Source organism: Argiope bruennichi, chromosome X2 (genome assembly GCF_947563725.1).
Source record: "Argiope bruennichi chromosome X2, qqArgBrue1.1, whole genome shotgun sequence".
Taxonomy (NCBI): Eukaryota; Metazoa; Arthropoda; class Arachnida; order Araneae; family Araneidae; genus Argiope; species Argiope bruennichi.
The window spans coordinates 129,197,397-129,269,485 of NC_079163.1; positions in this window are offsets into that span (position 1 = coordinate 129,197,397).

The following is a 72,089-nucleotide window of genomic DNA, read 5'->3' on the forward strand; positions in this document are numbered from 1 at the left end:
ATATAGAAATGTTTTGAATTTAAAATATGGTTTTGAAATATATGATTTGGAATGATTCATAGTAACTCTATGAATAATGGAGAAATAAAGATAAAATTTATTTACAAAAAAAGAAAAATTATAAATTATTTGTCGATCTCGAGATTCGAACAGAAGACCAGCAAAATACAATGACACACCCTGAAGATCTAGCCACCAAGACTCGTACCGCGAGAGCTTCTGAAGGGTCAAAGATTCTCATTAAGACTCGGCAATAAGTTTTAAGTATTGCGTAAATCTGGTTTTAAAAGCACAATGATAAGAATATTAATAGATTCTGCGCATGTGCTTGAACTTGACTCTTAAAATTCTGATAATATATAGAAATATTTTGAATTTGAAATATGGTTTTGAAGTATATAATTTGGAATGATTCATAGTAACTCTATGAATAATGGAGAAATAAAGATAAAATTTATTTAAAAAAAGAAAAATTATAAATTATTTGTCGATCTCGAGATTCGAACAGAAGACCAGCAAAATACAATGACACATTCTGCCGATCTAGCCACCAAGACTCGTACCGCGAGAGCTTCTGAAGGGTCAAAGATTCTCATTAAGACTCGGCAATAAGTTTTAAGTATTGTGTAAATCTGGTTTTAAAAGCACAATGATAAGAATATTAATAGATTCTGCGCATGTGCTTGAACTTGACTCTTAAAATTCTGATAATATATAGAAATATTTTGAATTTGAAATATGGTTTTGAAGTATATAATTTGGAATGATTCATAGTAACTCTATGAATAATGGAGAAATAAAGATAAAATTTATTTAAAAAAATAAAAATTATAAATTATTTGTCGATCTCGAGATTCGAACAGAAGACCAGCAAAATACAATGACACACCCTGCCGATCTAGCCACCAAGACTCGTACCGCGAGAGCTTCTGATAGGGCCAAGGATTCTCATTAAGACTCGGCAATAAGTTTTAAGTATTGTGTAAATCTGGTTTTAAAAGCACAATGCTAAGAATATTAATAGATTCTGCGCATGTGCGGGAAATTGACTCTTAAAATTGCGATAAAATATAGAAATATTTAGAATTTAAAATATGGTTTTGAAGTATATGATTTGGAATGATTCATAGTAACTCTATGAATAATGGAGAAATAAAGATAAAATTTATTTAAAAAAAGAAAAATTATAAATTATTTGTCGATCTCGAGATTCGAACAGAAGACCAGCAAAATACAATGACACACCCTGCCGATCTAGCCACCAAGACTCGTACCGCGAGAGCTTCTGAAGGGTCAAAGATTCTCATTAAGACTCGGCAATAAGTTTTAAGTATTGTGTAAATCTGGTTTTAAAAGCACAATGATAAGAATATTAATAGATTCTGCGCATGTGCTTGAACTTGACTCTTAAAATTCTGATAATATATAGAAATATTTTGAATTTGAAATATGGTTTTGAAGTATATAATTTGGAATGATTCATAGTAACTCTATGAATAATGGAGAAATAAAGATAAAATTTATTTAAAAAAATAAAAATTATAAATTATTTGTCGATCTCGAGATTCGAACAGAAGACCAGCAAAATACAATGACACACCAGGCCGATCTAGCCACCAAGACTCGTACCGCGAGAGCTTCTGATAGGGCCAAGGATTCTCATTAAGACTCAGCAATAAGTTTTAAGTATTGTGTAAATCTGGTTTTAAAAGCACAATGCTAAGAATATTAATAGATTCTGCGCATGTGCGGGAAATTGACTCTTAAAATTGCGATAAAATATAGAAATATTTAGAATTTAAAATATGGTTTTGAAGTATATGATTTGGAATGATTCATAGTAACTCTATGAATAATGGAGAAATAAAGATAAAATTTATTTTAAAAAAAAGAAAAATTATGAATTATATGTCGATCTCGAGATTTGAACAGAAGACCAGCAAAATACAATGACACACCCTGCCGATCTAGCCACAAGGACTCGTACCTCTAGAGCTTCTGAAGGGTCAAAGATTCTCATTAAGACTCGGCAATAAGTTTTAAGTATTGTGTAAATCTGGTTTTAAAAGCACAATGCTAAGAATATTAATAGATTCTGCGCATGTGCTTGAACGTGACTCTTAAAATTCCGATAAAACATAGAAATATTTTAAATTTATAATATTGTTTTGAAATATATGATTTGGAATGATTCATAGTAACTCTATGAATAATGGAGAAATAAAGATAAAATTTATTTAAAAAAAAGAAAAATTATAAATTATTTGTCGATCTCGAGATTCGAACAGAAGACCAGCAAAATACAATGACACACCCTGCCGATCTAGCCACAAGGACTCGTACCTCTAGAGCTTCTGAAGGGTCAAAGATTCTCATTAAGACTCGGCAATAAGATTTAAGTATTGTGTAAATCTGGTTTTAAAAGCACAATGCTAAGAATATTAATAGATTCTGCGCATGTGCTTGAACGTGACTCTTAAAATTCCGATAAAATATAGAAATATTTTAAATTTATAATATTGTTTTGAAATATATGATTTGGAATGATTCATTGTAACTCTATGAATAATGGAGAAATAAAGATAAAATTTATTTAAAAAAAAGAAAAATTATAAATTATTTGTCGATCTCGAGATTCGAACAGAAGACCAGCAAAATACAATGACACACCCTGCCGATCTAGCCACCAAGACTCGTACCGCGAGAGCTTCTGATAGGGCCAAGGATTCTCATTAAGACTCGGCAATAAGTTTTAAGTATTGTGTAAATCTGGTTTTAAAAGCACAATGCTAAGAATATTAATAGATTCTGCGCATGTGCGGGAAATTGACTCTTAAAATTGCGATAAAATATAGAAATATTTAGAATTTAAAATATGGTTTTGAAGTATATGATTTGGAATGATTCATAGTAACTCTATGAATAATGGAGAAATAAAGATAAAATTTATTTAAAAAAAGAAAAATTATAAATTATTTGTCGATCTCGAGATTCGAACAGAAGACCAGCAAAATACAATGACACACCCTGCCGATCTAGCCACCAAGACTCGTACCGCGAGAGCTTCTGAAGGGTCAAAGATTCTCATTAAGACTCGGCAATAAGTTTTAAGTATTGTGTAAATCTGGTTTTAAAAGCACAATGATAAGAATATTAATAGATTCTGCGCATGTGCTTGAACTTGACTCTTAAAATTCTGATAATATATAGAAATATTTTGAATTTGAAATATGGTTTTGAAGTATATAATTTGGAATGATTCATAGTAACTCTATGAATAATGGAGAAATAAAGATAAAATTTATTTAAAAAAATAAAAATTATAAATTATTTGTCGATCTCGAGATTCGAACAGAAGACCAGCAAAATACAATGACACACCAGGCCGATCTAGCCACCAAGACTCGTACCGCGAGAGCTTCTGATAGGGCCAAGGATTCTCATTAAGACTCAGCAATAAGTTTTAAGTATTGTGTAAATCTGGTTTTAAAAGCACAATGCTAAGAATATTAATAGATTCTGCGCATGTGCGGGAAATTGACTCTTAAAATTGCGATAAAATATAGAAATATTTAGAATTTAAAATATGGTTTTGAAGTATATGATTTGGAATGATTCATAGTAACTCTATGAATAATGGAGAAATAAAGATAAAATTTATTTTAAAAAAAAGAAAAATTATGAATTATATGTCGATCTCGAGATTTGAACAGAAGACCAGCAAAATACAATGACACACCCTGCCGATCTAGCCACAAGGACTCGTACCTCTAGAGCTTCTGAAGGGTCAAAGATTCTCATTAAGACTCGGCAATAAGTTTTAAGTATTGTGTAAATCTGGTTTTAAAAGCACAATGCTAAGAATATTAATAGATTCTGCGCATGTGCTTGAACGTGACTCTTAAAATTCCGATAAAACATAGAAATATTTTAAATTTATAATATTGTTTTGAAATATATGATTTGGAATGATTCATAGTAACTCTATGAATAATGGAGAAATAAAGATAAAATTTATTTAAAAAAAAGAAAAATTATAAATTATTTGTCGATCTCGAGATTCGAACAGAAGACCAGCAAAATACAATGACACACCCTGCCGATCTAGCCACAAGGACTCGTACCTCTAGAGCTTCTGAAGGGTCAAAGATTCTCATTAAGACTCGGCAATAAGATTTAAGTATTGTGTAAATCTGGTTTTAAAAGCACAATGCTAAGAATATTAATAGATTCTGCGCATGTGCGCGAACTTGACTCTTAAAATTCCGATAAAATATAGAAATATTTTAAATTTATAATATTGTTTTGAAATATATGATTTGGAATGATTCATTGTAACTCTATGAATAATGGAGAAATAAAGATAAAATTTATTTAAAAAAAAGAAAAATTATAAATTATTTGTCGATCTCGAGATTCGAACAGAAGACCAGCAAAATACAATGACACACCCTGCCGATCTAGCCACCAAGACTCGTACCGCGAGAGCTTCTGAAGGGTCAAATATTCTCATTAAGACTCGGCAATAAGATTTAAGTATTGTGTAAATCTGGTTTTAAAAGCACAATGCTAAGAATATTAATAGATTCTGCGCATGTGCTTGAACGTGACTCTTAAAATTCCGATAAAATATAGAAATATTTTAAATTTATAATATTGTTTTGAAATATATGATTTGGAATGATTCATAGTAACTCTATGAATAATGGAGAAATAAAGATAAAATTTATTTACAAAAAAAGAAAAATTATAAATTATTTGTCGATCTCGAGATTCGAACAGAAGACCAGCAAAATACAATGACACACCCTTCCGATCTAGCCACCAAGACTCGTACCGCGAGAGCTTCTGAAAGGTCAAAGATTCTCATTACGACTCGGCAATAAGTTTTAAGTATTGTGTAAATCTTGTTTTAAAAGAACACTGCTAAGAATATTAATAGATTCTGCGCATGTGCGCGAACTTGACTCTTAAAATTCTGTTAAATATAGAAATGTTTTGAATTTAAAATATGGTTTTGAAATATATGATTTGGAATGATTCATAGTAACTCTATGAATAATGGAGAAATAAAGATAAAATTTATTTACAAAAAAAGAAAAATTATAAATTATTTGTCGATCTCGAGATTCGAACAGAAGACCAGCAAAATACAATGACACACCCTGAAGATCTAGCCACCAAGACTCGTACCGCGAGAGCTTCTGAAGGGTCAAAGATTCTCATTAAGACTCGGCAATAAGTTTTAAGTATTGCGTAAATCTGGTTTTAAAAGCACAATGATAAGAATATTAATAGATTCTGCGCATGTGCTTGAACTTGACTCTTAAAATTCTGATAATATATAGAAATATTTTGAATTTGAAATATGGTTTTGAAGTATATAATTTGGAATGATTCATAGTAACTCTATGAATAATGGAGAAATAAAGATAAAATTTATTTAAAAAAAGAAAAATTATAAATTATTTGTCGATCTCGAGATTCGAACAGAAGACCAGCAAAATACAATGACACACCCTGCCGATCTAGCCACCAAGACTCGTACCGCGAGAGCTTCTGAAGGGTCAAAGATTCTCATTAAGACTCGGCAATAAGTTTTAAGTATTGTGTAAATCTGGTTTTAAAAGCACAATGATAAGAATATTAATAGATTCTGCGCATGTGCTTGAACTTGACTCTTAAAATTCTGATAATATATAGAAATATTTTGAATTTGAAATATGGTTTTGAAGTATATAATTTGGAATGATTCATAGTAACTCTATGAATAATGCAGAAATAAAGATAAAATTTATTTAAAAAAATAAAAATTATAAATTATTTGTCGATCTCGAGATTCGAACAGAAGACCAGCAAAATACAATGACACACCCTGCCGATCTAGCCACCAAGACTCGTACCGCGAGAGCTTCTGATAGGGCCAAGGATTCTCATTAAGACTCGGCAATAAGTTTTAAGTATTGTGTAAATCTGGTTTTAAAAGCACAATGCTAAGAATATTAATAGATTCTGCGCATGTGCGGGAAATTGACTCTTAAAATTGCGATAAAATATAGAAATATTTAGAATTTAAAATATGGTTTTGAAGTATATGATTTGGAATGATTCATAGTAACTCTATGAATAATGGAGAAATAAAGATAAAATTTATTTAAAAAAAAAGAAAAATTATGAATTATATGTCGATCTCGAGATTTGAACAGAAGACCAGCAAAATACAACGACACACCCTGCCGATCTAGCCACCAAGACTCGTAACTCGAGATCTTCTGAAGGGTCAAAGATTCTCATTACGAATCGGCAATAAGTTTTAAGTATTGTGTAAATCTGGTTTTAAAAGCACAATTCTAAGAGTATTAATAGAATCTGCGCATGTGCGGGAAATTGACTCTTAAAATTGCGATAAAATATAGAAATATTTAGAATTTAAAATATGGTTTTGAAGTATATGATTTGGAATGATTCATAGTAACTCTATGAATAATGGAGAAATAAAGATAAAATTTATTTAAAAAAAAGAAAAATTATAAATTATTTGTCGATCTCGAGATTCGAACAGAAGACCAGCAAAATACAATGACACACCCTGCCGATCTAGCCACAAGGACTCGTACCTCTAGAGCTTCTGAAGGGTCAAAGATTCTCATTAAGACTCGGCAATAAGTTTTAAGTATTGTGTAAATCTGGTTTTAAAAGCACAATGCTAAGAATATTAATAGATTCTGCGCATGTGCTTGAACGTGACTCTTAAAATTCCGATAAAATATAGAAATATTTTAAATTTATAATATTGTTTTGAAATATATGATTTGGAATGATTCATAGTAACTCTATGAATAATGGAGAAATAAAGATAAAATTTATTTAAAAAAAAGAAAAATTATAAATTATTTGTCGATCTCGAGATTCGAACAGAAGACCAGCAAAATACAATGACACACCCTGCCGATCTAGCCACAAGGACTCGTACCTCTAGAGCTTCTGAAGGGTCAAAGATTCTCATTAAGACTCGGCAATAAGATTTAAGTATTGTGTAAATCTGGTTTTAAAAGCACAATGCTAAGAATATTAATAGATTCTGCGCATGTGCGCGAACTTGACTCTTAAAATTCCGATAAAATATAGAAATATTTTAAATTTATAATATTGTTTTGAAATATATGATTTGGAATGAGTCATTGTAACTCTATGAATAATGGAGAAATAAAGATAAAATTTATTTAAAAAAAAGAAAAATTATAAATTATTTGTCGATCTCGAGATTCGAACAGAAGACCAGCAAAATACAATGACACACCCTGCCGATCTAGCCACAAGGACTCGTACCTCTAGAGCTTCTGAAGGGTCAAAGATTCTCATTAAGACTCGGCAATAAGATTTAAGTATTGTGTAAATCTGGTTTTAAAAGCACAATGCTAAGAATATTAATAGATTCTGCGCATGTGCTTGAACGTGACTCTTAAAATTCCGATAAAATATAGAAATATTTTAAATTTATAATATTGTTTTGAAATATATGATTTGGAATGATTCATAGTAACTCTATGAATTATGGAGAAATATAGATAAAATTTATTTAAAAAAAAGAAAAATTATGAAATTATTTGTCGATCTCGAGATTCGAACAGCAGACCAGCAAAACACAATCACACACCCTGCCGATCTAGCCACCAAGACTCGTAACTAGAGATCTTCTGAAGGGTCAAAGATTCTCATTACGACTCGGCAATAAGTTTTAAGTATTGTGTAAATCTGGTTTTAAAAGCACAATGCTAAAAATATTAATAGATTCTGCGCATGTGCATGAAATTGACTCTTAAAATTCCGATAAAATATAGAAATATTTTGAATTTATAATATTGTTTTGAAATATATGATTTGGAATGATTCATAGTAACTCTATGAATAATGGAGAAATAAAGATAAAATTTATTTACAAAAAAAGAAAAATTATAAATTATTTGTTGATCTCGAGATTCGAACAGAAGACCAGCAAAATACAATGACACACCCTTCCGATCTAGCCACCAAGACTCGTACCGCGAGAGCTTCTGAAAGGTCAAAGATTCTCAATACGACTCGACAATAAGTTTTAAGTATTGTGTAAATCTGGTTTTAAAAGCACAATGCTAAGAATATTAATAGATTCTGCGCATGTCCTTGAATTTGACACTTAAAATTCCGATAAAATATAGAAATATTTTGAATTTAAAAGATGGTTTTGAAGTATATGATTTGGAATGATTCATAGTAACTCTATGAATAATGGAGAAATAAAGATAAAATTTATTTTAAAAAAAGAAAAATTATAAATTATTTGTCGATCTCGAGATTCGAACAGAAGACCAGCAAAATACAATGACACACCCTGCCGATCTAGCCACCAAGACTCGTACCGCGAGAGCTTCTAAAGGGTCAAATATTCTCATTAAGACTCAGCAATAAGATTTAAGTATTGTGTAAATCTGGTTTTAAAAGCACAATACTAAGAATATTAATAGATTCTGCGCATGTGCTTGAACGTGACTCTTAAAATTCCGATAAAATATAGAAATATTTTAAATTTATAATATTGTTTTGAAATAAATGATTTGGAATGATTCATAGTAACTCTATGAATTATGGAGAAATATAGATAAAATTTATTTAAAAAAAAGAAAAATTATGAAATTATTTGTCGATCTCGAGATTCGAACAGCAGACCAGCAAAACACAATCACACACCCTGCCGATCTAGCCACCAAGACTCGTAACTAGAGATCTTCTGAAGGGTCAAAGATTCTCATTACGACTCGGCAATAAGTTTTAAGTATTGTGTAAATCTGGTTTTAAAAGAACAATGCTAAGAATATTAATAGATTCTGCGCATGTGCGGGAAATTGACTCTTAAAATTCCGATAAAATATAGAAATATTTTAAATTTATAATATTGTTTTGAAATATATGATTTGGAATGATTCATAGTAACTCTATGAATAATGGAGAAATAAAAATAAAATTTATTTACAAAAAAAGAAAAATTATAAATTATTTGTCGATCTCGAGATTCGAACAGAAGACCAGCAAAATACAATGACACACCCTTCCGATCTAGCCACCAAGACTCGTACCGCGCGAGCTTCTGAAAGGCCAAAGATTCTCATTACGACTCGGCAATAAGTTTTAAGTATTGTGTAAATCTTGTTTTAAAAGCACAATGCTAAGAATATTAATAGATTTTGCGCATGTGCGCGAACTTGACTCTTAAAATTCTGTTAAATATAGAAATGTTTTGAATTTAAAATATGGTTTTGAAGTATATGATTTGGAATGATTCATAGTAACTCTATGAATAATGAAGAAATAAAGATAAAATTTATTTAACAAAAGAAAAATTATAAATTATTTGTCGATCTCGAGATTCGAACAGAAGACCAGCAAAATACAATCACACTCCCTGCCGATCTAGCCACCAAGACTCGTACCTCGAGATCTTCTGAAGGGTCAAAGATTCTCATTACGACTCGACAATAAGTTTTAAGTATTGTGTAAATCTGGTTTTAAAAGCACAATGATAAGAATATTAATAGATTCTGCGCATGTGCTTGAACTTGACTCTTAAAATTCTGATAATATATAGAAATATTTTGAATTTGAAATATGGTTTTGAAGTATATAATTTGGAATGATTCATAGTAACTCTATGAATAATGGAGAAATAAAGATAAAATTTATTTAAAAAAAGAAAAATTATAAATTATTTGTCGATCTCGAGATTCAAACAGAAGACCAGCAAAATACAATGACACACCCTGCCGATCTAGCCACCAAGACTCGTACCGCGAGAGCTTCTGAAGGGTCGAAGATTCTCATTAAGACTCGGCAATAAGTTTTAAGTATTGTGTAAATCTGGTTTTAAAAGCACAATGCTAAGAATATTAATAGATTCTGCGCATGTGCGGGAAATTGACTCTTAAAATTGCGATAAAATATAGAAATATTTAGAATTTAAAATATGGTTTTGAAGTATATGATTTGGAATGATTCATAGTAACTCTATGAATAATGGAGAAATAAAGATAAAATTTATTTAAAAAAAAAGAAAAATTATGAATTACTTGTCGATCTCGAGATTTGAACAGAAGACCAGCAAAATTCAACGACACACCCTGCCGATCTAGCCACCAAGACTCGTAACTCGAGATCTTCTGAAGGGTCAAAGATTCTCATTACGACTCGACAATAAGTTTTAAGTATTGTTTAAATCTGGTTTTAAAAGCACAATGCTACGAATATTAATAGATTCTGCGCATGTGCGCGAGTTTGACTCTTAAAATTCCGATAAAATATAGAAATATTTTAAATGTATAATATTGTTTTGAAATATATGATTTGGAATGATTCATAGTAACTCTATGAATAATGGAGAAATATAGATAAAATTTATTTAAAAAAAAGAAAAATTATAAAATTATCTGTCGATCTCGAGATTCGAACAGAAGACCAGCAAAACACAATCACACACCCTGCCGATCTATCCACCAAGTCTCGTACCTCGAGATCTTCTGAAGGGTCAAAGATTCTCATTACGACTCGACAATAAGTTTTAAGTATTGTGTAAATCTGGTTTTAAAAGCACAATTCTAAGAATATTAATAGAATCTGCGCATGTGCGGGAAATTGACTCTTAAAATTGCGATAAAATATAGAAATATTTAGAATTTAAAATATGGTTTTGAAGTATATGATTTGGAATGATTCATAGTAACTCTATGAATAATGGAGAAATAAAGATAAAATTTATTTAAAAAAAAGAAAAATTATAAATTATTTGTCGATCTCGAGATTCGAACAGAAGACCAGCAAAATACAATGACACACCCTGCCGATCTAGCCACCAAGACTCGTACCGCGAGTGCTTCTGAAGGGTCAAAGATTCTCATTACGACTCGGCAATAAGTTTTAAGTATTGTGTAAATCTGGTTTTAAAAGCACAATGGTAAGAATATTAATAGATTCTGCGCATGTGCTTGAACTTGACTCTTAAAATTTCGATAAATTATAGAAATATTTTAAATTTATAATATTGATTTGAAATATATGATTTGGAATGATTCATAGTAACTCTATGAATGATGGAGAAATAAAGATAAAATTTATTTACAAAAAAAGAAAAATTATAAATTATTTGTCGATCTCGAGATTCGAACAGAAGACCAGCAAAATACAATGACACACCCTGCTGATCTAGCCACCAAGACTCGTACCGCGACAGCTTCTGAAGGGTCAAAGAGTCTCATTACGACTCGGCAATAAGTTTTAAGTATTGTGTAAATCTGGTTTTAAAAGCACAATGCTAAGAATATTAATAGATTCTGCGCATGTGCTTGAACTTGACTCTTAAAATTCTGATAATATATAGAAATATTTTGAATTTGAAATATGGTTTTGAAGTATATAATTTGGAATGATTCATAGTAACTCTATGAATAATGGAGAAATAAAGATAACATTTATTTAAAAAAAGAAAAATTATAAATTATTTGTCGATCTCGAGATTCGAACAGAAGACCAGCAAAATACAATGACACACCCTGCCGATCTAGCCACCAAGACTCGTACCGCGAGTGCTTCTGAAGGGTCAAAGATTCTCATTACGACTCGGCAATAAGTTTTAAGTATTGTGTAAATCTTGTTTTAAAAGCACAATGCTAAGAATATTAATAGATTCTGCGCATTTGCACGAACTTGACTCTTAAAATTTCGATAAATTATAGAAATATTTTAAATTTATAATATTGATTTGAAATATATGATTTGTAATGATTCATAGTAACTCTATGAATAATGGAGAAATAAAGATAAAATTTATTTACAAAAAAAGAAAAATTATAAATTATTTGTCGATCTCGAGATTCGAACAGAAGACCAGCAAAATACAATGACACACCCTGCTGATCTAGCCACCAAGACTCGTACCGCGAAAGCTTCTGAAGGGTCAAAGAGTCTCATTACGACTCGGCAATAAGTTTTAAGTATTGTGTAAATCTGGTTTTAAAAGCACAATGCTAAGAATATTAATAGATTCTGCGCATGTGCTTGAACTTGACTCTTAAAATTCTGATAATATATAGAAATATTTTGAATTTGAAATATGGTTTTGAAGTATATAATTTGGAATGATTCATAGTAACTCTATGAATAATGGAGAAATAAAGATAACATTTATTTAAAAAAAGAAAAATTATAAATTATTTGTCGATCTCGAGATTCGAACAGAAGACCAGCAAAATACAATGACACACCCTGCCGATCTAGCCACCAAGACTCGTACCGCGAGTGCTTCTGAAGGGTCAAAGATTCTCATTACGACTCGGCAATAAGTTTTAAGTATTGTGTAAATCTTGTTTTAAAAGCACAATGCTAAGAATATTAATAGATTCTGCGCCTTTGCACGAACTTGACTCTTAAAATTTCGATAAATTATAGAAATATTTTAAATTTATAATATTGATTTGAAATATATGATTTGTAATGATTCATAGTAACTCTATGAATAATGGAGAAATAAAGATAAAATTTATTTACAAAAAAAGAAAAATTATAAATTATTTGTCGATCTCGAGATTCGAACAGAAGACCAGCAAAATACAATGACACACCCTGCTGATCTAGCCACCAAGACTCGTACCGCGACAGCTTCTGAAGGGTCAAAGATTCTCATTACGACTCGGCAATAAGTTTTAAGTATTGTGTAAATCTGGTTTTAAAAGCACAATGGTAAGAATATTAATAGATTCTGCGCATGTGCTTGAACTTGACTCTTAAAATTTCGATAAATTATAGAAATATTTTAAATTTATAATATTGATTTGAAATATATGATTTGGAATGATTCATAGTAACTCTATGAATGATGGAGAAATAAAGATAAAATTTATTTACAAAAAAAGAAAAATTATAAATTATTTGTCGATCTCGAGATTCGAACAGAAGACCAGCAAAATACAATGACACACCCTGCTGATCTAGCCACCAAGACTCGTACCGCGACAGCTTCTGAAGGGTCAAAGAGTCTCATTACGACTCGGCAATAAGTTTTAAGTATTGTGTAAATCTGGTTTTAAAAGCACAATGCTAAGAATATTAATAGATTCTGCGCATGTGCTTGAACTTGACTCTTAAAATTCTGATAATATATAGAAATATTTTGAATTTGAAATATGGTTTTGAAGTATATAATTTGGAATGATTCATAGTAACTCTATGAATAATGGAGAAATAAAGATAAAATTTATTTAAAAAAAGAAAAATTATAAATTATTTGTCGATCTCGAGATTCGAACAGAAGACCAGCAAAATACAATGACACACCCTGCCGATCTAGCCACCAAGACTCGTACCGCGAAATCTTCTGAAGGGTCGAAGATTCTCATTAAGACTCGGCAATAAGTTTTAAGTATTGTGTAAATCTGGTTTTAAAAGCACAATGGTAAGAATATTAATAGATTCTGCGCATGTGCGGGTACTTGACTCTTAAAATTCCGATAAAATATAGAAATATTTTAAATTTATAATATTGTTTTGAAATATATGATTTGGAATGATTCATAGTAACTCTATGAATAATGGAGAAATATAGATAAAATTTATTTAAAAAAAAAGAAAAATTATAAAATTATTTGTCGATCTCGAGATTCGAACAGAAGACCAGCAAAATACAATGACACACCCTGCCGATCTAGCCACCAAGTCTCGTGCGTCGAGATCTTCTGAAGGTTTAAAGATTCTCATTACGACTTGACAATAAGTTTTAAGTATTGTGTAAATCTGGTTTTAAAAGCACAATGATAAGAATATTAATAGATTCTGCGCATGTGCTTGAACTTGACTCTTAAAATTCTGATAATATATAGAAATATTTTGAATTTGAAATATGGTTTTGAAGTATATAATTTGGAATGATTCATAGTAACTCTATGAATAATGGAGAAATAAAGATAAAATTTATTTAAAAAAAGAAAAATTATAAATTATTTGTCGATCTCGAGATTCGAACAGAAGACCAGCAAAATACAATGACACACCCTGCCGATCTAGCCACCAAGACTCGTACCGCGAGAGCTTCTGAAGGGTCGAAGATTCTCATTAAGACTCGGCAATAAGTTTTAAGTATTGTGTAAATCTGGTTTTAAAAGCACAATGCTAAGAATATTAATAGATTCTGCGCATGTGCTTGAACGTGACTCTTAAAATTCCGATAAAATATAGAAATATTTTAAATTTATAATATTGTTTTGAAATATATGATTTGGAATGATTCATAGTAACTCTATGAATAATGGAGAAATATAGATAAAATTTATTTAAAAAAAAAGAAAAATTATAAAATTATTTGTCGATCTCGAGATTCGAACAGAAGACCAGCAAAATACAATGACACACCCTGCCGATCTAGCCACCAAGTCTCGTGCGTCGAGATCTTCTGAAGGGTCAAAGATTCTCATTACGACTTGACAATAAGTTTTAAGTATTGTGTAAATCTGGTTTTAAAAGCACAAAGCTAAGAATATTAATAGATTCTGCGCATGTGCGGGAAATTGACTCTTAAAATTGCTATAAAATATAGGAATATTTAGAATTTAAAATATGGTTTTGAAGTATATGATTTGGAATGATTCATAGTAACTCTATGAATAATGGAGAAATAAAGATAAAATTTATTTAAAAAAAAAAGAAAAATTATGAATTATTTGTCAATCTCGAGATTTGAACAGAAGAACAGCAAAATACAACGACACACCCTGCCGATCTAGCCACCAAGACTCGTAACTCGAGATCTTCTGAAGGGTCAAAGATTCTTATTACGACTCGGCAATAAGTTTTAAGTATTGTGTAAATCTGGTTTTAAAAGCACAATTCTAAGAATATTAATAGAATCTGCGCATGTGCGGGAAATTGACTCTTAAAATTGCGATAAAATATAGAAATATTTAGAATTTAAAATATGGTTTTGAAGTATATGATTTGGAATGATTCATAGTAACTCTATGAATAATGGAGAAATAAAGATAAAATTTATTTAAAAAAAAGAAAAATTATAAATTATTTGTCGATCTCGAGATTCGAACAGAAGCCCAGCAAAATACAATGACACACCCTGCCGATCTAGCCACCAAGACTCGTACCGCGCGAGCTTCTGAAGGGTCAAATATTCTCATTAAGACTCGGCAATAAGATTTAAGTATTGTGTAAATCTGGTTTTAAAAGCACAATGCTAAGAATATTAATAGATTCTGCGCATGTGCGGGAAATTGACTCTTAAAATTCCGATAAAATATAGAAATATTTTGAATTTATAATATCGTTTTGAAATATATGATTTGGAATGATTCATAGTAACTCTATGAATAATGGAGAAATATAGATAAAATTTATTTTCAAAAAAGAAAAATTATAAAATTATTTGTGGATCTCGAGATTCGAACAGAAGACCAGCAAAATACAATGACACACCCTGCCGATCTAGCCACCAAGACTCGTGTATTGAGAGCTTCTGAATGGTCAAAGATTCTCATTACGACTCGGATAAGTTTTAAGTATTATGTAAATCTGGTTTTAAAAGCACAATGCTAAGAATATTAATAGATTCTACGCATGTGCGCGAACTTGACTCTTAAAATTCCTATAAAATATAGAAATATTTTGAATTTAAAATATGGTTTTGAAATATATGATTTGGAATGATTCATAGTAACTCTATGAATAATGGAGAAATAAAGATAAAATTTATTTAAAAAAAAAGAAAAATTATAAATTATTTGCCGATCTCGAGATTCGAACAGAAGACCAGCAAAACAAAATGACACACCCTGCCGATCTAGCCACCAAGACTCGTACCTCGAGTGCTTCTGAAGGGTCAAAGATTCTCATTACGACTCGGCAATAAGTTTTAAGTATTGTGTAAATCTGGTTTTAAAAGCACAATGCTAAGAATATTAATAGATTCTGCGCATGTGCTTGAACGTGACTCTTAAAATTCCGATAAAATATAGAAATATTTTGAATTTATAATATTGTTTTGAAATATATGATTTGGAATGATTCATAGTAACTCTATGAATAATGGAGAAATATAGATAAAATTTATTTTAAAAAAAGAAAAATTATAAAATTATTTGTGGATCTCGAGATTCGAACAGAAGACCAGCAAAATACAATGACACACCCTGCCGATCTAGCCACCAAGACTCGTGTATTGAGAGCTTCTGAATGGTCAAAGATTCTCATTACGACTCGGATAAGTTTTAAGTATTATGTAAATCTGGTTTTAAAAGCACAATGCTAAGAATATTAATAGATTCTACGCATGTGCGCGAACTTGACTCTTAAAATTCCTATAAAATATAGAAATATTTTGAATTTAAAATATGGTTTTGAAATATATGATTTGGAATGATTCATAGTAACTCTATGAATAATGGAGAAATAAAGATAAAATTTATTTTAAAAAAAAGAAAAATTATAAATTATTTGTCGATCTCGAGATTCGAACAGAAGACCAGCAAAACAAAATGACACACCCTGCCGATCTAGCCACCAAGACTCGTACCTCGAGTGCTTCTGAAGCGTCAAAGATTCTCATTACGACTCGGCAATAAGTTTTAAGTATTGTGTAAATCTGGTTTTAAAAGCACAATGCTAAGAATATTAATAGATTCTGCGCATGTGCTTGAACGTGACTCTTAAAATTCCGATAAAATATAGAAATATTTTGAATTTAAAATATGGTTTTGAAATATATGATTTGGAATGATTCATAGTAACTCTATGAATAATGGAGAAATAAAGATAAAATTTATTTAAAAAAAAGAAAAATTATAAAATCTTTGTCGATCTCGAGATTCGAACAGAAGACCAGCAAAACACAATGACACACCCTGCCGATCTAGCCACCAAGACTCGTACCTCGAGTGCTTCTGAAGGGTCAAAGATTCTCATTACGACTCGGCAATAAGTTTTAAGTATTGTGTAAATCTGATATTAAAAGCACAATGCTAAGAATATTAATAGATTCTGCGCATGTGCGGGAACTTGACTCTTAAAATTCCGATAAAATATAGAAATATTTTAAATTTAAAATATTGTTTTGAAATATATGATTTGGAATGATTCATAGTAACTCTATGAATAATGGAGAAATAAAGATAAAATTTATTTACCAAAAAAGAAAAAGTATAAATTATTTGTCGATCTCGAGATTCGAACAGAAGACCAGCAAAATACAATGACACACTCTTCCGATCTAGCCACCAAGACTCGTACCGCGAGAGCTTCTGAAAGGTCAAAGATTCTCATTACGACTCGGCAATAAGTTTTAAGTATTGTGTAAATCTTGTTTTAAAAGCACAATGCTAAGAATATTAATAGATTCTGTGCATGTGCGCGAACTTGACTCTTAAAATTCTGTTAAATATAGAAATGTTTTGAATTTAAAATATGGTTTTGAAGTATATGATTTGGAATGATTCATAGTAACTCTATGAATAATGGAGAAATAAAGATAAAATTTATTTAAAAAAAGAAAAATTATAAATTATTTGTCGATCTCTAGATTCGAACAGAAGACCAGCAAAATACAATGACACACCCTGCCGATCTAGCCACCAAGACTCGTACCGCGAGAGCTTCTGAAGGGTCGAAGATTCTCATTAAGACTCGGCAATAAGTTTTAAGTATTGTGTAAATCTGGTTTTAAAAGCACAATGCTAAGAATATTAATAGATTCTGCGCATGTGCTTGAACGTGACTCTTAAAATTCCGATAAAATATAGAAATATTTTAAATTTATAATATTGTTTTGAAATATATGATTTGGAATGATTCATAGTAACTCTATGAATAATGGAGAAATATAGATAAAATTTATTTAAAAAAAAAAGAAAAAGTATAAATTATTTGTCGATCTCGAGATTCGAACAGAAGACCAGCAAAATACAATGACACACTCTTCCGATCTAGCCACCAAGACTCGTACCACGAGAGCTTCTGAAGGGTCAAAGATTCTCATTACGACTCGACAATACGTTTTAAGTATTGTGTAAATCTGGTTTTAAAAGCACAATGCTAAGAATATTAATAGATTCTGCGCATGTGCGGGAAATTGACTCTTAAAATTGCGATAATATATAGAAATATTTTGAATTTGAAATATGGTTTTGAAGTATATAATTTGGAATGATTCATAGTAACTCTATGAATAATGGAGAAATAAAGATAAAATTTATTTAAAAAAAGAAAAATTATAAATTATTTGTCGATCTCGAGATTCGAACAGAAGACCAGCAAAATACAATGACACACCCTGCCGATCTAGCCACCAAGACTCGTACCTCGAGTGCTTCTGAAGGGTCAAAGATTCTCATTACGACTCGGCAATAAGTTTTAAGTATTGTGTAAATCTGATATTAAAAGCACAATGCTAAGAATATTAATAGATTCTGCGCATGTGCGGGAACTTGACTCTTAAAATTCCGATAAAATATAGAAATATTTTAAATTTAAAATATTGTTTTGAAATATATGATTTGGAATGATTCATAGTAACTCTATGAATAATGGAGAAATAAAGATAAAATTTATTTACCAAAAAAGAAAAAGTATAAATTATTTGTCGATCTCGAGATTCGAACAGAAGACCAGCAAAATACAATGACACACTCTTCCGATCTAGCCACCAAGACTCGTACCGCGAGAGCTTCTGAAAGGTCAAAGATTCTCATTACGACTCGACAATAAGTTTTAAGTATTGTGTAAATCTTGTTTTAAAAGCACAATGCTAAGAATATTAATAGATTCTGTGCATGTGCGCGAACTTGACTCTTAAAATTCTGTTAAATATAGAAATGTTTTGAATTTAAAATATGGTTTTGAAGTATATGATTTGGAATGATTCATAGTAACTCTATGAATAATGGAGAAATAAAGATAAAATTTATTTACAAAAAAAGAAAAATTATAAATTATTTGTCGATCTCGAGATTCGAACAGAAGACCAGCAAAATACAATGACACACCCTGCCGATCTAGCCACCAAGACTCGTACCGCGACAGCTTCTGAAGGGTCAAAGATTCTCATTAAGACTCGGCAATAAGTTTTAAGTATTGTGTAAATCTGGTTTTAAAAGCACAATGCTAAGAATATTAATAGATTCTGCGCATGTGCGGGTACTTGACTCTTAAAATTCCGATAAAATATAGAAATATTTTAAATTTATAATATTGTTTTGAAATATATGATTTGGAATGATTCATAGTAACTCTATGAATATTGGAGAAATATAGATAAAATTTATTTAAAAAAAAAGAAAAATTATAAAATTATTTGTCAATCTCGAGATTCGAACAGAAGACCAGCAAAATACAATGACAAACCCTGCCGATCTAGCCACCAAGTCTCGTGCGTCGAGATCTTCTGAAGGGTCAAAGATTCTCATTACGACTTGACAATAAGTTTTAAGTATTGTGTAAATCTGGTTTTAAAAGCACAATGATAAGAATATTAATAGATTCTGCGCATGTGCTTGAACTTGACTCTTAAAATTCTGATAATATATAGAAATATTTTGAATTTGAAATATGGTTTTGAAGTATATAATTTGGAATGATTCATAGTAACTCTATGAATAATGGAGAAATAAAGATAAAATTTATTTAAAAAAAGAAAAATTATAAATTATTTGTCGATCTCTAGATTCGAACAGAAGACCAGCAAAATACAATGACACACCCTGCCGATCTAGCCACCAAGACTCGTACCGCGAGAGCTTCTGAAGGGTCGAAGATTCTCATTAAGACTCGGCAATAAGTTTTAAGTATTGTGTAAATCTGGTTTTAAAAGCACAATGCTAAGAATATTAATAGATTCTGCGCATGTGCTTGAACGTGACTCTTAAAATTCCGATAAAATATAGAAATATTTTAAATTTATAATATTGTTTTGAAATATATGATTTGGAATGATTCATAGTAACTCTATGAATAATGGAGAAATATAGATAAAATTTATTTAAAAAAAAAGAAAAATTATAAAATTATTTGTCGATCTCGAGATTCGAACAAAAGACCAGCAAAATACAATGACACACCCTGCCGATCTAGCCACAAACTCTCCTGCCTCGAGATCTTCTGAAGGGTCAAAGATTCTCATTACGACTCGACAATACGTTTTAAGTATTGTGTAAATCTGGTTTTAAAAGCACAATGCTAAGAATATTAATAGATTCTGCGCATGTGCGGGAAATTGACTCTTAAAATTGCGATAATATATAGAAATATTTTGAATTTGAAATATGGTTTTGAAGTATATAATTTGGAATGATTCATAGTAACTCTATGAATAATGGAGAAATAAAGATAAAATTTATTTAAAAAAAGAAAAATTATAAATTATTTGTCGATCTCGAGATTCGAACAGAAGACCAGCAAAATACAATGACACACCCTGCCGATCTAGCCACCAAGACTCGTACCGCGAGAGCTTCTGAAGGGTCGAAGATTCTCATTAAGACTCGGCAATAAGTTTTAGGTATTGTGTAAATCTGGTTTTAAAAGCACAATGCTAAGAATATTAATAGATTCTGCGCATGTGCTTGAACGTGACTCTTAAAATTCCGATAAAATATAGAAATATTTTAAATTTATAATATTGTTTTGAAATATATGATTTGGAATGATTCATAGTAACTCTATGAATAATGGAGAAATATAGATAAAATTTATTTAAAAAAAAAAGAAAAATTATAAAATTATTTGTCGATCTCGAGATTCGAACAAAAGACCAGCAAAATACAATGACACACCCTGCCGATCTAGCCACAAACTCTCCTGCCTCGAGATCTTCTGAAGGGTCAAAGATTCTCATTACGACTCGACAATACGTTTTAAGTATTGTGTAAATCTGGTTTTAAAAGCACAATGCTAAGAATATTAATAGATTCTGCGCATGTGCGGGAAATTGACTCTTAAAATTGCGATAAAATATAGAAATATTTAGAATTTAAAATATGGTTTTGAAGTATATGATTTGGAATGATTCATAGTAACTCTATGAATAATGGAGAAATAAAGATCAAATTTATTTAAAAAAAGAAAAATTATAAATTATTTGTCGATCTCGAGATTCGAACAGAAGACCAGCAAAATACAATGACACACCCTGCCGATCTAGCCACAAGGACTCGTACCGCGAGAGCTTCTGAAGGGTCAAAGATTCTCATTAAGACTCGGCAATAAGTTTTAAGTATTGTGTAAATCTGGTTTTAAAAGCACAATGCTAAGAATATTAATAGATTCTGCGCATGTGCTTGAACGTGACTCTTAAAATTCCGATAAAATATAGAAATATTTTAAATTTATAATATTGTTTTGAAATATATGATTTGGAATGATTCATAGTAACTCTATGAATAATGGAGAAATAAAGATAAAATTTATTTAAAAAAAAGAAAAATTATAAATTATTTGTCGATCTCGAGATTCGAACAGAAGACCAGCAAAATACAATGACGCACCCAGCCGATCTAGCCACAAGGACTCGTACCTCTAGAGCTTCTGAAGGGTCAAAGATTCTCATTAAGACTCGGCAATAAGATTTAAGTATTGTGTAAATCTGGTTTTAAAAGCACAATGCTAAGAATATTAATAGATTCTGCGCATGTGCGCGAACTTGACTCTTAAAATTCCGATAAAATATAGAAATATTTTAAATTTATAATATTGTTTTGAAATATATGATTTGGAATGAGTCATTTTAACTCTATGAATAATGGAGAAATAAAGATAAAATTTATTTAAAAAAAAGAAAAATTATAAATTATTTGTCGATCTCGAGATTCGAACAGAAGACCAGCAAAATACAATGACACACCCTGCCGATCTAGCCACCAAGACTCGTACCGCGAGAGCTTCTGAAGGGTCAAATATTCTCATTAAGACTCGGCAATAAGATTTAAGTATTGTGTAAATCTGGTTTTAAAAGCACAATGCTAAGAATATTAATAGATTCTGCGCATGTGCTTGAACGTGACTCTTAAAATTCCGATAAAATATAGAAATATTTTAAATTTATAATATTGTTTTGAAATATATGATTTGGAATGATTCATAGTAACTCTATGAATTATGGAGAAATATAGATAAAATTTATTTAAAAAAAAGAAAAATTATGAAATTATTTGTCGATCTCGAGATTCGAACAGCAGACCAGCAAAACACAATCACACACCCTGCCGATCTAGCCACCAAGACTCGTAACTAGAGATCTTCTGAAGGGTCAAAGATTCTCATTACGACTCGGCAATAAGTTTTAAGTATTGTGTAAATCTGGTTTTAAAAGCACAATGCTAAAAATATTAATAGATTCTGCGGATGTGCATGAAATTGACTCTTAAAATTCCGATAAAATATAGAAATATTTTGAATTTATAATATTGTTTTGAAATATATGATTTGGAATGATTCATAGTAACTCTATGAATAATGGAGAAATAAAGATAAAATTTATTTACAAAAAAAGAAAAATTATAAATTATTTGTCGATCTCGAGATTCGAACAGAAGACCAGCAAAATACAATGACACACCCTTCCGATCTAGCCACCAAGACTCGTACCGCGAGAGCTTCTGAAAGGTCAAAGATTCTCATTACGACTCGACAATAAGTTTTAAGTATTGTGTAAATCTGGTTTTAAAAGCACAATGCTAAGAATATTAATAGATTCTGCGCATGTCCTTGAATTTGACACTTAAAATTCCGATAAAATATAGAAATATTTTGAATTTAAAAGATGGTTTTGAAGTATATGATTTGGAATGATTCATAGTAACTCTATGAATAATGGAGAAATAAAGATAAAATTTATTTTAAAAAAAGAAAAATTATAAATTATTTGTCGATCTCGAGATTCGAACAGAAGACCAGCAAAATACAATGACACACCCTGCCGATCTAGCCACCAAGACTCGTACCGCGAGAGCTTCTAAAGGGTCAAATATTCTCATTAAGACTCAGCAATAAGATTTAAGTATTGTGTAAATCTGGTTTTAAAAGCACAATGCTAAGAATATTAATAGATTCTGCGCATGTGCTTGAACGTGACTCTTAAAATTCCGATAAAATATAGAAATATTTTAAATTTATAATATTGTTTTGAAATAAATGATTTGGAATGATTCATAGTAACTCTATGAATTATGGAGAAATATAGATAAAATTTATTTAAAAAAAAGAAAAATTATGAAATTATTTGTCGATCTCGAGATTCGAACAGCAGACCAGCAAAACACAATCACACACCCTGCCGATCTAGCCACCAAGACTCGTAACTAGAGATCTTCTGAAGGGTCAAAGATTCTCATTACGACTCGGCAATAAGTTTTAAGTATTGTGTAAATCTGGTTTTAAAAGAACAATGCTAAGAATATTAATAGATTCTGCGCATGTGCGGGAAATTGACTCTTAAAATTCCGATAAAATATAGAAATATTTTAAATTTATAATATTGTTTTGAAATATATGATTTGGAATGATTCATAGTAACTCTATGAATAATGGAGAAATAAAAATAAAATTTATTTACAAAAAAAGAAAAATTATAAATTATTTGTCGATCTCGAGATTCGAACAGAAGACCAGCAAAATACAATGACACACCCTTCCGATCTAGCCACCAAGACTCGTACCGCGCGAGCTTCTGAAAGGCCAAAGATTCTCATTACGACTCGGCAATAAGTTTTAAGTATTGTGTAAATCTTGTTTTAAAAGCACAATGCTAAGAATATTAATAGATTTTGCGCATGTGCGCGAACTTGACTCTTAAAATTCTGTTAAATATAGAAATGTTTTGAATTTAAAATATGGTTTTGAAGTATATGATTTGGAATGATTCATAGTAACTCTATGAATAATGAAGAAATAAAGATAAAATTTATTTAACAAAAGAAAAATTATAAATTATTTGTCGATCTCGAGATTCGAACAGAAGACCAGCAAAATACAATCACACTCCCTGCCGATCTAGCCACCAAGACTCGTACCTCGAGATCTTCTGAAGGGTCAAAGATTCTCATTACGACTCGACAATAAGTTTTAAGTATTGTGTAAATCTGGTTTTAAAAGCACAATGATAAGAATATTAATAGATTCTGCGCATGTGCTTGAACTTGACTCTTAAAATTCTGATAATATATAGAAATATTTTGAATTTGAAATATGGTTTTGAAGTATATAATTTGGAATGATTCATAGTAACTCTATGAATAATGGAGAAATAAAGATAAAATTTATTTAAAAAAAGAAAAATTATAAATTATTTGTCGATCTCGAGATTCAAACAGAAGACCAGCAAAATACAATGACACACCCTGCCGATCTAGCCACCAAGACTCGTACCGCGAGAGCTTCTGAAGGGTCGAAGATTCTCATTAAGACTCGGCAATAAGTTTTAAGTATTGTGTAAATCTGGTTTCAAAAGCACAATGCTAAGAATATTAATAGATTCTGCGCATGTGCGGGAAATTGACTCTTAAAATTGCGATAAAATATAGAAATATTTAGAATTTAAAATATGGTTTTGAAGTATATGATTTGGAATGATTCATAGTAACTCTATGAATAATGGAGAAATAAAGATAAAATTTATTTAAAAAAAAAGAAAAATTATGAATTACTTGTCGATCTCGAGATTTGAACAGAAGACCAGCAAAATACAACGACACACCCTGCCGATCTAGCCACCAAGACTCGTAACTCGAGATCTTCTGAAGGGTCAAAGATTCTCATTACGACTCGACAATAAGTTTTAAGTATTGTTTAAATCTGGTTTTAAAAGCACAATGCTACGAATATTAATAGAATCTGCGCATGTGCGGGAAATTGACTCTTAAAATTGCGATAAAATATAGAAATATTTAGAATTTAAAATATGGTTTTGAAGTATATGATTTGGAATGATTCATAGTAACTCTATGAATAATGGAGAAATAAAGATAAAATTTATTTAAAAAAAAGAAAAATTATAAATTATTTGTCGATCTCGAGATTCGAACAGAAGACCAGCAAAATACAATGACACACCCTGCCGATCTAGCCACCAAGACTCGTACCGCGAGTGCTTCTGAAGGGTCAAAGATTCTCATTACGACTCGGCAATAAGTTTTAAGTATTGTGTAAATCTTGTTTTAAAAGCACAATGCTAAGAATATTAATAGATTCTGCGCATGTGCGCGAACTTGACTCTTAAAATTCTGTTAAATATAGAAATGTTTTGAATTTAAAATATGGTTTTGAAGTATATGATTTGGAATGATTCATAGTAACTCTATGAATAATGAAGAAATAAAGATAAAATTTATTTAAAAAAAGAAAAATTATAAATTATTTGTCGATCTCGAGATTCGAACAGTAGACCAGCAAAATACAATCACACTCCCTGCCGATCTAGCCACCAAGACTCGTACCTCGAGATCTTCTGAAGGGTCAAAGATTCTCATTACGACTCGGCAATAAGTTTTAAGTATTGTGTAAATCTTGTTTTAAAAGCACAATGGTAAGAATATTAATAGATTCTGCGCATTTGCACGAACTTGACTCTTAAAATTTCGATAAATTATAGAAATATTTTAAATTTATAATATTGATTTGAAATATATGATTTGTAATGATTCATAGTAACTCTATGAATAATGGAGAAATAAAGATAAAATTTATTTACAAAAAAAGAAAAATTATAAATTATTTGTCGATCTCGAGATTCGAACAGAAGACCAGCAAAATACAATGACACACCCTGCTGATCTAGCCACCAAGACTCGTACCGCGACAGCTTCTGAAGGGTCAAAGATTCTCATTACGACTCGGCAATAAGTTTTAAGTATTGTGTAAATCTGGTTTTAAAAGCACAATGGTAAGAATATTAATAGATTCTGCGCATGTGCTTGAACTTGACTCTTAAAATTTCGATAAATTATAGAAATATTTTAAATTTATAATATTGATTTGAAATATATGATTTGGAATGATTCATAGTAACTCTATGAATGATGGAGAAATAAAGATAAAATTTATTTACAAAAAAAGAAAAATTATAAATTATTTGTCGATCTCGAGATTCGAACAGAAGACCAGCAAAATACAATGACACACCCTGCTGATCTAGCCACCAAGACTCGTACCGCGACAGCTTCTGAAGGGTCAAAGAGTCTCATTACGACTCGGCAATAAGTTTTAAGTATTGTGTAAATCTGGTTTTAAAAGCACAATGCTAAGAATATTAATAGATTCTGCGCATGTGCTTGAACTTGACTCTTAAAATTCTGATAATATATAGAAATATTTTGAATTTGAAATATGGTTTTGAAGTATATAATTTGGAATGATTCATAGTAACTCTATGAATAATGGAGAAATAAAGATAACATTTATTTAAAAAAAGAAAAATTATAAATTATTTGTCGATCTCGAGATTCGAACAGAAGACCAGCAAAATACAATGACACACCCTGCCGATCTAGCCACCAAGACTCGTACCGCGAAATCTTCTGAAGGGTCGAAGATTCTCATTAAGACTCGGCAATAAGTTTTAAGTATTGTGTAAATCTGGTTTTAAAAGCACAATGGTAAGAATATTAATAGATTCTGCGCATGTGCGGGTACTTGACTCTTAAAATTCCGATAAAATATAGAAATATTTTAAATTTATAATATTGTTTTGAAATATATGATTTGGAATGATTCATAGTAACTCTATGAATAATGGAGAAATATAGATAAAATTTATTTAAAAAAAAGAAAAATTATAAAATTATTTGTCGATCTCGAGATTCGAACAGAAGACCAGCAAAATACAATGACACACCCTGCCGATCTAGCCACCAAGTCTCGTGCGTCGAGATCTTCTGAAGGTTTAAAGATTCTCATTACGACTTGACAATAAGTTTTAAGTATTGTGTAAATCTGGTTTTAAAAGCACAATGATAAGAATATTAATAGATTCTGCGCATGTGCTTGAACTTGACTCTTAAAATTCTGATAATATGTAGAAATATTTTGAATTTGAAATATGGTTTTGAAGTATATAATTTGGAATGATTCATAGTAACTCTATGAATAATGGAGAAATAAAGATAAAATTTATTTAAAAAAAGAAAAATTATAAATTATTTGTCGATCTCGAGATTCGAACAGAAGACCAGCAAAATACAATGACACACCCTGCCGATCTAGCCACCAAGACTCGTACCGCGAGAGCTTCTGAAGGGTCGAAGATTCTCATTAAGACTCGGCAATAAGTTTTAAGTATTGTGTAAATCTGGTTTTAAAAGCACAATGCTAAGAATATTAATAGATTCTGCGCATGTGCTTGAACGTGACTCTTAAAATTCCGATAAAATATAGAAATATTTTAAATTTATAATATTGTTTTGAAATATATGATTTGGAATGATTCATAGTAACTCTATGAATAATGGAGAAATATAGATAAAATTTATTTAAAAAAAAAGAAAAATTATAAAATTATTTGTCGATCTCGAGATTCGAACAGAAGACCAGCAAAATACAATGACACACCCTGCCGATCTAGCCACCAAGTCTCGTGCGTCGAGATCTTCTGAAGGGTCAAAGATTCTCATTACGACTTGACAATAAGTTTTAAGTATTGTGTAAATCTGGTTTTAAAAGCACAAAGCTAAGAATATTAATAGATTCTGCGCATGTGCGGGAAATTGACTCTTAAAATTGCTATAAAATATAGAAATATTTAGAATTTAAAATATGGTTTTGAAGTATATGATTTGGAATGATTCATAGTAACTCTATGAATAATGGAGAAATAAAGATAAAATTTATTTAAAAAAAAAAGAAAAATTATGAATTATTTGTCGATCTCGAGATTTGAACAGAAGAACAGCAAAATACAACGACACACCCTGCCGATCTAGCCACCAAGACTCGTAACTCGAGATCTTCTGAAGGGTCAAAGATTCTTATTACGACTCGGCAATAAGTTTTAAGTATTGTGTAAATCTGGTTTTAAAAGCACAATGCTAAGAATATTAATAGATTCTGCGCATGTGCGGGAAATTGACTCTTAAAATTCCGATAAAATATAGAAATATTTTGAATTTATAATATCGTTTTGAAATATATGATTTGGAATGATTCATAGTAACTCTATGAATAATGGAGAAATATAGATAAAATTTATTTTCAAAAAAGAAAAATTATAAAATTATTTGTGGATCTCGAGATTCGAACAGAAGACCAGCAAAATACAATGACACACCCTGCCGATCTAGCCACCAAGACTCGTGTATTGAGAGCTTCTGAATGGTCAAAGATTCTCATTACGACTCGGATAAGTTTTAAGTATTATGTAAATCTGGTTTTAAAAGCACAATGCTAAGAATATTAATAGATTCTACGCATGTGCGCGAACTTGACTCTTAAAATTCCTATAAAATATAGAAATATTTTGAATTTAAAATATGGTTTTGAAATATATGATTTGGAATGATTCATAGTAACTCTATGAATAATGGAGAAATAAAGATAAAATTTATTTAAAAAAAAAGAAAAATTATAAATTATTTGTCGATCTCGAGATTCGAACAGAAGACCAGCAAAACAAAATGACACACCCTGCCGATCTAGCCACCAAGACTCGTACCTCGAGTGCTTCTGAAGGGTCAAAGATTCTCATTACGACTCGGCAATAAGTTTTAAGTATTGTGTAAATCTGGTTTTAAAAGCACAATGCTAAGAATATTAATAGATTCTGCGCATGTGCTTGAACGTGACTCTTAAAATTCCGATAAAATATAGAAATATTTTGAATTTATAATATTGTTTTGAAATATATGATTTGGAATGATTCATAGTAACTCTATGAATAATGGAGAAATATAGATAAAATTTATTTTAAAAAAAGAAAAATTATAAAATTATTTGTGGATCTCGAGATTCGAACAGAAGACCAGCAAAATACAATGACACACCCTGCCGATCTAGCCACCAAGACTCGTGTATTGAGAGCTTCTGAATGGTCAAAGATTCTCATTACGACTCGGATAAGTTTTAAGTATTATGTAAATCTGGTTTTAAAAGCACAATGCTAAGAATATTAATAGATTCTACGCATGTGCGCGAACTTGACTCTTAAAATTCCTATAAAATATAGAAATATTTTGAATTTAAAATATGGTTTTGAAATATATGATTTGGAATGATTCATAGTAACTCTATGAATAATGGAGAAATAAAGATAAAATTTATTTTAAAAAAAAGAAAAATTATAAATTATTTGTCGATCTCGAGATTCGAACAGAAGACCAGCAAAACAAAATGACACACCCTGCCGATCTAGCCACCAAGACTCGTACCTCGAGTGCTTCTGAAGGGTCAAAGATTCTCATTACGACTCGGCAATAAGTTTTAAGTATTGTGTAAATCTGGTTTTAAAAGCACAATGCTAAGAATATTAATAGATTCTGCGCATGTGCTTGAACGTGACTCTTAAAATTCCGATAAAATATAGAAATATTTTGAATTTATAATATTGTTTTGAAATATATGATTTGGAATGATTCATAGTAACTCTATGAATAATGGAGAAATATAGATAAAATTTATTTTCAAAAAAGAAAAATTATAAAATTATTTGTGGATCTCGAGATTCGAACAGAAGACCAGCAAAATACAATGACACACCCTGCCGATCTAGCCACCAAGACTCGCGTATTGAGAGCTTCTGAATGGTCAAAGATTCTCATTACGACTCGGATAAGTTTTAAGTATTATGTAAATCTGGTTTTAAAAGCACAATGCTAAGAATATTAATAGATTCTACGCATGTGCGCGAACTTGACTCTTAAAATTCCTATAAAATATAGAAATATTTTGAATTTAAAATATGGTTTTGAAATATATGATTTGGAATGATTCATAGTAACTCTATGAATAATGGAGAAATAAAGATAAAATTTATTTAAAAAAAAAGAAAAATTATAAATTATTTGTCGATCTCGAGATTCGAACAGAAGACCAGCAAAACAAAATGACACACCCTGCCGATCTAGCCACCAAGACTCGTACCTCGAGTGCTTCTGAAGGGTCAAAGATTCTCATTACGACTCGGCAATAAGTTTTAAGTATTGTGTAAATCTGGTTTTAAAAGCACAATGCTAAGAATATTAATAGATTCTGCGCATGTGCTTGAACGTGACTCTTAAAATTCCGATAAAATATAGAAATATTTTGAATTTATAATATTGTTTTGAAATATATGATTTGGAATGATTCATAGTAACTCTATGAATAATGGAGAAATATAGATAAAATTTATTTTAAAAAAAGAAAAATTATAAAATTATTTGTGGATCTCGAGATTCGAACAGAAGACCAGCAAAATACAATGACACACCCTGCCGATCTAGCCACCAAGACTCGTGTATTGAGAGCTTCTGAATGGTCAAAGATTCTCATTACGACTCGGATAAGTTTTAAGTATTATGTAAATCTGGTTTTAAAAGCACAATGCTAAGAATATTAATAGATTCTACGCATGTGCGCGAACTTGACTCTTAAAATTCCTATAAAATATAGAAATATTTTGAATTTAAAATATGGTTTTGAAATATATGATTTGGAATGATTCATAGTAACTCTATGAATAATGGAGAAATAAAGATAAAATTTATTTTAAAAAAAAGAAAAATTATAAATTATTTGTCGATCTCGAGATTCGAACAGAAGACCAGCAAAACAAAATGACACACCCTGCCGATCTAGCCACCAAGACTCGTACCTCGAGTGCTTCTGAAGGGTCAAAGATTCTCATTACGACTCGGCAATAAGTTTTAAGTATTGTGTAAATCTGGTTTTAAAAGCACAATGCTAAGAATATTAATAGATTCTGCGCATGTGCTTGAACTTGACTCTTAAAATTCCGATAAAATATAGAAATATTTTGAATTTAAAATATGGTTTTGAAATATATGATTTGGAATGATTCATAGTAACTCTATGAATAATGGAGAAATAAAGATAAAATTTATTTAAAAAAAAGAAAAATTATAAAATCTTTGTCGATCTCGAGATTCGAACAGAAGACCAGCAAAACACAATGACACACCCTGCCGATCTAGCCACCAAGACTCGTACCTCGAGTGCTTCTGAAGGGTCAAAGATTCTCATCACGACTCGGCAATAAGTTTTAAGTATTGTGTAAATCTGATATTAAAAGCACAATGCTAAGAATATTAATAGATTCTGCGCATGTGCGGGAACTTGACTCTTAAAATTCCGATAAAATATAGAAATATTTTAAATTTAAAATATTGTTTTGAAATATATGATTTGGAATGATTCATAGTAACTCTATGAATAATGGAGAAATAAAGATAAAATTTATTTACCAAAAAAGAAAAAGTATAAATTATTTGTCGATCTCGAGATTCGAACAGAAGACCAGCAAAATACAATGACACACTCTTCCGATCTAGCCACCAAGACTCGTACCGCGAGAGCTTCTGAAAGGTCAAAGATTCTCATTACGACTCGGCAATAAGTTTTAAGTATTGTGTAAATCTTGTTTTAAAAGCACAATGCTAAGAATATTAATAGATTCTGTGCATGTGCACGAACTTGACTCTTAAAATTCCGATAAAATATAGAAATATTTTAAATTTATAATATTGTTTTGAAATATATGATTTGGAATGATTCATAGTAACTCTATGAATATTGGAGAAATATAGATAAAATTTATTTAAAAAAAAAGAAAAATTATAAAATTATTTGTCAATCTCGAGATTCGAACAGAAGACCAGCAAAATACAATGACAAACCCTGCCGATCTAGCCACCAAGTCTCGTGCGTCGAGATCTTCTGAAGGGTCAAAGATTCTCATTACGACTTGACAATAAGTTTTAAGTATTGTGTAAATCTGGTTTTAAAAGCACAATGATAAGAATATTAATAGATTCTGCGCATGTGCGCGAACTTGACTCTTAAAATTCTGATAATATATAGAAATATTTTGAATTTGAAATATGGTTTTGAAGTATATAATTTGGAATGATTCATAGTAACTCTATGAATAATGGAGAAATAAAGATAAAATTTATTTAAAAAAAGAAAAATTATAAATTATTTGTCGATCTCGAGATTCGAACAGAAGACCAGCAAAATACAATGACACACCCTGCCGATCTAGCCACCAAGACTCGTACCGCGAGAGCTTCTGAAGGGTCGAAGATTCTCATTAAGACTCGGCAATAAGTTTTAAGTATTGTGTAAATCTGGTTTTAAAAGCACAATGCTAAGAATATTAATAGATTCTGCGCATGTGCTTGAACGTGACTCTTAAAATTCCGATAAAATATAGAAATATTTTAAATTTATAATATTGTTTTGAAATATATGATTTGGAATGATTCATAGTAACTCTATGAATAATGGAGAAATATAGATAAAATTTATTTAAAAAAAAAGAAAAATTATAAAATTATTTGTCGATCTCGAGATTCGAACAAAAGTCCAGCAAAATACAATGACACACCCTGCCGATCTAGCCACAAACTCTCCTGCCTCGAGATCTTCTGAAGGGTCAAAGATTCTCATTACGACTCGACAATACGTTTTAAGTATTGTGTAAATCTGGTTTTAAAAGCACAATGCTAAGAATATTAATAGATTCTGCGCATGTGCGGGAAATTGACTCTTAAAATTGCGATAAAATATAGAAATATTTAGAATTTAAAATATGGTTTTGAAGTATATGATTTGGAATGATTCATAGTAACTCTATGAATAATGGAGAAATAAAGATAAAATTTATTTAAAAAAAGAAAAATTATAAATTATTTGTCGATCTCGAGATTCGAACAGAAGACCAGCAAAATACAATGACACACCCTGCCGATCTAGCCACCAAGACTCGTACCGCGAGAGCTTCTGAAGGGTCGAAGATTCTCATTAAGACTCGGCAATAAGTTTTAAGTATTGTGTAAATCTGGTTTTAAAAGCACAATGCTAAGAATATTAATAGATTCTGCGCATGTGCTTGAACTTGACTCTTAAAATTCCGATAAAATATAGAAATATTTTGAATTTAAAATATGGTTTTGAAATATATGATTTGGAATGATTCATAGTAACTCTATGAATAATGGAGAAATAAAGATAAAATTTATTTAAAAAAAAGAAAAATTATAAAATCTTTGTCGATCTCGAGATTCGAACAGAAGACCAGCAAAACACAATGACACACCCTGCCGATCTAGCCACCAAGACTCGTACCTCGAGTGCTTCTGAAGGGTCAAAGATTCTCATCACGACTCGGCAATAAGTTTTAAGTATTGTGTAAATCTGATATTAAAAGCACAATGCTAAGAATATTAATAGATTCTGCGCATGTGCGGGAACTTGACTCTTAAAATTCCGATAAAATATAGAAATATTTTAAATTTAAAATATTGTTTTGAAATATATGATTTGGAATGATTCATAGTAACTCTATGAATAATGGAGAAATAAAGATAAAATTTATTTACCAAAAAAGAAAAAGTATAAATTATTTGTCGATCTCGAGATTCGAACAGAAGACCAGCAAAATACAATGACACACTCTTCCGATCTAGCCACCAAGACTCGTACCGCGAGAGCTTCTGAAAGGTCAAAGATTCTCATTACGACTCGGCAATAAGTTTTAAGTATTGTGTAAATCTTGTTTTAAAAGCACAATGCTAAGAATATTAATAGATTCTGTGCATGTGCACGAACTTGACTCTTAAAATTCCGATAAAATATAGAAATATTTTAAATTTATGATATTGTTTTGAAATATATGATTTGGAATGATTCATAGTAACTCTATGAATATTGGAGAAATATAGATAAAATTTATTTAAAAAAAAAGAAAAATTATAAAATTATTTGTCAATCTCGAGATTCGAACAGAAGACCAGCAAAATACAATGACAAACCCTGCCGATCTAGCCACCAAGTCTCGTGCGTCGAGATCTTCTGAAGGGTCAAAGATTCTCATTACGACTTGACAATAAGTTTTAAGTATTGTGTAAATCTGGTTTTAAAAGCACAATGATAAGAATATTAATAGATTCTGCGCATGTGCGCGAACTTGACTCTTAAAATTCTGATAATATATAGAAATATTTTGAATTTGAAATATGGTTTTGAAGTATATAATTTGGAATGATTCATAGTAACTCTATGAATAATGGAGAAATAAAGATAAAATTTATTTAAAAAAAGAAAAATTATAAATTATTTGTCGATCTCGAGATTCGAACAGAAGACCAGCAAAATACAATGACACACCCTGCCGATCTAGCCACCAAGACTCGTACCGCGAGAGCTTCTGAAGGGTCGAAGATTCTCATTAAGACTCGGCAATAAGTTTTAAGTATTGTGTAAATCTGGTTTTAAAAGCACAATGCTAAGAATATTAATAGATTCTGCGCATGTGCTTGAACGTGACTCTTAAAATTCCGATAAAATATAGAAATATTTTAAATTTATAATATTGTTTTGAAATATATGATTTGGAATGATTCATAGTAACTCTATGAATAATGGAGAAATATAGATAAAATTTATTTAAAAAAAAAGAAAAATTATAAAATTATTTGTCGATCTCGAGATTCGAACAAAAGTCCAGCAAAATACAATGACACACCCTGCCGATCTAGCCACAAACTCTCCTGCCTCGAGATCTTCTGAAGGGTCAAAGATTCTCATTACGACTCGACAATACGTTTTAAGTATTGTGTAAATCTGGTTTTAAAAGCACAATGCTAAGAATATTAATAGATTCTGCGCATGTGCGGGAAATTGACTCTTAAAATTGCGATAAAATATAGAAATATTTAGAATTTAAAATATGGTTTTGAAGTATATGATTTGGAATGATTCATAGTAACTCTATGAATAATGGAGAAATAAAGATAAAATTTATTTAAAAAAAGAAAAATTATAAATTATTTGTCGATCTCGAGATTCGAACAGAAGACCAGCAAAATACAATGACAAACCCTGCCGATCTAGCCACCAAGACTCGTACCGCGAGAGCTTCTGAAGGGTCGAAGATTCTCATTAAGACTCGGCAATAAGTTTTAAGTATTGTGTAAATCTGGTTTTAAAAGCACAATGCTAAGAATATTAATAGATTCTGCGCATGTGCTTGAACGTGACTCTTAAAATTCCGATAAAATATAGAAATATTTTAAATTTATAATATTGTTTTGAAATATATGATTTGGAATGATTCATAGTAACTCTATGAATAATGGAGAAATATAGATAAAATTTATTTAAAAAAAAAGAAAAAATATAAAATTATTTGTCGATCTCGAGATTCGAACAAAAGACCAGCAAAATACAATGACACACCCTGCCGATCTAGCCACAAACTCTCCTGCCTCGAGATCTTCTGAAGGGTCAAAGATTCTCATTACGACTCGACAATACGTTTTAAGTATTGTGTAAATCTGGTTTTAAAAGCACAATGCTAAGAATATTAATAGATTCTGCGCATGTGCGGGAAATTGACTCTTAAAATTGCGATAAAATATAGAAATATTTAGAATTTAAAATATGGTTTTGAAGTATATGATTTGGAATGATTCATAGTAACTCTATGAATAATGGAGAAATAAAGATAAAATTTATTTAAAAAAAGAAAAATTATAAATTATTTGTCGATCTCGAGATTCGAACAGAAGACCAGCAAAATACAATGACACACCCTGCCGATCTAGCCACCAAGACTCGTACCGCGAGAGCTTCTGAAGGGTCGAAGATTCTCATTAAGACTCGGCAATAAGTTTTAAGTATTGTGTAAATCTGGTTTTAAAAGCACAATGCTAAGAATATTAATAGATTCTGCGCATGTGCTTGAACGTGACTCTTAAAATTCCGATAAAATATAGAAATATTTTAAATTTATAATATTGTTTTGAAATATATGATTTGGAATGATTCATAGTAACTCTATGAATAATGGAGAAATATAGATAAAATTTATTTAAAAAAAAAGAAAAATTATAAAATTATTTGTCGATCTCGAGATTCGAACAGAAGACCAGCAAAATACAATGACACACCCTGCCGATCTAGCCACCAACTCTCGTGCCTCGAGATCTTCTGAAGGGTCAAAGATTCTCATTACGACTCGACAATACGTTTTAAGTATTGTGTAAATCTGGTTTTAAAAGCACAATGCTAAGAATATTAATAGATTCTGCGCATGTGCGGGAAATTGACTCTTAAAATTGCGATAAAATATTGAAATATTTAGAATTTAAAATATGGTTTTGAAGTATATGATTTGGAATTATTCATAGTAACTCTATGAATAATGGAGAAATAAAGATAAAATTTATTTAAAAAAAAAAAGAAAAATTATGAATTATTTGTCGATCTCGAGATTTGAACAGAAGACCAGCAAAATACAACGACACACCCTGCCGATCTAGCCACCAATACTGGTAACTCGAGATCTTCTGAAGGGTCAAAGATTCTCATTACGACTCGGCAATAAGTTTTAAGTATTGTGTAAATCTGGTTTTAAAAGCACAATTCTAAGAATATTAATAGATTCTGCGCATGTGCGGGAAATTGACTCTTAAAATTGCGATAAAATATAGAAATATTTAGAATTTAAAATATGGTTTTGAAGTATATGATTTGGAATGATTCATAGTAACTCTATGAATAATGGAGAAATAAAGATAAAATTTATTTAAAAAAAAAGAAAAATTATGAATTATTTGTCGATCTCGAGATTTGAACAGAAGAACAGCAAAATACAACGACACAACCGGCCGATCTAGCCACCAAGACTCGTACCTCGAGATCTTCTGTAGGGTCAAAGATTCTCATTACGACTCGACAATAAGTTTTAAGTATTGTGTAAATCTGGTTTTAAAAGCACAATGCTAAGAATATTAATAGATTCTGCGCATGTCCTTGAATTTGACTCTTAAAATTCCGATAAAATATAGAAATATTTTGAATTTAAAAGATGGTTTTGAAGTATATGATTTGGAATGATTCATAGTAACTCTATGAATAATGGAGAAATAAAGATAAAATTTATTTAAAAAAAAGAAAAATTATAAATTATTTGTCGATGTCGAGATTCGAACAGAAGACCAGCAAAATACAATGACACACCCTGCCGATCTAGCCACAAGGACTCGTACCTCTAGAGCTTCTGAAGGGTCAAAGATTCTCATTAAGACTCGGCAATAAGATTTAAGTATTGTGTAAATCTGGTTTTAAAAGCACAATGATAAGAATATTAATAGATTCTGCGCATGTGCGCGAAGTTGACTCTTAAAATTCCGATAAAATATAGAGAATATTTTAAATTTATAATATTGTTTTGAAATATATGATTTGGAATGATTCATTGTAACTCTATGAATAATGGAGAAATAAAGATAAAATTTATTTAAAAAAAAGAAAAATTATAAATTATTTGTCGATCTCGAGATTCGAACAGAAGACCAGCAAAATACAATGACACACCCTGCCGATCTAGCCACCAAGACTCGTACCGCGCGAGCTTCTGAAGGGTCATATATTCTCATTAAGACTCGGCAATAAGATTTAAGTATTGTGTAAATCTGGTTTTAAAAGCACAATGCTAAGAATATTAATAGATTCTGCGCATGTGCGGGTACTTGACTCTTAAAATTCCGATAAAATATAGAAATATTTTAAATTTATAATATTGTTTTGAAATATATGATTTGGAATGATTCATAGTAACTCTATGAATAATGGAGAAATATAGATAAAATTTATTTACCAAAAAAGAAAAAGTATAAATTATTTGTCGATCTCGAGATTCGAACAGAAGACCAGCAAAATACAATGACACACTCTTCCGATCTAGCCACCAAGACTCGTACCGCGAGAGCTTCTGAAAGGTCAAAGATTCTCATTACGACTCGGCAATAAGTTTTAAGTATTGTGTAAATCTTGTTTTAAAAGCACAATGCTAAGAATATTAATAGATTCTGCGCATTTGCACGAACTTGAATCTTAAAATTTCGATAAATTATAGAAATATTTTAAATTTATAATATTGATTTGAAATATATGATTTGGAATGATTCATAGTAACTCTATGAATAATGGAGAAATAAAGATAAAATTTATTTACAAAAAAAGAAAAATTATAAATTATTTGTCGATCTCGAGATTCGAACAGAAGACCAGCAAAATACAATGACACACCCTGCCGATCTAGCCACCAAGACTCGTACCGCGACAGCTTCTGAAGGGTCAAAGATTCTCATTAAGACTCGGCAATAAGTTTTAAGTATTGTGTAAATCTGGTTTTAAAAGCACAATGCTAAGAATATTAATAGATTCTGCGCATGTGCGGGTACTTGACTCTTAAAATTCCGATAAAATATAGAAATATTTTAAATTTAGAATATTGTTTTGAAATATATGATTTGGAATGATTCATAGTAACTCTATGAATAATGGAGAAATATAGATAAAATTTATTTAAAAAAAAAAGAAAAATTATAAAATTATTTGTCGATCTCGAGATTCGAACAGAAGACCAGCAAAATACAATGACACACCCTGCCGATCTAGCCACCAAGTCTCGTGCGTCGAGATCTTCTGAAGGGTCAAAGATTCTCATTACGACTTGACAATAAGTTTTAAGTATTGTGTAAATCTGGTTTTAAAAGCACAATGATAAGAATATTAATAGATTCTGCGCATGTGCGCGAACTTGACTCTTAAAATTCCGATAAAATATAGAGAATATTTTAAATTTATAATATTGTTTTGAAATATATGATTTGGAATGATTCATAGTAACTCTATGAATAATGGAGAAATATAGATAAAATTTATTTACCAAAAAAGAAAAAGTATAAATTATTTGTCGATCTCGAGATTCGAACAGAAGACCAGCAAAATACAATGACACACTCTTCCGATCTAGCCACCAAGACTCGTACCGCGAGAGCTTCTGAAAGGTCAAAGATTCTCATTACGACTCGGCAATAAGTTTTAAGTATTGTGTAAATCTTGTTTTAAAAGCACAATGCTAAGAATATTAATAGATTCTGCGCATATGCGCGAACTTGACTCTTAAAATTCTGTTAAATATAGAAATGTTTTGAATTTAAAATATGGTTTTGAAGTATATGATTTGGAATGATTCATAGTAACTCTATGAATAATGGAGAAATAAAGATAAAATTTATTTACAAAAAAAGAAAAATTATAAATTATTTGTCGATCTCGAGATTCGAACAGAAGACCAGCAAAATACAATGACACACCCTGCCGATCTAGCCACCAAGACTCGTACCGCGAGAGCTTCTGAAGGGTCGAAGATTCTCATTAAGACTCGGCAATAAGTTTTAAGTATTGTGTAAATCTGGTTTTAAAAGCACAATGCTAAGAATATTAATAGATTCTGCGCATGTGCTTGAACGTGACTCTTAAAATTCCGATAAAATATAGAAATATTTTAAATTTATAATATTGTTTTGAAATATATGATTTGGAATGATTCATAGTAACTCTATGAATAATGGAGAAATATAGATAAAATTTATTTAAAAAAAAAGAAAAATTATAAAATTATTTGTCGATCTCGAGATTCGAACAGAAGACCAGCAAAATACAATGACACACCCTGCCGATCTAGCCACAAACTCTCCTGCCTCGAGATCTTCTGAAGGGTCAAAGATTCTCATTACGACTCGACAATACGTTTTAAGTATTGTGTAAATCTGGTTTTAAAAGCACAATGCTAAGAATATTAATAGATTCTGCGCATGTGCGGGAAATTGACTCTTAAAATTGCCATAAAATATAGAAATATTTAGAATTTAAAATATGGTTTTGAAGTATATGATTTGGAATGATTCATAGTAACTCTATGAATAATGGAGAAATAAAGATAAAATTTATTTAAAAAAAAAGAAAAATTATGAATTATTTGTCGATCTCGAGATTTGAACAGAAGACCAGCAAAATACAACGACACACCCTGCCGATCTAGCCACCAAGACTCGTAACTCGAGATCTTCTGAAGGGTCAAAGATTCTCATTACGACTCGGCAATAAGTTTTAAGTATTGTGTAAATCTGGTTTTAAAAGCACAATTCTAAGAATATTAATAGAATCTGAGCATGTGCGGGAAATTGACTCTTAAAATTGCGATAAAATATAGAAATATTTAGAATTTAAAATATGGTTTTGAAGTATATGATTTGGAATGATTCATAGTAACTCTATGAATAATGGAGAAATAAAGATAAAATTTATTTACAAAAAAAGAAAAAGTATAAATTATTTGTCGATCTCGAGATTCGAACAGAAGACCAGCAAAATACAATGACACACTCTTCCGATCTAGCCACCAAGACTCGTACCGCGAGAGCTTCTGAAAGGTCAAAGATTCTCATTACGACTCGGCAATAAGTTTTAAGTATTGTGTAAATCTTGTTTTAAAAGCACAATGCTAAGAATATTAATAGATTCTGCGCATGTGCGCGAACTTGACTCTTAAAATTCTGTTAAATATAGAAATGTTTTGAATTTAAAATATGGTTTTGAAGTATATGATTTGGAATGATTCATAGTAACTCTATGAATAATGAAGAAATAAAGATAAAATTTATTTAAAAAAAGAAAAATTATAAATTATTTGTCGATCTCGAGATTCGAACAGAAGACCAGCAAAATACAATCACACTCCCTGCCGATCTAGCCACCAAGACTCGTACCTCGAGATCTTCTGAAGGGTCAAAGATTCTCATTACGACTCGGCAATAAGTTTTAAGTATTGTGTAAATCTTGTTTTAAAAGCACAATGGTAAGAATATTAATAGATTCTGCGCATTTGCACGAACTTGAATCTTAAAATTTCGATAAATTATAGAAATATTTTAAATTTATAATATTGATTTGAAATATATGATTTGGAATGATTCATAGTAACTCTATGAATAATGGAGAAATAAAGATAAAATTTATTTACAAAAAAAGAAAAATTATAAATTATTTGTCGATCTCGAGATTCGAACAGAAGACCAGCAAAATACAATGACACACCCTGCCGATCTAGCCACCAAGACTCGTACCGCGACAGCTTCTGAAGGGTCAAAGATTCTCATTAAGACTCGGCAATAAGTTTTAAGTATTGTGTAAATCTGGTTTTAAAAGCACAATGCTAAGAATATTAATAGATTCTGCGCATGTGCGGGTACTTGACTCTTAAAATTCCGATAAAATATAGAAATATTTTAAATTTATAATATTGTTTTGAAATATATGATTTGGAATGATTCATAGTAACTCTATGAATAATGGAGAAATATAGATAAAATTTATTTAAAAAAAAAAGAAAAATTATAAAATTATTTGTCGATCTCGAGATTCGAACAGAAGACCAGCAAAATACAATGACACACCCTGCCGATCTAGCCACCAAGTCTCGTGCGTCGAGATCTTCTGAAGGGTCAAAGATTCTCATTACGACTTGACAATAAGTTTTAAGTATTGTGTAAATCTGGTTTTAAAAGCACAATGATAAGAATATTAATAGATTCTGCGCATGTGCTTGAACTTGACTCTTAAAATTCTGATAATATATAGAAATATTTTGAATTTGAAATATGGTTTTGAAGTATATAATTTGGAATGATTCATAGTAACTCTATGAATAATGGAGAAATAAAGATAAAATTTATTTAAAAAAAGAAAAATTATAAATTATTTATCGATCTCGAGATTCGAACAGAAGACCAGCAAAATACAATGACACACCCTGCCGATCTAGCCACCAAGACTCGTACCGCGAGAGCTTCTGAAGGGTCGAAGATTCTCATTAAGACTCGGCAATAAGTTTTAAGTATTGTGTAAATCTGGTTTTAAAAGCACAATGCTAAGAATATTAATAGATTCTGCGCATGTGCTTGAACGTGACTCTTAAAATTCCGATAAAATATAGAAATATTTTAAATTTATAATATTGTTTTGAAATATATGATTTGGAATGATTCATAGTAACTCTATGAATAATGGAGAAATATAGATAAAATTTATTTAAAAAAAAAGAAAAATTATAAAATTATTTGTCGATCTCGAGATTCGAACAGAAGACCAGCAAAATACAATGACACACCCTGCCGATCTAGCCACCAACTCTCGTGCCTCGAGATCTTCTGAAGGGTCAAAGATTCTCATTACGACTCGACAATACGTTTTAAGTATTGTGTAAATCTGGTTTTAAAAGCACAATGCTAAGAATATTAATAGATTCTGCGCATGTGCTTGAACGTGACTCTTAAAATTCCGATAAAATATAGAAATATTTTAAATTTATAATATTGTTTTGAAATATATGATATTTAATGATTCATAGTAACTCTACGAATAATGGAGAAATAAAGATAAAATTTATATAAAAAAAAAGAAAAATTTTAAAATCTTTGTCGATCTCGAGATTCGAACAGAAGACCAGCAAAACACAATGACACACCCTGCCGATCTAGCCACCAAGACTCGTACCTCGAGTGCTTCTGAAGGGTCAAAGATTCTCATTACGACTCGGCAATAAGTTTTAAGTATTGTGTAAATCTGATTTTAAAAGCACAATGCTAAGAATATTAATAGATTCTGCGCATGTGCTTGAACGTGACTCTTAAAATTCCGATAAAATATAGAAATATTTTAAATTTATAATATTGTTTTGAAATATATGATTTGGAATGATTCATAGTAACTCTATGAATAATGGAGAAATATAGATAAAATTTATTTAAAAAAAAAGAAAAATTATAAAATTATTTGTCGATCTCGAGATTCGAACAGAAGACCAGCAAAATACAATGACACACTCTTCCGATCTAGCCACCAAGACTCGTACCGCGAGAGCTTCTGAAAGGTCAAAGATTCTCATTACGACTCGGCAATAAGTTTTAAGTATTGTGTAAATCTTGTTTTAAAAGCACAATGCTAAGAATATTAATAGATTCTGCGCATGTGCGCGAACTTGACTCTTAAAATTCTGTTAAATATAGAAATGTTTTGAATTTAAAATATGGTTTTGAAGTATATGATGTGGAATGATTCATAGTAACTCTATGAATAATGGAGAAATAAAGATAAAATTTATTTACAAAAAAAGAAAAATTATAAATTATTTGTCGATCTCGAGATTTGAACAGAAGACCAGCAAAATACAATGACACACCCTGCCGATCTAGCCACCAAGACTCGTACCGCGACAGCTTCTGAAGGGTCAAAGATTCTCATTAAGACTCGGCAATAAGTTTTAAGTATTGTGTAAATCTGGTTTTAAAAGCACAATGCTAAGAATATTAATAGATTCTGCGCATGTGAGGGTACTTGACTCTTAAAATTCCGATAAAATATAGAAATATTTTAAATTTATAATATTGTTTTGAAATATATGATTTGGAATGATTCATAGTAACTCTATGAATATTGGAGAAATATAGATAAAATTTATTTAAAAAAAAAGAAAAATTATAAAATTATTTGTCAATCTCGAGATACGAACAGAAGACCAGCAAAATACAATGACAAACGCTGCCGATCTAGCCACCAAGTCTCGTGCGTCGAGATCTTCTGAAGGGTCAAAGATTCTCATTACGACTTGACAATAAGTTTTAAGTATTGTGTAAATCTGATTTTAAAAGCACAATGATAAGAATATTAATAGATTCTGCGCATGTGCTTGAACTTGACTCTTAAAATTCTGATAATATATAGAAATATTTTGAATTTGAAATATGGTTTTGAAGTATATAATTTGGAATGATTCATAGTAACTCTATGAATAATGGAGAAATAAAGATAAAATTTATTTAAAAAAAGAAAAATTATAAATTATTTATCGATCTCGAGATTCGAACAGAAGACCAGCAAAATACAATGACACACCCTGCCGATCTAGCCACCAAGACTCGACCGCGAGAGCTTCTGAAGGGTCGAAGATTCTCATTAAGACTCGGCAATAAGTTTTAAGTATTGTGTAAATCTGGTTTTAAAAGCACAATGCTAAGAATATTAATAGATTCTGCGCATGTGCTTGAACGTGACTCTTAAAATTCCGATAAAATATAGAAATATTTTAAATTTATAATATTGTTTTGAAATATATGATTTGGAATGATTCATAGTAACTCTATGAATAATGGAGAAATATAGATAAAATTTATTTAAAAAAAAAGAAAAATTATAAAATTATTTGTCGATCTCGAGATTCGAACAGAAGACCAGCAAAATACAATGACACACCCTGCCGATCTAGCCACCAACTCTCGTGCCTCGAGATCTTCTGAAGGGTCAAAGATTCTCATTACGACTCGACAATACGTTTTAAGTATTGTGTAAATCTGGTTTTAAAAGCACAATGCTAAGAATATTAATAGATTCTGCGCATGTGCGGGAAATTGACTCTTAAAATTGCGATAAAATATTGAAATATTTAGAATTTAAAATATGGTTTTGAAGTATATGATTTGGAATTATTCATAGTAACTCTATGAATAATGGAGAAATAAAGATAAAATTTATTTAAAAAAAAAGAAAAATTATGAATTATTTGTCGATCTCGAGATTTGAACAGAAGACCAGCAAAATACAACGACACACCCTGCCGATCTAGCCACCAAGACTGGTAACTCGAGATCTTCTGAAGGGTCAAAGATTCTCATTACGACTCGGCAATAAGTTTTAAGTATTGTGTAAATCTGGTTTTAAAAGCACAATTCTAAGAATATTAATAGAATCTGCGCATGTGCGGGAAATTGACTCTTAAAATTGCGATAAAATATAGAAATATTTAGAATTTAAAATATGGTTTTGAAGTATATGATTTGGAATGATTCATAGTAACGCTATGAATAATGGAGAAATAAAGATAAAATTTATTTTAAAAAAAAGAAAAATTATGAATTATTTGTCGATCTCGAGATTTGAACAGAAGACCAGCAAAATACAACGACACACCCTGCCGATCTAGCCACCAAGACTCGTACCTCGAGATCTTCTGTAGGGTCAAAGATTCTCATTACGACTCGACAATAAGTTTTAAGTATTGTGTAAATCTGGTTTTAAAAGCACAATGCTAAGAATATTAATAGATTCTGCGCATGTCCTTGAATTTGACTCTTAAAATTCCGATAAAATATAGAAATATTTTGAATTTAAAAGATGGTTTTGAAGTATATGATTTGGAATGATTCATAGTAACTCTATGAATAATGGAGAAATAAAGATAAAATTTATTTAAAAAAAAGAAAAATTATAAATTATTTGTCGATGTCGAGATTCGAACAGAAGACCAGCAAAATACAATGACACACCCTGCCGATCTAGCCACAAGGACTCGTACCTCTAGAGCTTCTGAAGGGTCAAAAATTCTCATTAAGACTCGGCAATAAGATTTAAGTATTGTGTAAATCTGGTTTTAAAAGCACAATGCTAAGAATATTAATAGATTCTGCGCATGTGCGCGAACTTGACTCTTAAAATTCCGATAAAATATAGAAATATTTTAAATTTATAATATTGTTTTGAAATATATGATTTGGAATGATTCATTGTAACTCTATGAATAATGGAGAAATAAAGATAAAATTTATTTTAAAAAAAGAAAAATTATAAATTATTTGTCGATCTCGAGATTCGAACAGAAGACCAGCAAAATACAATGACACACCCTGCCGATCTAGCCACCAAGACTCGTACCGCGCGAGCTTCTGAAGGGTCAAATATTCTCATTAAGACTCGGCAATAAGATTTAAGTATTGTGTAAATCTGGTTTTAAAAGCACAATGCTAAGAATATTAATAGATTCTGCGCATGTGCGGGTACTTGACTCTTAAAATTCCGATAAAATATAGAAATATTTTAAATTTATAATATTGTTTTGAAATATATGATTTGGAATGATTCATAGTAACTCTATGAATAATGGAGAAATGTAGATAAAATTTATTTACCAAAAAAGAAAAAGTATAAATTATTTGTCGATCTCGAGATTCGAACAGAAGACCAGCAAAATACAATGACACACTCTTCCGATCTAGCCACCAAGACTCGTACCGCGAGAGCTTCTGAAAGGTCAAAGATTCTCATTACGACTCGGCAATAAGTTTTAAGTATTGTGTAAATCTGGTTTTAAAAGCACAATGCTAAGAATATTAATAGATTCTGCGCATGTGCGCGAACTTGACTCTTAAAATTCTGTTAAATATAGAAATGTTTTGAATTTAAAATATGGTTTTGAAGTATATGATTTGGAATGATTCATAGTAACTCTATGAATAATGAAGAAATAAAGATAAAATTTATTTAAAAAAAGAAAAATTATAAATTATTTGTCGATCTCGAGATTCGAACAGAAGACCAGCAAAATACAATCACACTCCCTGCCGATCTAGCCACCAAGACTCGTACCTCGAGATCTTCTGAAGGGTCAAAGATTCTCATTACGACTCGGCAATAAGTTTTAAGTATTGTGTAAATCTTGTTTTAAAAGCACAATGGTAAGAATATTAATAGATTCTGCGCATTTGCACGAACTTGAATCTTAAAATTTCGATAAATTATAGAAATATTTTAAATTTATAATATTGATTTGAAATATATGATTTGGAATGATTCATAGTAACTCTATGAATAATGGAGAAATAAAGATAAAATTTATTTACAAAAAAAGAAAAATTATAAATTATTTGTCGATCTCGAGATTCGAACAGAAGACCAGCAAAATACAATGACACACCCTGCCGATCTAGCCACCAAGACTCGTGCCGCGACAGCTTCTGAAGGGTCAAAGATTCTCATTAAGACTCGCAATAAGTTTTAAGTATTGTGTAAATCTGGTTTTAAAAGCACAATGCTAAGAATATTAATAGATTCTGCGCATGTGCGGGTACTTGACTCTTAAAATTCCGATAAAATATAGAAATATTTTAAATTTATAATATTGTTTTGAAATATATGATTTGGAATGATTCATAGTAACTCTATGAATAATGGAGAAATATAGATAAAATTTATTTAAAAAAAAAGAAAAATTATAAAATTATTTGTCGATCTCGAGATTCGAACAGAAGACCAGCAAAATATAATGACACACCCTGCCGATCTAGCCACCAAGTCTCGTGCGTCGAGATCTTCTGAAGGGTCGAAGATTCTCATTAAGACTCGGCAATAAGTTTTAAGTATTGTGTAAATCTGGTTTTAAAAGCACAATGCTAAGAATATTAATAGATTCTGCGCATGTGCTTGAACGTGACTCTTAAAATTCCGATAAAATATAGAAATATTTTAAATTTATAATATTGTTTTGAAATATATGATTTGGAATGATTCATAGTAACTCTATGAATAATGGAGAAATATAGATAAAATTTATTTAAAAAAAAAGAAAAATTATAAAATTATTTGTCGATCTCGAGATTCGAACAGAAGACCAGCAAAATACAATGACACACCCTGCCGATCTAGCCACCAACTCTCGTGCCTCGAGATCTTCTGAAGGGTCAAAGATTCTCATTACGACTCGACAATACGTTTTAAGTATTGTGTAAATCTGGTTTTAAAAGCACAATGCTAAGAATATTAATAGATTCTGCGCATGTGCGGGAAATTGAATCTTAAAATTGCGATAAAATATAGAAATATTTAGAATTTAAAATATGGTTTTGAAGTATATGATTTGGAATGATTCATAGTAACTCTATGAATAATGGAGAAATAAAGATAAAATTTATTTAAAAAAAAGAAAAATTATAAAATTATTTGTCGATCTCGAGATTCGAACAGAAGACCAGCAAAATACAATGACACACCCTGCCGATCTAGCCACCAAGACTCGTACCGCGCGAGCTTCTGAAGGGTCAAATATTCTCATTAAGACTCGGCAATAAGATTTAAGTATTGTGTAAATCTGGTTTTAAAAGCACAATGCTAAGAATATTAATAGATTCTGCGCATGTGCGGGAAACTGACTCTTAAAATTGCGATAAAATATAGAAATATTTAGAATTTATAATATGGTTTTGAAGTATATGATTTGGAATGATTCATAGTAACTCTATGAATAATGGAGAAATAAAGATAAAATTTATTTAAAAAAAAAAAGAAAAATTATGAATTATTTGTCGATCTCGCGATTTGAACAGAAGACCAGCAAAATACAACGACACACCCTGCCGATCTAGCCACCAAGACTCGTAACTCGAGATCTTCTGAAGGGTCAAAGATTCTCATTACGACTCGGCAATAAGTTTTAAGTATTGTGTAAATCTGGTTTTAAAAGCACAATTCTAAGAATATTAATAGAATCTGCGCATGTGCGGGAAATTGACTCTTAAAATTGCGATAAAATATAGAAATATTTAGAATTTAAAATATGGTTTTGAAGTATATGATTTGGAATGATTCATAGTAACTTTATGAATAATGGAGAAATAAAGATAAAATTTATTTAAAAAAAAGAAAAATTATAAATTATTTGTCGATCTCGAGATTCGAACAGAAGACCAGCAAAATACAATGACACAACCGGCCGATCTAGCCACCAAGACTCGTACCTCGAGATCTTCTGTAGGGTCAAAGATTCTCATTACGACTCGACAATAAGTTTTAAGTATTGTGTAAATCTGGTTTTAAAAGCACAATGCTAAGAATATTAATAGATTCTGCGCATGTCCTTGAATTTGACTCTTAAAATTCCGATAAAATATAGAAATATTTTGAATTTAAAAGATGGTTTTGAAGTATATGATTTGGAATGATTCATAGTAACTTTATGAATAATGGAGAAATAAAGATAAAATTTATTTAAAAAAAAGAAAAATTATAAATTATTTGTCGATCTCGAGATTCGAACAGAAGACCAGCAAAATACAATGACACACCCTGCCGATCTAGCCACAAGGACTCGTACCTCTAGAGCTTCTGAAGGGTCAAAGATTCTCATTAAGACTCGGCAATAAGATTTAAGTATTGTGTAAATCTGGTTTTAAAAGCACAATGCTAAGAATATTAATAGATTCTGCGCATGTGCGCGAACTTGACTCTTAAAATTCCGATAAAATATAGAAATATTTTAAATTTATAATATTGTTTTGAAATATATGATTTGGAATGATTCATTGTAACTCTATGAATAATGGAGAAATAAAAATAAAATTTATTTAAAAAAAAGAAAAATTATAAATTATTTGTCGATCTCGAGATTCGAACAGAAGACCAGCAAAATACAATGACACACCCTGCCGATCTAGCCACCAAGACTCGTACCGCGCGAGCTTCTGAAGGGTCAAATATTCTCATTAAGACTCGGCAATAAGATTTAAGTATTGTGTAAATCTGGTTTTAAAAGCACAATGCTAAGAATATTAATAGATTCTGCGCATGTGCGGGTACTTGACTCTTAAAATTCCGATAAAATATAGAAATATTTTAAATTTATAATATTGTTTTGAAATATATGATTTGGAATGATTCATAGTAACTCTATGAATAATGGAGAAATATAGATAAAATTTATTTAAAAAAAAAGAAAAATTATAAAATTATTTGTCGATCTCGAGATTCGAACAGAAGACCAGCAAAATACAATGACACACCCTGCCGATCTAGCCACCAAGTCTCGTGCGTCGAGATCTTCTGAAGGGTCAAAGATTCTCATTACGACTTGACAATAAGTTTTAAGTATTGTGTAAATCTGGTTTTAAAAGCACAATGCTAAGAATATTAATAGATTCTGCGCATGTCCTTGAATTTGACTCTTAAAATTCCGATAAAATATAGAAATATTTTGAATTTATAATATTGTTTTGAAATATATGATTTGGAATGATTCATTGTAACTCTATGAATAATGGAGAAATAAAGATAAAATTTATTTAAAAAAAAGAAAAATTATAAATTATTTGTCGATCTCGAGATTCGAACAGAAGACCAGCAAAATACAATGACACACCCTGCCGATCTAGCCACCAAGACTCGTACCGCGCGAGCTTCTGAAGGGTCAAATATTCTCATTAAGACTCGGCAATAAGATTTAAGTATTGTGTAAATCTGTTTTTAAAAGCACAATGCTAAGAATATTAATAGATTCTGCGCATGTGCGGGTACTTGACTCTTAAAATTCCGATAAAATATAGAAATATTTTAAATTTATAATATTGTTTTGAAATATATGATTTGGAATGATTCATAGTAACTCTATGAATAATGGAGAAATATAGATAAAATTTATTTTAAAAAAAAGAAAAATTATAAAATTATTTGTCGATCTCGAGATTCGAACAGAAGACCAGCAAAATACAATGACACACCCTGCCGATCTAGCCACCAAGTCTCGTGCGTCGAGATCTTCTGAAGGGTCAAAGATTCTCATTACGACTTGACAATAAGTTTTAAGTATTGTGTAAATCTGGTTTTAAAAGCACAATGATAAGAATATTAATAGATTCTGCGCATGTGCTTGAACTTGACTCTTAAAATTCTGATAATATATAGAAATATTTTGAATTTGAAATATGGTTTTGAAGTATATGATTTGGAATGATTCATAGTAACTCTATGAATAATGGAGAAATAAAGATAAAATTTATTTAAAAAAAAAAAGAAAAATTATGAATTATTTGTCGATCTCGAGATTTGAACAGAAGACCAGCAAAATACAACGACACACCCTGCCGATCTAGCCACCAAGACTGGTAACTCGAGATCTTCTGAAGGGTCAAAGATTCTCATTACGACTCGGCAATAAGTTTTAAGTATTGGGTAAATCTGGTTTTAAAAGCACAATTCTAAGAATATTAATAGAATCTGCGCATGTGCGGGAAATTGACTCTTAAAATTGCGATAAAATATAGAAATATTTAGAATTTAAAATATGGTTTTGAAGTATATGATTTGGAATGATTCATAGTAACTTTATGAATAATGGAGAAATAAAGATAAAATTTATTTAAAAAAAAGAAAAATTATAAATTATTTGTCGATCTCGAGATTCGAACAGAAGACCAGCAAAATACAATGACACAACCGGCCGATCTAGCCACCAAGACTCGTACCTCGAGATCTTCTGTAGGGTCAAAGATTCTCATTACGACTCGACAATAAGTTTTAAGTATTGTGTAAATCTGGTTTTAAAAGCACAATGCTAAGAATATTAATAGATTCTGCGCATGTCCTTGAATTTGACTCTTAAAATTCCGATAAAATATAGAAATATTTTGAATTTATAATATTGTTTTGAAATATATGATTTGGAATGATTCATTGTAACTCTATGAATAATGGAGAAATAAAGATAAAATTTATTTAAAAAAAAGAAAAATTATAAATTATTTGTCGATCTCGAGATTCGAACAGAAGACCAGCAAAATACAATGACACACCCTGCCGATCTAGCCACCAAGACTCGTACCGCGCGAGCTTCTGAAGGGTCAAATATTCTCATTAAGACTCGGCAATAAGATTTAAGTATTGTGTAAATCTGGTTTTAAAAGCACAATGCTAAGAATATTAATAGATTCTGCGCATGTGCGGGTACTTGACTCTTAAAATTCCGATAAAATATAGAAATATTTTAAATTTATAATATTGTTTTGAAATATATGATTTGGAATGATTCATAGTAACTCTATGAATAATGGAGAAATATAGATAAAATTTATTTTAAAAAAAAGAAAAATTATAAAATTATTTGTCGATCTCGAGATTCGAACAGAAGACCAGCAAAATACAATGACACACCCTGCCGATCTAGCCACCAAGTCTCGTGCGTCGAGATCTTCTGAAGGGTCAAAGATTCTCATTACGACTTGACAATAAGTTTTAAGTATTGTGTAAATCTGGTTTTAAAAGCACAATGATAAGAATATTAATAGATTCTGCGCATGTGCTTGAACTTGACTCTTAAAATTCTGATAATATATAGAAATATTTTGAATTTGAAATATGGTTTTGAAGTATATAATTTGGAATGATTCATAGTAACTCTATGAATAATGGAGAAATAAAGATAAAATTTATTTAAAAAAAGAAAAATTATAAATTATTTATCGATCTCGAGATTCGAACAGAAGACCAGCAAAATACAATGACACACCCTGCCGATCTAGCCACAAGGACTCGTACCTCTAGAGCTTCTGAAGGGTCAAAGATTCTCATTAAGACTCGGCAATAAGATTTAAGTATTGTGTAAATCTGGTTTTAAAAGCACAATGATAAGAATATTAATAGATTCTGCGCATGTGCTTGAACTTGACTCTTAAAATTCTGATAATATATAGAAATATTTTGAATTTGAAATATGGTTTTGAAGTATATAATTTGGAATGATTCATAGTAACTCTATGAATAATGGAGAAATAAAGATAAAATTTATTTAAAAAAAGAAAAATTATAAATTATTTATCGATCTCGAGATTCGAACAGAAGACCAGCAAAATACAATGACACACCCTGCCGATCTAGCCACCAAGACTCGTACCGCGAGAGCTTCTGAAGGGTCAAATATTCTCATTAAGACTCGGCAATAAGTTTTAAGTATTGTGTAAATCTGGTTTTAAAAGCACAATGCTAAGAATATTAATAGATTCTGCGCATGTGCTTGAACGTGACTCTTAAAATTGCGATAAAATATAGAAATATTTTAAATTTATAATATTGTTTTGAAATATATGATTTGGAATGATTCATAGTAACTCTATGAATAATGGAGAAATAAAGATAAAATTTATTTACAAAAAAAGAAAAAGTATAAATTATTTGTCGATCTCGAGATTCGAACAGAAGACCAGCAAAATACAATGACACACTCTTCCGATCTAGCCACCAAGACTCGCACCGCGAGAGCTTCTGAAAGGTCAAAGATTCTCATTACGACTCGGCAATAAGTTTTAAGTATTGTGTAAATCTTGTTTTAAAAGCACAATGCTAAGAATATTAATAGATTCTGCGCATATGCGCGAACTTGACTCTTAAAATTCTGTTAAATATAGAAATGTTTTGAATTTAAAATATGGTTTTGAAGTATATGATTTGGAATGATTCATAGTAACTCTATGAATAATGAAGAAATAAAGATAAAATTTATTTAAAAAAAGAAAAATTATAAATTATTTGTCGATCTCGAGATTCGAACAGAAGACCAGCAAAATACAATCACACTCCCTGCCGATCTAGCCACCAAGACTCGTACCTCGAGATCTTCTGAAGGGTCAAAGATTCTCATTACGACTCGGCAATAAGTTTTAAGTATTGTGTAAATCTTGTTTTAAAAGCACAATGGTAAGAATATTAATAGATTCTGCGCATTTGCACGAACTTGAATCTTAAAATTTCGATAAATTATAGAAATATTTTAAATTTATAATATTGATTTGAAATATATGATTTGGAATGATTCATAGTAACTCTATGAATAATGGAGAAATAAAGATAAAATTTATTTACAAAAAAAGAAAAATTATAAATTATCTGTCGATCTCGAGATTCGAACAGAAGACCAGCAAAATACAATGACACACCCTGCCGATCTAGCCACCAACTCTCGTGCCTCGAGATCTTCTAAAGGGTCAAAGATTCTCATTACGACTCGACAATACGTTTTAAGTATTGTGTAAATCTGGTTTTAAAAGCACAATGCTAAGAATATTAATAGATTCTGCGTATGTGCGGGAAATTGACTCTTAAAATTGCGATAAAATATAGAAATATTTAGAATTTATAATATTGATTTGAAATATATGATTTGGAATGATTCATAGTAACTCTATGAATAATGGAGAAATATAGATAAAATTTATTTAAAAAAAAAGAAAAATTATAAAATTATTTGTCGATCTCGAGATTCGAACAGAAGACCAGCAAAATACAATGACACACCTTGCCGATCTAGCCACCAAGTCTCGTGCGTCGAGATCTTCTGAAGGGTCAAAGATTCTCATTACGACTTGACAATAAGTTTTAAGTATTGTGTAAACCTGGTTTTAAAAGCACAATGATAAGAATATTAATAGATTCTGCGCATGTGCTTGAACTTGACTCTTAAAATTCTGATAATATATAGAAATATTTTGAATTTGAAATATGGTTTTGAAGCATATAATTTGGAATGATTCATAGTAACTCTATGAATAATGGAGAAATAAAGATAAAATTTATTTAAAAAAAGAAAAATTATAAATTATTTATCGATCTCGAGATTCGAACAGAAGACCAGCAAAATACAATGACACACCCTGCCGATCTAGCCACCAAGACTCGTACCGCGAGAGCTTCTGAAGGGTCGAAGATTCTCATTAAGACTCGGCAATAAGTTTTAAGTATTGTGTAAATCTGGTTTTAAAAGCACAATGCTAAGAATATTAATAGATTCTGCGCATGTGCTTGAACGTGACTCTTAAAATTCCGATAAAATATAGAAATATTTTAAATTTATAATATTGTTTTGAAATATATGATTTGGAATGATTCATAGTAACTCTATGAATAATGGAGAAATATAGATAAAATTTATTTAAAAAAAGAGAAAAATTATAAAATTATTTGTCGATCTCGAGATTCGAACAGAAGACCAGCAAAATACAATGACACACCCTGCCGATCTAGCCACCAACTCTCGTGCCTCGAGATCTTCTAAAGGGTCAAAGATTCTCATTACGACTCGACAATACGTTTTAAGTATTGTGTAAATCTGGTTTTAAAAGCACAATGCTAAGAATATTAATAGATTCTGCGTATGTGCGGGAAATTGACTCTTAAAATTGCGATAAAATATAGAAATATTTAGAATTTAAAATATGGTTTTGAAGTATATGATTTGGAATGATTCATAGTAACTCTATGAATAATGGAGAAATAAAGATAAAATTTATTTAAAAAAAAGAAAAATTATAAAATTATTTGTCGATCTCGAGATTCGAACAGAAGACCAGCAAAATACAATGACACACCCTGCCGATCTAGCCACCAAGACTCGTACCGCGCGAGCTTCTGAAGGGTCAAATATTCTCATTAAGACTCGGCAATAAGATTTAAGTATTGTGTAAATCTGGTTTTAAAAGCACAATGCTAAGAATATTAATAGATTCTGCGCATGTGCGGGAAATTGACTCTTAAAATTGCGATAAAATATAGAAATATTTAGAATTTATAATATGGTTTTGAAGTATATGATTTGGAATGATTCATAGTAACTCTATGAATAATGGAGAAATAAAGATAAAATTTATTTAAAAAAAAAAGAAAAATTATGAATTATTTGTCGATCTCGAGATTTGAACAGAAGACCAGCAAAATACAACGACACACCCTGCCGATCTAGCCACCAAGACTCGTACCTCGAGATCTTCTGAAGGGTCAAAGATTCTCATTACGACTCGGCAATAAGTTTTAAGTATTGTGTAAATCTGGTTTTAAAAGCACAATTCTAAGAATATTAATAGAATCTGCGCATGTGCGGGAAATTGACTCTTAAAATTGCGATAAAATATAGAAATATTTAGAATTTAAAATATGGTTTTGAAGTATATGATTTGGAATGATTCATAGTAACTCTACTAATAATGGAGAAATAAAGATAAAATTTATTTAAAAAAAAAAGAAAAATTATGAATTATTTGTCGATCTCGAGATTTGAACAGAAGACCAGCAAAATACAACGACACACCCTGCCGATCTAGCCACCAAGACTCGTAACTCGAGATCTTCTGAAGGGTCAAAGATTCTCATTACGACTCGGCAATAAGTTTTAAGTATTGTGTAAATCTGGTTTTAAAAGCACAATTCTAAGAATATTAATAGAATCTGCGCATGTGCGGGAAATTGACTCTTAAAATTGCGATAAAATATAGAAATATTTAGAATTTAAAATATGGTTTTGAAGTATATGATTTGGAATGATTCATAGTAACTCTATGAATAATGGAGAAATAAAGATAAAATTTATTTTAAAAAAAAAAGAAAAATTATGAATTATTTGTCGATCTCGAGATTCGAACAGAAGACCAGCAAAATACAATGACACACCCTGCCGATCTAGCCACAAGGACTCGTACCTCTAGAGCTTCTGAAGGGTCAAAGATTCTCATTAAGACTCGGCAATAAGATTTAAGTATTGTGTAAATCTGGTTTTAAAAGCACAATGCTAAGAATATTAATAGATTCTGCGCATGTGCGCGAACTTGACTCTTAAAATTCCGATAAAATATAGAAATATTTTAAATTTATAATATTGTTTTGAAATATATGATTTGGAATGATTCATTGTAACTCTATGAATAATGGAGAAATAAAGATAAAATTTATTTAAAAAAAAGAAAAATTATAAATTATTTGTCGATCTCGAGATTCGAACAGAAGACCAGCAAAATACAATGACACACCCTGCCGATCTAGCCACCAAGACTCGTACCGCGCGAGCTTCTGAAGGGTCAAATATTCTCATTAAGACTCGGCAATAAGATTTAAGTATTGTGTAAATCTGGTTTTAAAAGCACAATGCTAAGAATATTAATAGATTCTGCGCATGTGCGGGAAATTGACTCTTAAAATTGCGATAAAATATAGAAATATTTAGAATTTATAATATGGTTTTGAAGTATATGATTTGGAATGATTCATAGTAACTCTATGAATAATGGAGAAATAAAGATAAAATTTATTTTAAAAAAAAAGAAAAATTATGAATTATTTGTCGATCTCGAGATTTGAACAGAAGACCAGCAAAATACAACGACACACCCTGCCGATCTAGCCACCAAGACTCGTAACTCGAGATCTTCTGAAGGGTCAAAGATTCTCATTACGACTCGGCAATAAGTTTTAAGTATTGTGTAAATCTGGTTTTAAAAGCACAATTCTAAGAATATTAATAGAATCTGCGCATGTGCGGGAAATTGACTCTTAAAATTGCGATAAAATATAGAATTATTTAGAATTTAAAATATGGTTTTGAAGTATATGATTTGGAATGATTCATAGTAACTCTATGAATAATGGAGAAATAAAGATAAAATTTATTTAAAAAAAAGAAAAATTATAAATTATTTGTCGATCTCGAGATTCGAACAGAAGACCAGCAAAATACAATGACACACCCTGCCGATCTAGCCACAAGGACTCGTACCTCTAGAGCTTCTGAAGGGTCAAAGATTCTCATTAAGACTCGGCAATAAGATTTAAGTATTGTGTAAATCTGGTTTTAAAAGCACAATGCTAAGAATATTAATAGATTCTGCGCATGTGCGCGAACTTGACTCTTAAAATTCCGATAAAATATAGAAATATTTTAAATTTATAATATTGTTTTGAAATATATGATTTGGAATGATTCATTGTAACTCTATGAATAATGGAGAAATAAAGATAAAATTTATTTAAAAAAAAGAAAAATTATAAATTATTTGTCGATCTCGAGATTCGAACAGAAGACCAGCAAAATACAATGACACACCCTGCCGATCTAGCCACCAAGACTCGTACCGCGCGAGCTTCTGAAGGGTCAAATATTCTCATTAAGACTCGGCAATAAGATTTAAGTATTGTGTAAATCTGGTTTTAAAAGCACAATGCTAAGAATATTAATAGATTCTGCGCATGTGCGGGAAATTGACTCTTAAAATTCCGATAAAATATAGAAATATTTTGAATTTATAATATTGTTTTGAAATATATGATTTGGAATGATTCATAGTAACTCTATGAATAATGGAGAAATATAGATAAAATTTATTTTAAAAAAAGAAAAATTATAAAATTTTTTGTGGATCTCGAGATTCGAACAGAAGACCAGCAAAATACAATGACACACCCTGCCGATCTAGCCACCAAGACTCGTGTATTGAGAGCTTCTGAATGGTCAAAGATTCTCATTACGAATCGGCAATAAGTTTTAAGTATTGTGTAAACCTGGTTTTAAAAGCACAATGCTAAGAATATTAATAGATTCTGCGCATGTCCTTGAATTTGACTCTTAAAATTCCGATAAAATATAGAAATATTTTGAATTTAAAAGATGGTTTTGAAGTATATGATTTGGAATGATTCATAGTAACTCTATGAATAATGGAGAAATAAAGATAAAATTTATTTTAAAAAAAGAAAAATTATAAATTATTTGTCGATCTCGAGATTCGAACAGAAGACCAGCAAAATACAATGACACACCCTGCCGATCTAGAAACAAGGACTCGTACATCTAGAGCTTCTGAAGGGTCAAAGATTCTCATTAAGACTCGGCAATAAGATTTAAGTATTGTGTAAATCTGGTTTTAAAAGCACAATGCTAAGAATATTAATAGATTCTGCGCATGTGCGCGAACTTGACTCTTAAAATTCCGATAAAATATAGAAATATTTTAAATTTATAATATTGTTTTGAAATATATGATTTGGAATGATTCATTGTAACTCTATGAATAATGGAGAAATAAAGATAAAATTTATTTAAAAAAAAAATTATAAATTATTTGTCGATCTCGAGATTCGAACAGAAGACCAGCAAAATACAATGACACACCCTGCCGATCTAGCCACCAAGACTCGTACCGCGCGAGCTTCTGAAGGGTCAAATATTCTCATTAAGACTCGGCAATAAGATTTAAGTATTGTGTAAATCTGGTTTTAAAAGCACAATGCTAAGAATATTAATAGATTCTGCGCATGTGCGGGAAATTGACTCTTAAAATTGCGATAAAATATAGAAATATTTAGAATTTAAAATATGGTTTTGAAGTATATGATTTGGAATGATTCATAGTAACTCTATGAATAATGGAGAAATAAAGATAAAATTTATTTAAAAAAAAAAAAGAAAAATTATAAAATTATTTGTCGATCTCGAGATTCGAACAGAAGACCAGCAAAATACAATGACACACCCTGCCGATCTAGCCACCAACTCTCCTGCCTCGAGATCTTCTAAAGGGTCAAAGATTCTCATTACGACTCGACAATACGTTTTAAGTATTGTGTAAATCTGGTTTTAAAAGCACAATGCTAAGAATATTAATAGATTCTGCGCATGTGCGGGAAATTGACTCTTAAAATTGCGATAAAATATAGAAATATTTAGAATTTAAAATATGGTTTTGAAGTATATGATTTGGAATGATTCATAGTAACTCTATGAATAATGGAGAAATAAAGATAAAATTTATTTTAAAAAAAAAGAAAAATTATGAATTATTTGTCGATCTCGAGATTTGAACAGAAGACCAGCAAAATACAACGACACACCCTGCCGATCTAGCCACCAAGACTCGTAACTCGAGATCTTCTGAAGGGTCAAAGATTCTCATTACGACTCGGCAATAAGTTTTAAGTATTGTGTAAATCTGGTTTTAAAAGCACAATTCTAAGAATATTAATAGAATCTGCGCATGTGCGGGAAATTGACTCTTAAAATTGCGATAAAATATAGAAATATTTAGAATTTAAAATATGGTTTTGAAGTATATGATTTGGAATGATTCATAGTAACTCTATGAATAATGGAGAAATAAAGATAAAATTTATTTAAAAAAAAAAGAAAAATTATGAATTATTTGTCGATCTCGAGATTTGAACAGAAGACCAGCAAAATACAACGACACACCCTGCCGATCTAGCCACCAAGACTCGTAACTCGAGATCTTCTGAAGGGTCAAAGATTCTCATTACGACTCGGCAATAAGTTTTAAGTATTGTGTAAATCTGGTTTTAAAAGCACAATTCTAAGAATATTAATAGAATCTGCGCATGTGCGGGAAATTGACTCTTAAAATTGCGATAAAATATAGAAATATTTAGAATTTAAAATATGGTTTTGAAGTATATGATTTGGAATGATTCATAGTAACTTTATGAATAATGGAGAAATAAAGATAAAATTTATTTAAAAAAAAGAAAAATTATAAATTATTTGTCGATCTCGAGATTCGAACAGAAGACCAGCAAAATACAATGACACACCCTGCCGATCTAGCCACAAGGACTCGTACCTCGAGATCTTCTGTAGGGTCAAAGATTCTCATTACGACTCGACAATAAGTTTTAAGTATTGTGTAAATCTGGTTTTAAAAGCACAATGCTAAGAATATTAATAGATTCTGCGCATGTCCTTGAATTTGACTCTTAAAATTCCGATAAAATATAGAAATATTTTGAATTTAAAAGATGGTTTTGAAGTATATGATTTGGAATGATTCATAGTAACTCTATGAATAATGGAGAAATAAAGATAAAATTTATTTTAAAAAAAGAAAAATTATAAATTATTTGTCGATCTCGAGATTCGAACAGAAGACCAGCAAAATACAATGACACACCCTGCCGATCTAGCCACCAAGACTCGTACCGCACGAGCTTCTGAAGGGTCAAAGATTCTCATTACGACTCGGCAATAAGTTTTAAGTATTGTGTAAATCTGGTTTTAAAAGCATAATTCTAAGAATATTAATAGAATCTGCGCATGTGCGGGAAATTGACTCTTAAAATTGCGATAAAATATAGAAATATTTAGAATTTAAAATATGGTTTTGAAGTATATGATTTGGAATGATTCATAGTAACTCTATGAATAATGGAGAAATAAAGATAAAATTTATTTAAAAAAAAAGAAAAATTATGAATTATTTGTCGATCTCGAGATTTGAACAGAAGACCAGCAAAATACAACGACACACCCTGCCGATCTAGCCACCAAGACGCGTAACTCGAGATCTTCTGAAGGGTCAAAGATTCTCATTACGACTCGGCAATAAGTTTTAAGTATTGTGTAAATCTGCTTTTAAAAGCACAATGCTAAGAATATTAATAGATTCTGCGCATGTGCGCGAACTTGACTCTTAAAATTCCGATAAAATATAGAAATATTTTAAATTTATAATATTGTTTTGAAATATATGATTTGGAATGATTCATTGTAACTCTATGAATAATGGAGAAATAAAGATAAAATTTATTTAAAAAAAAGAAAAATTATAAATTATTTGTCGATATCGAGATTCGAACAGAAGACCAGCAAAATACAATGACACACCCTGCCGATCTAGCCACCAAGACTCGTACCGCGCGAGCTTCTGAAGGGTCAAATATTCTCATTAAGACTCGGCAATAAGATTTAAGTATTGTGTAAATCTGGTTTTAAAAGCACAATGCTAAGAATATTAATAGATTCTGCGCATGTGCGGGAATTTGACTCTTAAAATTCCGATAAAATATAGAAATATTTTGAATTTAAAAGATGGTTTTGAAGTATATGATTTGGAATGATTCATAGTAACTCTATGAATAATGGAGAAATAAGATAAAATTTATTTAAAAAAAAGAAAAATTATAAATTATTTGTCGATCTCGAGATTCGAACAGAAGACCAGCAAAATACAATGACACACCCTGCCGATCTAGAAACAAGGACTCGTACATCTAGAGCTTCTGAAGGGTCAAAGATTCTCATTAAGATTCGGCAATAAGATTTAAGTATTGTGTAAATCTGGTTTTAAAAGCACAATGCTAAGAATATTAATAGATTCTGCGCATGTGCGCGAACTTGACTCTTAAAATTCCGATAAAATATAGAAATATTTTAAATTTATAATATTGTTTTGAAATATATGATTTGGAATGATTCATTGTAACTCTATGAATAATGGAGAAATAAAGATAAAATTTATTTAAAAAAAAAATTATAAATTATTTGTCGATCTCGAGATTCGAACAGAAGACCAGCAAAATACAATGACACACCCTGCCGATCTAGCCACCAAGACTCGTACCGCGCGAGCTTCTGAAGGGTCAAATATTCTCATTAAGACTCGGCAATAAGATTTAAGTATTGTGTAAATCTGGTTTTAAAAGCACAATGCTAAGAATATTAATAGATTCTGCGCATGTGCGGGAAATTGACTCTTAAAATTGCGATAAAATATAGAAATATTTAGAATTTAAAATATGGTTTTGAAGTATATGATTTGGAATGATTCATAGTAACTCTATGAATAATGGAGAAATAAAGATAAAATTTATTTAAAAAAAAGAAAAATTATAAAATTATTTGTCGATCTCGAGATTCGAACAGAAGACCAGCAAAATACAATGACACACCCTGCCGATCTAGCCACCAACTCTCGTGCCTCGAGATCTTCTAAAGGGTCAAAGATTCTCATTACGACTCGACAATACGTTTTAAGTATTGTGTAAATCTGGTTTTAAAAGCACAATGCTAAGAATATTAATAGATTCTGCGCATGTGCGGGAAATTGACTCTTAAAATTGCGATAAAATATAGAAATATTTAGAATTTAAAATATGGTTTTGAAGTATATGATTTGGAATGATTCATAGTAACTCTATGAATAATGGAGAAATAAAGATAAAATTTATTTAAAAAAAAAAGAAAAATTATGAATTATTTGTCGATCTCGAGATTTGAACAGAAGACCAGCAAAATACAACGACACACCCTGCCGATCTAGCCACCAAGACTCGTAACTCGAGATCTTCTGAAGGGTCAAAGATTCTCATTACGACTCGGCAATAAGTTTTAAGTATTGTGTAAATCTGCTTTTAAAAGCACAATTCTAAGAATATTAATAGAATCTGCGCATGTGCGGGAAATTGACTCTTAAAATTGCGATAAAATATAGAAATATTTAGAATTTAAAATATGGTTTTGAAGTATATGATTTGGAATGATTCATAGTAACTCTATGAATAATGGAGAAATAAAGATAAAATTTATTTAAAAAAAAAAGAAAAAATTATGAATTATTTGTCGATCTCGAGATTTGAACAGAAGACCAGCAAAATACAAAGACACACCCTGCCGATCTAGCCACCAAGACTCGTAACTCGAGATCTTCTGAAGGGTCAAAGATTCTCATTACGACTCGGCAATAAGTTTTAAGTATTGTGTAAATCTGGTTTTAAAAGCAATATTCTAAGAATATTAATAGAATCTGCGCATGTGCGGGAAATTGACTCTTAAAATTGCGATAAAATATAGAAATATTTAGAATTTAAAATATGGTTTTGAAGTATATGATTTGGAATGATTCATAGTAACTTTATGAATAATGGAGAAATAAAGATAAAATTTATTTAAAAAAAAGAAAAATTATAAATTATTTGTCGATCTCGAGATTCGAACAGAAGACCAGCAAAATACAATGACACACCCTGCCGATCTAGCCACAAGGACTCGTACCTCGAGATCTTCTGTAGGGTCAAAGATTCTCATTACGACTCGACAATAAGTTTTAAGTATTGTGTAAATCTGGTTTTAAAAGCACAATGCTAAGAATATTAATAGATTCTGCGCATGTCCTTGAATTTGACTCTTAAAATTCCGATAAAATATAGAAATATTTTGAATTTAAAAGATGGTTTTGAAGTATATGATTTGGAATGATTCATAGTAACTCTATGAATAATGGAGAAATAAAGATAAAATTTATTTAAAAAAAAGAAAAATTATAAATTATTTGTCGATCTCGAGATTCGAACAGAAGACCAGCAAAATACAATGACACACCCTGCCGATCTAGCCACCAAGACTCGTACCGCGCGATCTTCTGAAGGGTCAAAGATTCTCATTAAGACTCGGCAATAAGATTTAAGTATTGTGTAAATCTGGTTTTAAAAGCACAATGCTAAGAATATTAATAGATTCTGCGCATGTGCGGGAAATTGAATCTTAAAATTGCGATAAAATATAGAAATATTTAGAATTTAAAATATGGTTTTGAAGTATATGATTTGGAATGATTCATAGTAACTCTATGAATAATGGAGAAATAAAGATAAAATTTATTTAAAAAAAAAAGAAAAATTATGAATTATTTATCGATCTCGAGATTTGAACAGAAGACCAGCAAAATACAACGACACACCCTGCCGATCTAGCCACCAAGACTCGTAACTCGAGATCTTCTGAAGGGTCAAAGATTCTCATTACGACTCGGCAATAAGTTTTAAGTATTGTGTAAATCTGGTTTTAAAAGCACAATGCTAAGAATATTAATAGATTCTGCGCATGTGCGGGAAATTGAATCTTAAAATTGCGATAAAATATAGAAATATTTAGAATTTAAAATATGGTTTTGAAGTATATGATTTGGAATGATTCATAGTAACTCTATGAATAATGGAGAAATAAAGATAAAATTTATTTAAAAAAAAAAGAAAAATTATGAATTATTTATCGATCTCGAGATTTGAACAGAAGACCAGCAAAATACAACGACACACCCTGCCGATCTAGCCACCAAGACTCGTAACTCGAGATCTTCTGAAGGGTCAAAGATTCTCATTACGACTCGGCAATAAGTTTTAAGTATTGTGTAAATCTGGTTTTAAAAGCATAATTCTAAGAATATTAATAGAATCTGCGCATGTGCGGGAAATTGACTCTTAAAATTGCGATAAAATATAGAAATATTTAGAATTTAAAATATGGTTTTGAAGTATATGATTTGGAATGATTCATAGTAACTCTATGAATAATGGAGAAATAAAGATAAAATTTATTTAAAAAAAAAAGAAAAATTATGAATTATTTGTCGATCTCGAGATTTGAACAGAAGACCAGCAAAATACAACGACACACCCTGCCGATCTAGCCACCAAGACTCGTAACTCGAGATCTTCTGAAGGGTCAAAGATTCTCATTACGACTCGGCAATAAGTTTTAAGTATTGTGTAAATCTGGTTTTAAAAGCACAATTCTAAGAATATTAATAGAATCTGCGCATGTGCGGGAAATTGACTCTTAAAATTGCGATAAAATATAGAAATATTTAGAATTTAAAATATGGTTTTGAAGTATATGATTTGGAATGATTCATAGTAACTCTATGAATAATGGAGAAATAAAGATAAAATTTATTTAAAAAAAAGAAAAATTATAAATTATTTGTCGATCTCGAGATTCGAACAGAAGACCAGCAAAATACAATGACACACCCTGCCGATCTAGCCACCAAGACTCGTACCTCGAGATCTTCTGTAGGGTCAAAGATTCTCATTACGACTCGACAATAAGTTTTAAGTATTGTGTAAATCTAGTTTTAAAAGCACAATGCTAAGAATATTAATAGATTCTGCGCATGTCCTTGAATTTGACTCTTAAAATTCCGATAAAATATAGAAATATTTTGAATTTAAAAGATGGTTTTGAAGTATATGATTTGGAATGATTCATAGTAACTCTATGAATAATGGAGAAATAAAGATAAAATTTATTTAAAAAAAAGAAAAATTATAAATTATTTGTCGATCTCGAGATTCGAACAGAAGACCAGCAAAATACAATGACACACCCTGCCGATCTAGCCACAAGGACTCGTACCTCTAGAGCTTCTGAAGGGTCAAAGATTCTCATTAAGACTCGGCAATAAGATTTAAGTATTGTGTAAATCTGCTTTTAAAAGCACAATGCTAAGAATATTAATAGATTCTGCGCATGTGCGCGAACTTGACTCTTAAAATTCCGATAAAATATAGAAATATTTTAAATTTATAATATTGTTTTGAAATATATGATTTGGAATGATTCATTGTAACTCTATGAATAATGGAGAAATAAAGATAAAATTTATTTAAAAAAAAGAAAAATTATAAATTTTTTGTCGATCTCGAGATTCGAACAGAAGACCAGCAAAATACAATGACACACCCTGCCGATCTAGCCACCAAGACTCGTACCGCGCGAGCTTCTGAAGGGTCAAATATTCTCATTAAGACTCGGCAATAAGATTTAAGTATTGTGTAAATCTGGTTTTAAAAGCACAATGCTAAGAATATTAATAGATTCTGCGCATGTGCGGGAAATTGACTCTTAAAATTCCGATAAAATATAGAAATATTTTGAATTTATAATATTGTTTTGAAATATATGATTTGGAATGATTCAAAGTAACTCTATGAATAATGGAGAAATATAGATAAAATTTATTTTAAAAAAAGAAAAATTATAAAATTATTTGTGGATCTCGAGATTCGAACAGAAGACCAGCAAAATACAACGACACACCCTGCCGATCTAGCCACCAAGACTCGTAACTCGAGATCTTCTGAAGGGTCAAAGATTCTCATTACGACTCGGCAATAAGTTTTAAGTATTGTGTAAATCTGGTTTTAAAAGCACAATTCTAAGAATATTAATAGAATCTGCGCATGTGCGGGAAATTGACTCTTAAAATTGCGATAAAATATAGAAATATTTAGAATTTAAAATATGGTTTTGAAGTATATGATTTGGAATGATTCATAGTAACTCTATGAATAATGGAGAAATAAAGATAAAATTTATTTAAAAAAAAGAAAAATTATAAATTATTTGTCGATCTCGAGATTCGAACAGAAGACCAGCAAAATACAATGACACACCCTGCCGATCTAGCCACCAAGACTCGTACCTCGAGATCTTCTGTAGGGTCAAAGATTCTCATTACGACTCGACAATAAGTTTTAAGTATTGTGTAAATCTAGTTTTAAAAGCACAATGCTAAGAATATTAATAGATTCTGCGCATGTCCTTGAATTTGACTCTTAAAATTCCGATAAAATATAGAAATATTTTGAATTTAAAAGATGGTTTTGAAGTATATGATTTGGAATGATTCATAGTAACTCTATGAATAATGGAGAAATAAAGATAAAATTTATTTAAAAAAAAGAAAAATTATAAATTATTTGTCGATCTCGAGATTCGAACAGAAGACCAGCAAAATACAATGACACACCCTGCCGATCTAGCCACAAGGACTCGTACCTCTAGAGCTTCTGAAGGGTCAAAGATTCTCATTAAGACTCGGCAATAAGATTTAAGTATTGTGTAAATCTGCTTTTAAAAGCAAAATGCTAAGAATATTAATAGATTCTGCGCATGTGCGCGAACTTGACTCTTAAAATTCCGATAAAATATAGAAATATTTTAAATTTATAATATTGTTTTGAAATATATGATTTGGAATGATTCATTGTAACTCTATGAATAATGGAGAAATAAAGATAAAATTTATTTAAAAAAAAGAAAAATTATAAATTTTTTGTCGATCTCGAGATTCGAACAGAAGACCAGCAAAATACAATGACACACCCTGCCGATCTAGCCACCAAGACTCGTACCGCGCGAGCTTCTGAAGGGTCAAATATTCTCATTAAGACTCGGCAATAAGATTTAAGTATTGTGTAAATCTGGTTTTAAAAGCACAATGCTAAGAATATTAATAGATTCTGCGCATGTGCGGGAAATTGACTCTTAAAATTCCGATAAAATATAGAAATATTTTGAATTTATAATATTGTTTTGAAATATATGATTTGGAATGATTCAAAGTAACTCTATGAATAATGGAGAAATATAGATAAAATTTATTTTAAAAAAAGAAAAATTATAAAATTATTTGTGGATCTCGAGATTCGAACAGAAGACCAGCAAAATACAATGACACACCCTGCCGATCTAGCCACCAAGACTCGTGTATTGAGAGCTTCTGAATGGTCAAAGATTCTCATTACGAATCGGCAATAAGTTTTAAGTATTGTGTAAACCTGGTTTTAAAAGCACAATGCTAAGAATATTAATAGATTCTACGCATGTGCGCGAACTTGACTCTTAAAATTCCTATAAAATATAGAAATATTTTGAATTTAAAATATGGTTTTGAAATATATGATTTGGAATGATTGATAGTAACTCTATGAATAATGGAGAAATAAAGATAAAATTTATTTAAAAAAAAAGAAAAATTATAAATTATTTGTCGATCTCGAGATTCGAACAGAAGACCAGCAAAACACAATGACACACCCTGCCGATCTAGCCACCAAGACTCGTACCGCGACAGCTTCTGAAGGGTCAAAGATTCTCATTAAGACTCGGCAATAAGTTTTAAGTATTGTGTAAATCTGGTTTTAAAAGCACAATGCTAAGAATATTAATAGATTCTGCGCATGTGCGGGTACTTGACTCTTAAAATTCCGATAAAATATAGAAATATTTTAAATTTATAATATTGTTTTGAAATATATGATTTGGAATGATTCATAGTAACTCTATGAATAATGGAGAAATATAGATAAAATTTATTTAAAAAAAAAAGAAAAATTATAAAATTATTTGTCGATCTCGAGATTCGAACAGAACACCAGCAAAATACAATGACACACCCTGCCGATCTAGCCACCAAGTCTCGTGCGTCGAGATCTTCTGAAGGGTCAAAGATTCTCATTACGACTTGACAATAAGTTTTAAGTATTTTGTAAATCTGGTTTTAAAAGCACAATGCTAAGAATATTAATAGATTCTGCGCATGTGCGGGAAATTGACTCTTAAAATTGCGATAAAATATAGAAATATTTAGAATTTAAAATATGGTTTTGAAGTATATGATTTGGAATGATTCATAGTAACTCTATGAATAATGGAGAAATAAACATAAAATTTATTTAAAAAAAAAAGAAAAATTATGAATTATTTGTCGATCTCGAGATTTGAACAGAAGACCAGCAAAATACAACGACACACCCTGCCGATCTAGCCACCAAGACTCGTAACTCGAGATCTTCTGAAGGGTCAAAGATTCTCATTACGACTCGGCAATAAGTTTTAAGTATTGTGTAAATCTGGTTTTAAAAGCACAATTCTAAGAATATTAATAGAATCTGCGCATGTGCGGGAAATTGACTCTTAAAATTGCGATAAAATATAGAAATATTTAGAATTTAAAATATGGTTTTGAAGTATATGATTTGGAATGATTCATAGTAACTCTATGAATAATGGAGAAATAAAGATAAAATTTATTTAAAAAAAAAAGAAAAATTATGAATTATTTGTCGATCTCGAGATTTGAACAGAAGACCAGCAAAATACAACGACACACCCTGCCGATCTAGCCACCAAGACTCGTAACTCGAGATCTTCTGAAGGGTCAAAGATTCTCATTACGACTCGGCAATAAGTTTTAAGTATTGTGTAAATCTGGTTTTAAAAGCACAATTCGAAGAATATTAATAGAATCTGCGCATGTGCGGGAAATTGACTCTTAAAATTGCGATAAAATATAGAAATATTTAGAATTTAAAATATGGTTTTGAAGTATATGATTTGGAATGATTCATAGTAACTCTATGAATAATGGAGAAATAAAGATAAAATTTATTTAAAAAAAAGAAAAATTATAAATTATTTGTCGATCTCGAGATTCGAACAGAAGACCAGCAAAATACAATGACACACCCTGCCGATCTAGCCACCAAGACTCGTACCTCGAGATCTTCTGTAGGGTCAAAGATTCTCATTACGACTCGACAATAAGTTTTAAGTATTGTGTAAATCTGGTTTTAAAAGCACAATGCTAAGAATATTAATAGATTCTGCGCATGTCCTTGAATTTGACTCTTAAAATTCCGATAAAATATAGAAATATTTTGAATTTAAAAGATGGTTTTGAAGTATATGATTTGGAATGATTCATAGTAACTCTATGAATAATGGAGAAATAAAGATAAAATTTATTTAAAAAAAAGAAAAATTATAAATTATTTGTCGATCTCGAGATTCGAACAGAAGACCAGCAAAATACAATGACACACCCTGCCGATCTAGCCACAAGGACTCGTACCTCTAGAGCTTCTGAAGGGTCAAAGATTCTCATTAAGACTCGGCAATAAGATTTAAGTAATGTGTAAATCTGGTTTTAAAAGCACAATGCTAAGAATATTAATAGATTCTGCGCATGTGCGGGAAATTGACTCTTAAATTTCCGATAAAATATAGAAATATTTTGAATTTATAATATTGTTTTGAAATATATGATTTGGAATGATTCATAGTAACTCTATGAATAATGGAGAAATATAGATAAAATTTATTTAAAGAAAAAGAAAAATTATAAAATTATTTGTCGATCTCGAGATTCGAACAGAAGACCAGCAAAATACAATTACACACCTTGCCTATCTAGCCACCAAGTCTCGTACCTCGAGATCTTCTGAAGGGTCAAAGATTCTCATTACGACTCGGATAAGTTTTAAGTATTATGTAAATCTGGTTTTAAAAGCACAATGCTAAGAATATTAATAGATTCTGCGCATGTGCGCGAACTTAACTCTTAAAATTCCGATAAAATATAGAAATATTTTAAATTTAAAATATTGTTTTGAAATATATGATTTGGAATGATTCATAGTAACTCTATGAATAATGGAGAAATAAAGATAAAATTTATTAAAAAAAAGAAAAATTATAAATTATTTGTCGATCTCGAGATTCGAACAGAAGACCAGCAAAATACAATGACACACCCTGCCGATCTAACCACCAAGACTCGTACCGCGAGAGCTTCTGAAGGGTCCAAGATTCTCATTAATACTCGGCAATAAGTTTTTAGTATTGTGTAAATCTGGTTTTAAAAGCACAATGGTAAGAATATTAATAGATTCTGCGCATGTGCGGGAACTTGACTCTTAAAATTCCGATAAAATATAGAAATATTTTGATTTTAAAATATGGTTTTGAAATATATGATTTGGAATGATTCATAGTAACTCTATGAATAATGGAGAAATGAAGATAAAATTTATATAAAAAAAAGAAAAATTATAAAATCTTTGTCGATCTCGAGATTTGAACAGAAGACAAGCAAAATACAGTGACAGACCCTGCCGATCTAGCCACCAAGACTCGCACCTCGAGAGCTTCTGAAGGGTAAAAAATTCACATTACGACTCGGCAATAAGTTTTAAGTATTGTGTAAATCTGATTTTAAAAGCACAATGCTAAGAATATTAATAGATTCTGCACATGTACGGGAACTTGACTCTTAAAATTCCGATAAAATATAGAAATATTTTAAATTTATAATATTGTTTTGAAATATATGATTTGGAATGATTCATAGTAACTCTATGAATAATGGAGAAATAAAGATAAAATTTATTTACAAAAAAAGAAAAATTATAAATTATTTGTCGATCTCGAGATTCGAACAGAAGACCAGCAAAATACAATGACACACCCTGCCGATCTAGCCACCAAGTCTCGTGCGTCGAGATCTTCTGAAGGGTCAAAGATTCTCATTACGACTCGATAATAAGTTTTAAGTATTGTGTAAATCTGGTTTTATAAGCACAATGATAAGAATATTAATAGATTCTGCGCATGTGCTTGAACTTGACTCTTAAAATTCTGATCATATATAGAAATATTTTGATTTTAAAATATGGTTTTGAAGTATATAATTTGGAATGATTCATAGTAACTCTATGAATAATGGAGAAATAAAGATAAAATTTATTTAAAAAAAGAAAAATTATAAATTATTTGTCGATCTCGAGATTCGAACAGAAGACCAGCAAAATACAATGACACACCCTGCCGATCTAGCCACCAAGACTCGTACCGCGAGAGCTTCTGAAGGGTCGAAGATTCTCATTAAGACTCGGCAATAAGTTTTAAGTATTGTGTAAATCTGGTTTTAAAAGCACAATGCTAAGAATATTAATAGATTCTGCGCATGTGCTTGAACGTGACTCGTAAAATTCCGATAAAATATAGAAGAATTTTAAATTTAAAATATGGTTTTGAAGTATATGATTTTGAATGATTCATAGTAACTCTATGAATAATGGAGAAATAAAGATAAAATCTATTTAAAAAAAGAAAAATTATAAATTATTTGTCGATCTCGAGATTCGAACAGAAGACCAGCAAAATACAATGACACACCCTGCCGATCTAGCCACTAAGACTCGTACCTTGAGATCTTCTGAAGGGTCAAAGATTCTCATTACGACTCGGCAATAAGTTTTAAGTATTGTGTAAATCTTGTTTTAAAAGCACAATGCTAAGAATATTAATAGATTCTGCGCATGTGCGCCAACTTGACTCTTAAAATTCCGATAAATTATAGAAATATTTTTAATTTATAATATTGTTTTGAAATATATGATTTGGAATGTTTCATAGTAACTCTATG